At 42.7% G+C, this 72,089-nt stretch overlaps 1 protein-coding gene across 1 annotated transcript; it reads right to left on the reverse strand.

Moving 5' to 3' along the window:
• Window positions 1–17,556: 17,556 nt before the first annotated feature.
• LOC145337684 (putative G-protein coupled receptor 139) lies at window positions 17,557–34,073 on the reverse strand. Its single transcript, XM_080182509.1, has 2 exons — window positions 33,992–34,073; window positions 17,557–18,464 (listed from the first exon to the last, which is right to left on the reverse strand). The coding sequence occupies exons 1-2, from the start codon at window positions 34,071–34,073 to the stop codon at window positions 17,557–17,559; spliced, it is 990 nt and encodes a 329-aa protein (XP_080038635.1).
• Window positions 34,074–72,089: the final 38,016 nt, after the last annotated feature.

Below are 72,089 nucleotides of genomic sequence, written 5' to 3' on the forward strand. Positions count from 1 at the left end.
AAGGCTTGAATTGTGCCAGGGTCTTGTTGCTGTGGGGCAACTGTGTTAAGCGATGCAACAACATGAACGTCCATATATCGCACTGGGTTACTTCCCTCTTCCGAAATGGAAATCCGCCTATTTTTGGCGAGTTGTCAGCACTCCCATTGAGCCTCTTTGGCATCAGACGCGGTCTGCAGCCTTCCCACATTCTGTATTGGGAGTTCAGTGTGCTCAGCGTGTGGAGTTACTTCCTCCTGCACTGCCATCAGTTCAATAACTTTGACTGCCTGTGCTGCACAGTCCAGAGCTTGGGCGCAATTGGTCAACCCTGCTGATTGATGTGGAGAGCAAACAGCTGAACATGTATCCTTAACATGTATGGAAAAAACGTCAGCAACAACTTCACCAATTACACACAAAAACAAAGCAACAATAAGAATAATATGAATCTTTGGAATTGTCTGCCCATTGAAGCAGTGGAGGCTACCTCGTTAAATGTGTTTAAGTCACAGGTAGATAGATTTCTGACCAATAAAGGGATGAAGGGTTATGGGGAACAGGCGGGTAAGTGGAACTGAGCCACTATCAGATCAGCCATCATCTTATTGAATGGTGGGGCAGGCTCGAGGGACCAGCTGGTCTACTCCTGCTCCTATTTCTTATGTTCTTTTGTGTTTTTATTTCAATTGCTTACTGTTATATGAACGGCACAATATCCGATGTCTCAAAACATTAAAGTTTTGCAGTTTCATTTGCAATGAAGCTTTGTTGTTAACAGAATTATTTAATTATCTGCGAGTTTTAAAAGGGTGGATCAGAAGGTTTTGAATAAACTTCATTAAACTATCACTCTTCTTTTAATTAAACCTGACAATCACTCGATCCGAGAATCACTTCTCTTTAACAGTCTCTTATTTTAAAATATTTTACTCAGTAACCTATTCCAGAATTTTCATTTTCCTTCTGCCAGAATTGTCAACAATAAATCATTGGCGCTGACAAGGATGGTCATAACCTCTGACCCAAATCCTTATGGAGACTGTGAATCACACACACACAGACACACGCACACACACACAGACACACAGACACACACAGACACAGACACACACACAGACACACGCACACAGACACACAGACACACACGCACACACAGGCACACACACACACACACACATCCAGGCAATATGGAAGTCCTGATGCATGGAAAGGCGCTCCAAGTACAAACTTCTGTTTCTGTTTTTTCAATCTGTCGGGATTGATACACAGTCTTGAATTACCTCAAACAAAAACCCAAATTTGGGCACTTGCCCCGATCAGTAGGTGGATACGAAGGTTTATTTATTTGCACAATTTTATTCTGCTCTAGTTGCACTGAATATAAGCAGCAGGCTTTCTTCTGGTGGATTTTTTTCTGCAAATGACTTTCAATAAAAACGGGAAAGAGTGCATGGACAATTTAGGAGTCAGCACTCATTGTCCTGTGTTACAGGGAACGGTTGGCGAGGCCAAGACTTTATTCCTTGGAACGTAGGAAAATGAGCTGACCTTATTGCGATGAATAAAATCATGACGGGCATAGATAGGATGAAAACAGGGAAGGGGAATTGAAAATAACAGGGCATAGGTAAAAGGTGAAAGGGGAAAGAATTAAAGGAGGCCTAACAGGCAACTTCTGCACACAGAGGGTGATGTTTATGTGGAATCAGATGGCCGAACGACTGGTTGAGGCAGGTAGGACAGCAACAATTCGTTTTAAATGGATATGTAAATTAATGGAAAAGATTAGAGGGATGTGGGCCAGCCGTGGGCAACTGGGGCCAACTGGGAGGACACCATGGTCAGCATGGAAAAGTTGGGTCGAAGGGCCTGATTCCACACTGTATTGCTCTCTGACTGCAGATATGCAATGCACAGAAATTTAAAGGAAGATATATGATGTCTTACAATATTGTCATGACATACAGTGAATTCCATCAAACAAACGTTTATATATAACAAAGTGGATTTGCAGTGTTTGTAATAAGTTTCAGCTGAAGACATTTGGGATTTTGTTCTTTATTTTAAGCAGAGTTGTTTCTCCCAAGTTTATGAGTCTCTTTTATGCAATGTTGATGATGAGAAGTCTCTTAACAATACAGCACAGAAAACAGGCCCTTCGGCCCTCCAAAGAGAGGGGCTTGGAGTGAACACTTGGAGTGAAATGAGTTCTACATTTGGAGTGGGAATTATGCAACACAGCTATTTCAAATGCTTTAGTAAAATGTACCCCTCATGATGACGTCGGCAAACCTCCCGTGAACTGATGTGAGTGATCTATCTGATAGGTATTGCAGAATCCAGTGCAGGCTGATAATTTGGGATCATCTTCCACCGCTGATGGGACACCACACCTTTGTCTTGGCTTCGTAAAATAAAAGAAGTTATTTAAATGTTGCAACATTGATGCAGAGATCATGAGCGAAGAGTCAGCAACATGCAAAATCTACAATGGACATGACAAACACTCACCACCCCTCCCTTGACCATATTTAAATAATTTACAGAGATCTCAATCAAACAACGAAACATTTGTTAATTTATACATATTAATATATTCCTCATGAATCATTTGGAATTACATTTGACAGGAAACATTAACAAAGGCAGTAATTGTTCAATAGAAATAGACACAAAAACAGCATACCTTTATAATAGCAGGGAAACAGTTTGATCTCTATGCATTGACATTAAAACTGTTGTTTCAAAGCTAGACCTTGGGCATTCCCAATCCACCCCATCACAAGTGGTCAAGGCTGGAGTGAACCTGCGTTGTGTTGGGGCCTGCTGAAAGCTGAAGACTGATTCTCCAAATGGGAGCTGTCTCTCGATTTTTCAACTCACTGAAATTGGAAACAAGTTCTACTGTTTTTCGTTGTCCATGTATTTCCGTAGTTAATTGGGAAGTTCTGGGCTAAAGTTTCATCCAACAGCCACCCAACACAAGATTTGTCATTAACATTTCAAATCTCCCAAATTTTAAGTCACCATTACCAATTAAAACCATCTAATTCTCACATGTGTATTTGAGTCCGAATTGAAATTCTCACATGTTCAGCAAAATATCTTGGAATCATGCCGCTGGTCCATAACCATGGTACAAGATTAATGACTTTTGAAAATGAAGCTTCATGAAATACAATTTCTCTTCCTTATCTGTTTGTCTTTAATCACAATGATCACAATATCAGACAGAAAACCTGAAAAGTTGAAACACACCACCCAAAACTCTCCAATGCAACACCAATAGTAAACGCCTCCTATTTGTTGATTCAATCTCCCAAATACATCATCTCCTGCTAAACCTTTCTTCTTTATCTGGTGTTGCTATGACCATGCAATAACATTCCCAAAGGGATTTTGAACTCCTCCAGACTGTGTTTAAAATGCTCACATTTAACTGATTCCCATCAATTCATAATTGTAATCTCACACAGTTGATATATCTCTGTGTTGGATGTTTTCAGCTATCGTTACTACAGAATGCCATCTGGATACGTGGAACAATTCAGTGATTGCAAAGGCAAATTGGGTCGAACTTTATCAACAATCAGACTTGAATGTTCCCCTGCTTGAGGACTCAGTTATATTGTCAGTGTGTTTCCTGATGCATAAGCATTGCATGGACATCATTTGAGGTTAGAAAGTAGCATTAGATTTTACAGACAAATCAGTCCATGCAAGCTGCTGCCAGTGTTATCAGAATTTTCTAATTTATCTGGTTGTAATTTGAAACCCGCACTCCTGGCGATCTTTATTCAAACACAATGCCCGTGATTAGAATTCATTACATGAATTTACAGCATGATTGTTCATGAATTAATAAATATTACGTCAGCCACGTGTCTGTATTGGATGTTTTCAGTTATCGTTATTCCAGAATGCCATCTGGATATGTGGAACAATTCAACTACTGCAAAAGCAAATAGCCTCTAACTTTATCACACAATCAGACTTGAATGTTCCCCTGCTTCAGGACTCAGTGATATTATCAGGATATTTCCTGATGCAGAAGCATTGCATGGTGATCATTTGAGGTTAGAAAGATGCATTAAATTTTTCAGTCAAATCAGTCTATGCAAGCCGCTGCCAGTGTTATCAAAATTGCAGTCTCCAATTATCTATCGTTTGCAATAATTAAAGAAATCATTTTTTAAATCTTTGGAAAACGTAAATTTGTGAGCTGGAAATTTAAACACATAGTTCCATGCAGTCTGTTGTGATGAAGTTCTTCCAACAAATGACTGGAGACTCTGCTACAGGTTAGAATAGTTTATGGTTAATTCAAGCAGAGATGGAACGGCCCCAGAGCAGTTCAGGAGGGGCCCCCTCTGACACATCCCAGGTCTCACTGATTGGTTCACACTGATGTCGCTCTGAGAAGTAAATGTTCCAATACAAAGGGCAGGCTTTGATCAAATGTTGGAGTCTTCCCATTGGTTGGCAGTCACAAATTGAAGCCCCTTTTGGTTACACATCTCGGAGTGTGGGAGCTGGAGGGGGTGAGGATGGTGTGGGGGAAGCGAATGTCTGAATCCTGATTGGCTGTGTCCAACAACAGCAAGTGTCCAATAACAGCAACGCCCCCTTTTGGCTGATGTGTCTGTCTGAATTCGTGATTGGCAGGCTCATTTCGTTGACAAAATTGTCGGGTGTCTCCTCATTTGTGGAGTTATCACTGGATCACTCTCCTTGGATGCCTTCCCTTTCGATCTTAGAATGGAATCATCTGACACAGTTGGTAAAATATCAATCCATCTCAGAGCTTCCTGATTGGGCCAGGTTCGGTTTGGATCATCAGATAAAGTTTGGAGATTGGCTCATCCTGTTGTCAGGGCAGAGTCCAGGATAGACAAATGCTTCATTCTGCCAGCGGGACGGTCCAGTTGATTAGTGAAGACTGCACTGAAGCAAAGCTTGATTGTTAATGATTGGCTGAGGTGGCAGCTTTTCATGAATTTGGATTACTTGCATTCCTGCTTGTTTAGAATGATGACAAGATGATACATTCTGGTTGGTTACAGAATCTGTCAGCTAGTCTGTGTTTGGCCTACATGGCTGTCAGTCTGAGAGCAATCTGATTACCTGTGGGAACATTGATTCACTGGGTAGATCTTGCTGAAAGCCTGAAGTAGTTGAGAATCAGCAGACAAATCATTACATAAGAACATAAGAAATAAGAGCAGGAGTAGGCCATCTGGCCTTCGAGCCCGCCCCGCCATTCAATAAGATCATGGCTGATCTGTCGTGGCTCAGTTCCACATTCCCTCCCTCTCCCCATAACCCTTAATCCCCTCTCTTATCAAAAACCCATCACCCCGCTTCTTAAAAATATTTAGCGAGGGAGCCTCCACCACTTCAACGGGCAGAGAATTCCAGAGCTTCACCACCCTTTGAGTGAAGAAGTTCTTTACAATTGGTGGAGGGGGTCACCAATAATCAGCTTTGTCTTCCTGATTGGCTGAGAAGAGAAGTGTGATGCTGTCAGTTGATTTTTTTCTTTACTAATTCAATAATAGATGTGAGTGGATATTTCATTGTGATCCTGATCCGTTCTCTAAACATGGGCTGAGTCACCACATAAATCAATGTGTTCGTGCAGCAATTCAAGTTCCGCAACATAAATGCAACATCTCTAAAAATATATTCAGAATGTGTGGAATTACTTGGATCCCTTCCTGAAATTTGAGGATATAAAAAATACATTACATCCCCCAACCACAGGAGAATAAAGCAGCCGGATATGCTGAAGAGTAGTATTATAGACCTCTTCCTGCTCTCCAGCTCTGGGTCACGGCAGCTTTCCCCCTGAATCTGACCCCTCAGTCCCTTCCGGACTCGACTGGTCACTAAAATGTGTCTCACTGTCAGAGCATTTATGAATGGAATTAAAACAAATGGCATCAAAGGATTTAAAACTTTTTCAAACCAAACAAAAGCCAACCATCTGTGCTCTGTATAATAACTCCTTTTTTGAACACAGAACCATGGTACATTTTCAATGATCTGTCCAGGTTCTAATAGAAAGTACGAGGGTATGGTTTTCAGACAGAATAAGATGCTAGTTGTTGCCAGAACCACAGTCGCAGTTTTCCCAGTACAATATTTTGCTTTCATCTTCTGGCAACAAATGGCCACAAATCGATCAAATGAGAAAGTGGTGGTGAACCAAACAGAACAATCTATGGCTGTAAAAAGCATTGCATTCAGAACGGTGCACACAGGGGTGATGTCCAGGAAAGTCGTTCCAAAATAATAATAAACCATCCTCCAGAGTACGACATTACAGATTACGAGCAACAGATCCGCCATCGCCATAGCCGTCAGGTAGCGAGTGGTGCAGGTGGAGAGGCCACACTTTCCCTGGATTAAGATCACAATCGCCAGCAAATTAACTGCAATAGAAAGATAGCAATGTAAACTGGGCATTGAATGCTCACTCATTCTACCTATGGAGAGGAAGGGCAGGATTCGGTCAACGAAGAAACTCAGTGAGGACTGTTTCCATATTAGAAATAGTGGGGTGGGTGTGTTGTATGGAGGTTGAGGGCTTGGGGGATCAGGCTGGGATGAGGTACAGTCGGCATTGCAGTGTCCCAAGTTAGAGGGTGCGCTTGGCCTCGTGATTTCAGAGTTGATGTGATTTTAATAATCGGGGGTGGAGAACTCCATTTGCTTTTTATATGGAAAATGTAAGATAATAATGGGTGTCGGGCATTTTGGTATTTTTGTTGTTTAGGTGGGTTGTAGGTGCTCTGCACGAGGGATATTGTTCGGGACTGAGGTTGGGAGGGCTGGGAGTGAGCACTTCACTAACTGCTCAACACCATTGAGGACATAACATCTTGTTTTATTGGCGTCCACGCAACAATAACACATTCACAACATTCACCACCAATGGACATGAGCAATACATTCTGGTCTTGTCAACGATGGACACATCTCAAGATTATACAAAACAATATGACAATCAAGGTCATATTTGGACACATTTCTGTTTTTTTTATTTATGAGTAACTCTCTGAATTTGAAAATTAGAGTAAATTGATAGTTGCAAAACACTTTAATTTTCCAAGGTCCTGCTGGCAAATAAGAAAACCCAGGCTCATGAAGAATCTCAGGACAAGTGGAGTTTGGGGACAAGCAGCAGAATCGTCAGCAAGCTGGCAACAGTATCACTAAACAGGGAAATGTATTTGCAAGTAGTTGTTCCGATTGGTGGTGGGTAGGAAGTGGTAATTCAGGGGGTCAGCACTGGGATCACGGTCCTTCACACTTTCAAGACGTGCTGTGGTCTTGGGAAACTGAAATGTGTTTTCAACTATGACAGTCAAATCCAAATTGAGAGCAGATAAAGCAGAAGAACAATGGAAATGAATTCCATTAACATATTAGTAGTAACTGATGACTTGCACATTAAACATTTCAGTAAGAGTTTAGTTACAAGCCTTCGATGTGACAATTGCTGCTATCTGATATGAAAATCAAGATTCTCAATATGCTGCTAGGAAATTAAGGGTTTGAATGGGGTAACGGGTTTTTGTGGTTGAGGGTAATCGATTTACCAATCAATTAAAATAGCAACACAGGTTAACAAAAATATCTTATTTTAAAAACTGCAGTCGAGTTCATTCCTCGAAGTGTGGAATTGGGAATCAAAAACACAACCATGTGTTTCATTCTGCCACAGTCCTCTCAGAGTTTAAATGCCAGTTACTCTTTGACATTTGTTTATGTTGGAGCCGTTCAATTGTAAATTGAGTCATTGAGACAATTCACTTTACACTCACCAACAAACATATACAGTCCACAGTGAATCATTTCCCCTTGCAAAATCTATCAGATTGTGGAAGCACAGGGACAGCTCCATTGAATGTAGATCTCTCTGAGCAGGAAACAATAATTTTCTTATAGAATAGTCCATTCCAGTTAGTGTCTCACGCTCAGGACGTTTCTACATTGGCACATATTCCTGGTATACATGTTCACTGGAGTCAGTATTTCCTTTCTGGTGAGTGACCCAGACTCAGTGCATTTCGACACTGACAGATCCCGGTATACATGTTCGCTGGAGTCAGAATTTCCTTTCTAGTGAGCGACCAACACTCAATACTATTCTACACTAACAGATAATCCCAATTTCGATGATTGCTGGAATCAACATTTCCTCTCGTGTTCGTGATCCACACTCAGTACAACTCTACACTGACAGATGCTCCTGTTATACATGTTCACTGGAGATATTTTTCCACTCGGGTTAGTTATTCACAATGTACAATTCCACAATGACAGATATTCGGGTATATTTGTTCACTGGAGTCAGCTTTCCCATTCTGGTTGGTGAGTCAGTGTAAAATCACTCTGTATGATTTTACTCTAACTCCCACGAACAATGTCTGTCAACGAGTTTGCAGTAACTCAGGGCTGGTTCAACATTACAGAATAATCCAGTAAATGTACAATCTGATACAATGCAATCTATTTCCTCATCATGATCGAAAACAACACAAAATGTTTCCACATCTCTATCTAAGACAGCACAATCGGACTAGACAGAAAAATGGTTCGGCACAGCCAAGAAGGATCAAAAGGTCTGTTTCTGTGCTGTAATGTTCTATGATTCTATGGTTCTATCTCATCATAATACAACACAATAAGATTCCACATCTCAATCTCACTCATCAATATAATATGATTTTACATCTCAATCTAATTCAACAACATAATGCGAATTCACACCATAAGCTAATACATCACATCACGTTTCTACATCTCAATCTGATACAACAAAACATTATAATTCCACATCTAATACTAGTGCAACACAATAAGACTTCACATCTCAACTAAGTACATCAATATAATATGATGCCACATCTCAATCTAATGCATCAACGCACCATCATTCCACATCTCAATCTCATACAGTTTTTGCTTTGCAAGCATAGAAGAGTGGGGGAATAGTGAAAAGCCACAGCGGCAATTCAATTGACCCGATGACTTGAATGGTATGGTTGACCAGATTTTTGTATATCGATGACAATCAGTTCACTCACAGAGTGAAATATTTGTTCAGTTCACACACCGTATCAGACAGCTACCATGGACATAATCACTTACCAGGAACTCCAAAAACACCCAGGAATGAATAGAATATTTTCTTCGCCATTTCAAATGGAAGTCCCATTTTCTGTGTGGTACTTTTCGAACTGCAAGGAATTTCTACATTAATTCTGTGGTCATGCAATCCCCTTAATATATACCCTGGGTATCCTCTGGGATCCAGGCGTTACACAATCACTCAACTTATTTTCTCTACTTTAATGATCAACGCATGACAACATTGGATTAGTCTGGGGAATATGCATGTTTCTGAGCTCGAGTTGTTGTGTTTCATGGACTGGGAAGTGTTGATAACATTAATTAACTAATGAAGTTACAGAGTGCATTTTGCCATCAATGGCGCTATCATCTCAAACATCAAATCGCTAACTGTCAAGTTGCTCCAATATTATCCTTCACCTGGCTGTGATCAATCAATAATTCAACTTCCAAGAGAGAGTTTATTTCTCAGGGCTGTTCTGCACTATCCTGGGATATGTTTACTCTGTTTAACTGTATCATCAATTTGATAAATATAGCTGTATGTCTGTGACTCGTCATTACAGGAATTGAATAATAAAGTATCTGCCTTTCAACAGCACAACATGATGTGATTTCTCATGCCAGTCTAATATAGTGCAATACAAGTCCACATTGCCATCTGATAAAACACATTTTCCCACATTGTAATTTAATTCAACAACACAATCGTTTGCACATCTCAATTTAATTTCAAATCTCGACCAAATGTTGCATAGAGTATGATTACGCATCTAATACAAGACAATATGTGACCATATCTCAATTTAATCCAACACAATGTGCTCCAATATCGAAATCTAATTCAATAACACAATATGTTTCCACAAGTCAATCTGATACATCATAATATTATTCCACACCTCAATCGAATTACACTTCAAAATCCGATTCCACGTCTCCATCCAATACAACAATACCTTACAATTCCACATCTCAATATAATACAGCAACACAGTATGATTCCACGTTTCAACCAAATAAAACACAAAATGGTTCCATGTCTCAATCTAACAGAAGAACACAACATGATTCCACATCTCAATCTGATAGAATAGCACAATATGATACTGCATCTCAATGTAATACACATCATGATTGTGCATTCCAATCTAATACAACACAGAATGGTTATGTACCTCAATCTAATAAAACACAATATGATTCCACATCTCAGTCCAATACAATGGCACAATATGGTGGCACATCTCAATCTAATACAGGACAAAATGTTTGGGCATCTCAATATAATTCAACACAGTTCTGTTTCTTCATCTAACACAACACAACATGTTTCCACATCTCAGTTTTCTTTAACAACACAATATCATGCCACATCTCAATCTAATGCACCATGGCAATATGATTCCACATCTCAACCCAAAAGACCAATCAATATGATTCCAGGTCTCAGTCTAATACAACACAATATGTTCCAATATTTCAATTGATTTCCACAACACAATTCCACGTCACAATCTGATACAACACAATGTGATTCCACATCACGATCTAATGCAACACAATATGATTTTACATCTCAATCTAATACAACACAATATGATTCCGTACCTCAAGCTAATGCAGCAATGTGATATGTTACACGCTAAATGCAATGCGTCAGCACAAACTCCTTAAGAATCTCAAACAATCAGGACCCTCCAAGAGATTGAATAAATTACATGAAGGAATTATGGGTTGTGATTGCACAAAGATGAGTAGATTGGTACATTTTGAAAACAATATAAGAGGCAACAACAAAATATAATTTCTCCACACAGTGGTGCAGATCAGTCTGGGTTCCAAGAGTAGGAATGACAAAAACGAGCATGCAGGCACGGTGAGAAATGAAGTAACGTAGTATTATGTGGGTAGCACTGATACCTCACAGAGCCAGGGAGCTGGGTTCATTCCCAGCCTCGGTTCATTGTCTGTGTGGATTTTGTGCATTCTCCCCGTGTTTGTGTGAGTGTCCTCCGGGTGCTCCGCTTTCCACCCATAGTCCAAAAGTTTGCAGATTGTGTGGATTGGTCATGTTAAATTGCCGCTTGGTATCTAAAGTAGCTTTGGTGGATTTGCCGTGGTGAGTGCACGGTTTATGGTGATAGGGTGGGTGGTGAGCCTGGGTAAAATCATCTTTAGGAATTTTGATGAAGCTTCGACGAGCTGAATGGTCTCTTTATGAACTGACGCCAATCGATCGTTCCAATGTTAGCATTTACTCTGTGGGAAATTGAATATAGATGGAGGAAGGTTGCTCTTCAGTTGTACTGTGTACTGGTCAGCACTTATTGGAGCAGTGTGTTCGACATTGGACTCTTCATTTAAGGAAATGTGTAAATCTGTTTGAAGCATTTCAGACAAGTGTTGAAGACCAGAAAGGTTAGTAAGTCTAAATTACAACGATAAAACATCTCACCTGCCTCCACTTCCAACACGGTATTGGTATGTTTAGATAGATTCCTGGCAAGCAAGGCAATGATATGTTGTCGGGCGCAGGCGAAATATAAATTTGAGATTATTTTCAGCACAGCCACCATGTTATTAAATGGCGGAGCAGGTTAGAGGGGTTGAATGGCCTGCGTCTGTTCCTTAGCTCCTCAATCGATATCGCTGCAAGATTCTGTAAAGAAGTAGCGATTGCTACAGACACTCCAATGACTACATGCAACCCAACTGCAGTAGATTCTCGTGCCTTTATTCATGAGTCATTTAATGCCTATTTTCTGACAAAACTGCTCCCCCTCAGGGTGGGGTGCCCCCATGTCCCCCACACCTTCGTTCATCATGTTCCAGCCGTATGGAATTCCTTTGAATGTCTCTTTCTTTTTACCGTTGTCACCATTTTCATTACCCATCTGATGTGGGAAATTATTTTAGGTGGTTTGATTAATTTAAAGTCTTTATTCAACATTTCATTTCAGAAAGAGAAAATGTTTATTCAGTTCAATTAAATTCTTCAACTAAACTCGTTTTTTTATTAACACATTCAAGCGATTGAAACAAAAACATCACAAATTAACAATATTCAGACAAACATACAATTCGGACAAGACAAATCTCATTTTGGCCAAAAATGGGAGATCAGTGGTTCCACCAAAACAGCTAATGAGCTAGCAGGCTTTCACAAAAGATCTCAGATTTCATGTCAAACAGCAGAATTGGTTCTAGTTTTCGTTATCAGATTATACAGCTCACACTTAATTAAAAGCGATTTGATGCATTTGCTGTTCTGTAAGTCTAACAATGGCATGTCCGTTAATCAAACATATTTTGAACCTTCAAATATTGACCTGTCATTCTCCTGTCCGTTTTACGGAAGTTCTCTCTCAAAAATGGTTTCTTATGATTCAGCATTTCTCGAACCAATTTAACCCATTTCTATTGAAGGAGCATTTATCTATTGGACCTATTCCCCCGGCTTAGTTATGCATTGGCAATTTACTTTTTTTTTGCATGATTTGTGTCTGAATTGTGCTGATATATTCATGAACTCAGCTTTCATTTGTATGGCATCTTAAAAATATTGGTGTACTCTAGGCCACCCAACAGCCCATGGGCAGTGGGAGAAGGCATGTGTAAAGACAGTTTGGATAGGTGCAGAAAGAATAGGGTTGTTGTAGTGGGAGATTTTAATCTTCCTGGAGTGGATTGGAAGGTGCCTAGAGCTGGGGGTTCGGATGGGGAGTAATTTGTAAGATGTGTACTGGAAGGGTCCTTGGGGCAGTATGTAACTAGCCCAACTAGAGACGGGGCTATATCGGATTTAGTTCTGGGTAATGAGCCGGGCCAGGTGGTTGAGGTTGCAGTAGGTGAACATGTGGCAACAGTGACAACAACTCTGTCTACTTTCGGATAATAATGGAAACAAATTGAGTGTTGACCAAAGAGGAGGGTGTTAAACTGGGGGAAGGCAAGTTGCAGCCGGATTTGGCATGAGCTTATGGATACTGATTGGGAGAGTTTGTTTGCGGGTAAGTCCATGTTCGGCAAGTGGGAGGCTTTCAATGGAAAACTGAAAAGGTTGCAGGAAAGACATGTGCCGGTTGAAAGGAAGGATGGGAAATGTAGGATTAGAGTGCCGTGGATTACAGGGGAAACTGAGGACTTGGTCAGGAGGAAGAGACAGGCATATGTTAGGTCTAAGCAACTGGGAACGGAGAGAGCGCTGGAGGAATATAGAGAGAATAGGATGGAGCTCAAAAGGGGAGTTAGAAGGGCGAAAATGGGCCATGAAATGGCTTTGGCGGATAGGATTAAGGAAAATCCAAAGGCATTTTACTCCTATGTTAGGAACAGAAGGGTGGTTAGAGAGAAAATCGGTCCTCTCAGGGACGGAGGAGGGGACCTGTGCTTATAGTCTGAGGGAATGGGGGAGATCCTGAATGAATACTTTGCGTCAGTATTGACGAAGGAGAGGGGCTTGGTGTCTTGTACTGTATTGGAGGGAGCTGGAGACCAATTGAAAGAAATATCCATTACGAGGGAGGAAGTGTTCGTCTTTTAGGCAGCATTAAAACTGATAAATCTCCGGGGCCTGATGGCATTTATCCTAGGCTGCTTAGGGAGGCAAGAGATGAAATTGCTAGGCCTCTGACACAAACCTTTGCCTCTTCTTTGGACACAGGTGAGGTCCCAGAGGACTGGAGGATAGCGAATGTGGTGCCGTTGTTTAAAAAGGGCAGTAGGAATAACCCTGGTAATTATCGGCTGGTGAGTATGACATCAGTGGTAGGAAAGTTGTTGGAAAAAATTCTTAGGGACAGGATGTATACGCATTTGGAGCGTTGCAATCTGATTACGAATACACAGTATGGCTTTGTAAAGGCGAAGTCTTGCCTTACGAATCTGGTAGAATTTTTTGAGGTCACAAAAACGGTCGACGAAGGACGAGCCATGGATGTCGTCTGTATGGATTTCAGTAAGGCGTTTGACAAAGTCCCTCATGGTAGGTTGGTGGAAAAGGTTAAGGCTCACGTGATACAACGCCAGATATCTGGATGGATTGATAATTGGCTAGGCAACAGGAGACAGAGTAGTAGTGGAAGGGTCCTTTTCTAGCTAGAGGTCTGTCACCAGTGATGTGCCACACGGCTCGGTACTGGGACCTCTTCTATTCGTAATATACATAAATGATTTGTAAGACGGCGTACGTGGTGTGATCAGCAAGTTTGCAGATGACACAAAGATGGCAGGAGTGGCGGATAGTAAGGAGGAGTGTTAGGCAACACAGCAGGATATAGATAGGCTGGTATATTGGGCAGATAAATGACAAATGGAATTTAATCCTGATAAATGCGAGGTGATGCATTTTGGAAGCAATAATGTAGAGGGAGTTATATGATAAAGGGTAGACCTAGTGCGGGGATCAAAACTGGACACAGTACTCCAGCTGCCCTGTACAGTTGCAGCAAGACCTCCCTGCTTTTATATTCAATCCCCCTCGCTGTGAAGGCCAGCACCCCATTCGCCTTCCTGACCACCTGCTGCACCTGTGGACTGGGTTTTTGCGACTCATGCACAAGGACCCCCAGGTCCCTCTGCACCGTAGCATGCTGCAGCTTGTCGCCCTTTAAGTAGTAGTCCGTCTTACTATTATTACTGCCAAAGTGGATAACCTCACACTTGCCAACATTGTACTCCATGTGCCAGGTCCTCACCCACTCGCTCAGCCTATCCAGATCCCTCTGCAGACTTTCTACACCCTCCACACAGTTTTCTTTTCCACTCATCTTTGTGTCATCAGCAAATTTCGACACCTTACACTCAGCTCGACAACTTACACTCAGCGTTGGTTAGACCGCATTTGGAGTACTGCATCCAGTTCTGGTCACCTTACTACCAGAAGGACGTGGAGACCACGGAGAGAGTGCAGAGGAGCTTTACCAGGATGCTGCCTGCTATGGAAGGACTGGGTTATGAGGAAAGATTGGGAAAATTGTTGCTGCTTTCCTGAGAAAGACGGAGATTGAGGGGGGATCTAATAGAGGTGTATAAGATTATGAAGGGTATCGATAGAGTAAACAATGGCAGGCTTTTCCTAGATTGGAGACAAATATCACGAGGGGCCACGGGCTTAAGGTGAGGGGAGAGAGGTATAATTTGGATGCTAGAGGGAGGTTTTTCACACAGAGGGTTGTGGGGGTATGGAATGCACTGCCAAATAAGGTGGTGGAGGCAGGCACGCTGGACCTGTTTAAGGGTTACTTAGATAGACACATGAGTGAAACAGGGATGGAGGGTTATAGGAGACTGTTTTAAATAAGGATCAGAGCCTCGGGATGTTCCTGGAAATCAACTGTTACATGTGTTGATGTTTCTCTGTTTTACTCCGCAGGTGTGTCGGCCCACCTTGTTGTCTAACGAGGGGCATACACACGGTGGGTCGTGCGTGGGCTGCTCTTGGGTGTTTCAAGAGTGACCTAGTACTTCAGGTAGTTAGTGTACGCTTAAACTGGACCAGCAGATGGGCACCACGACAGCTCAGTGACCATCACTGTCAGCTGTGCAGATACATGGATTTGGGCCAGTGTCTGTGGGAGTTTGCGCATTCTCCCCGTGCCTGCGTGGGTTTCCTCCGGGTACTCCAGTTTCCTCCCACACCCCAAAGATGTGCTCTTAGGCTGATTGGTGTAACAAATTGTCCCTAAATTATTCTCCCCTCAATCTGGTTTCCAATGTGGAGTGCCATAAACATAGACATGGGTCAAGGGTGGAGGAGGAAAAGCACAACGTTAAAATGGCGGCCCAGGCTCGTTGGGCCGAAGGGCCTGTTTCCCGGGCTGTGTTGTTCTTTGTTCAATGTTATAGGGAGGTAATTCAGAAAATTGATTTTACTAATTATAAAGGATTAACTATTGGGTTGGCTTCCCTACTTAACATTTAAAAGGGATCAGTACAGTTTGAGGTGCTTTCACTGACACTGAGACAAGTCAGAGTGGAATTTATGCCTGAGCCATAATTCGATGGTTCTGAGCCTAAAGTGTTGTGGCAGGACTGTAGGATTGCAAACATTACACACTGGTTCTAAAATTACATTCGGTGGCAGTGGAGCTCCCTCGTGAGTTGAGCATGAAATAAATGGAGGATAAAGTTGAAGTCCGGTGCAGCCTGAAATTATAGTCAGCATGGATTTGTCAAGGGCAGGTCGTGCCTTAGAGCCTAGTTGAGTTCTTCGATAATGTGACTGAACACATTGACAAAGGAAGTGCCGTGGACGTGGTGTACATGGACTTCAGCAAGGCGTTTGATAAGGTCCCCCATGCAAGACTTCTTGAGAAGGTGAGAGGGCACGGGATCCAAGGGCCTTTGGCCTTGTGGATCAAGAACTGGCTTGCCTGCATAAGGCAGAGAGTGGTTGTGGATGGGTCTTTTTCTGAATGGAGGTCAGTCACCAGTGGAGGACCCCAGGTATCTAATCTAGGACCCTTGCTGTTTGTCATTTTCATAAATGACCTGGATGAGGAAGTGGAAGGATGGGTAAGTAAGTTCGCTGATGACACGAAGGTCGGTGGTGTTGTGGATGGTCTGGAAGGATGGCAAAAGTTGCAGCAGGGCATAAATAGGATGCAGGACTGGGCGGAGAAGTGGCAGATGGACTTCAACGCGGATAAATGCGTAGTCGTCCATTTTGGCAGAACCAACGGGATGAATGAGTACACTATCAAGGGCAGGAGTCTTGGTAGTGTTGAAGAGCAGAAGGATCTTGGGGTCCGGGTCCACAGGACTCTTAAATCAGCCTCGCAGGTGGAAGAGGTGGTCAAGAAGGCGTATGGTGTACTGGCCTTCATTAATCGAGGGATTGAGTTTAGGAGTCGGGAGGTAATGCTGCAACTTTATAAGACCCTTGTCAGGCCTCATTTGGAGTACTGTGCGCAGTTCTGGTCGCCTCACTATAGGAAAGACGTAGAAGCTATTGAGAGGGTGCAGAGGAGATTTACAAGGATGTTGCCTGGACTGGGAGGCATGTCTTATGAAGTTAGGTTGAGGGAGCTGGGTCTCTTTTCCCTGGAGAGACGTAGGTTGAGAGGGGACCTGACAGAGGTTTATAAAATGTTGAGAGGAATAGATAGGGTGGATTCTCAGAGGCTATTTCCCCGGGTTGAAATGGTCGCTACGAGAGGACACAGGTTTAAGGTGCGGGGAGGAAAGTACAGAAGTGATGTTAGGGGTAAGTTTTTCACTCAGAGGGTGGTGAGTGAATGGAATCGGCTGCCGTCGGTGGTGGTGGAGGCGAACTCGCTGGGGTATTTTAAAAGACTTCTGGATGAGTATATGGGGTTTCTATGTTCTATGTTCTACGCACACTGTTCTTCTCCGTTTGTAGACAGGGCCGGTTGAGTTTTTTTTGTTTATTCTTCAAATGAAATACAGGGATCCACCTCTGTGTTATTCTCAGTTGTTTTGTTTCGTCATTAACTGAAAAATTGTAACCGGATTTTTAACTGCATTCCTGAGCTGCTCTCTGAACTTGGACTGAGTCAGTCCATATATAAATGTGTTTGTGCAGCAACTTAAATTGAGCAACATGAATCCAGCTTGTTGAAACATCAATTCAGAATTGGTGTAACCCATTGTGTTTTTTCCAGCAATGATATAATAGAAGAACTCTGTAACATTCACCAACCACAGGAGTATGAAGCTGCCAGATATAGAGAAGAGTAAAATCACGGACTTCTTCCTACTCTCCATCTCTGGGTCACTGTAATTCCTTGTGTTGCTCTGGGACCTCAGGCCTTTACGTGCTCGACTGGTCACTAAAATGTGTCTGACTGTCAGAGAGTTGAGCAGCAGAACTAACGCAAATGGAACCAATGGCGTGAGAATCGTATCAAACCAGTCTAATCCCACCCAAATGGGATTAGTGAAATAACCTGGCTTGATATCACAGTACCACGATGCATTGTCGATGATTGCTCCAGGCTCGTATGCAAAATAAAAGGGGATGTTCTGCAAAAAGAGCAGGATGCATGTTATCTGTAGAACCACGGCTGCAGTTTTTCTGGTGCAAAAATTCCTTTTCAGATCCTGGCAACAAATGGCTACAAACCGATCAAAAGAGAAAGTGACTGTGAACCACACTGAACAGTCTGTGGCCGCGCTAATCAAGACAACGCGGACACTACACATCGGGGTGATGTCCAGGAAGGATGATGGGAAGTAGTAATACTTGATATGAGTCAGTATGACCTGACATATAATGACCAATAGATCCGCCATTGCCATCGATACAAGGTAGAGAGTGGTGCATTTGGAGAGGCCACACTTTCCCTGGGAGAGGATCACAATTCCTAATACATTCGCTAGAGGAAAAAGGAAAGAGACTGTAAGTCATGTGTCAAATGTCTGCCCACTGGAGCCCATTGTGTACACAGGAACTCCAACGTTTTGGTGAGAAACATTGCACTTCCCATTTCAATATCAGAACCCACCAGTAACACCAGTTTCCTTGAGACTGGCTGTTAGATAATTCAGGCACCGCTTGATAAAATCCCTTCTCACAGTAAGTAAACAGAAGCAGTATTATAGCGCCTTCGCCCTGTCTGACGCTCTTTCAAATAATATTCACTCTTCCATTTTAATCCATCCCACAGTATTGAACATTGTCCACGCTGGTAGCAAAACATTTCTTCCCCAAAGACCCCAACCCCCAAGAGAGGACCCATTGCACCGTTGGGCATTCCCGATGATCGATCCCATTTCACACCAGCTCCGACCACTGAAATGAAGAATGTCGTGATTGAATTCTCATCAGGAGTAGGCCTGCCCAATATCTCAGATCCTTCCCAGAAAATAAAATACAATAAAAGCCCTGACCAATGTTCTCCCAGACTGGAAGGGTTGGTTCCAGTCTCTCTCTACAGATTCTGCCAGACCTCCTAAGTTTTTCAACATTTTCTGTTTTTTTTCAAAAGCAAATATGGCATTTTGGCAGGACCAATAGGATGCAGGAGTACAATATCAAGGGTAGGAGTCTTGGCTGGGTTGAAGAGCAGAAGGATCTTTGGGTCCGGGTCCATAGGAGTCTTAAATCGGCCTCGCAGGTGGAGGATGTGGTCAGGAAGGCGTATGGTGTACTGGCCTTCATTAATCGAGGGATTGAGTTCAGGAGTCGGGAGGTAATGCTGCAACTTTATAAGACCCTTGTCAGACCCCACTTGGAGTACTGTGCGCAGTTCTGGTCGCCTCACTACAGGAAGGATGTGGAAGCTATTGAGAGGGTGCAGAGGAGATTTACAAGGATGTTGCCTGGATTGGGAGGCATGCCTTATGAAGATAGATTGAGGGAGCTAGGTCTCTTCTCCCTGGAGAGACAAAGGTTAAGAGGCGACCTGATAGAGGTTTATAAAATGTTGAGAGGAACAGATAGAGTGGATTCTTGGAGGCTATTTCCCAGGGCTGAAATGGTCGCTATGAAAGGACACAGGCTTAAGGTGCTGGGGAGCAGGTACAGAGGAGATGTTAGGGGTAAGTTTTTCACTCAGAGGGTGGTGAGTGAGTGGAATCGGCTGCCGTCTGTGGTGGTCGAGGCGAACTCGCTGGGGTCTTTTAAAAGACTTTGGGATGAGTATATGGGATCTAATGGCATTGGAAGTTACAGATATTTCTATGGCTCGGGAGGTATAGATGTGATCAGTGCAACTTGTGGGCCGACGGGCCTGTTTGTGCTGTAGTGTTCTATATTCTATCTTAAATATGTCTTCCTGGTGACATCTGTCTTACAGAATTTAACCAAACCCAAATCACATTTCGTAATATTCAAATACTGCTCAGCGTCAGGCACACTTTTCCAGAAACAACTCAGGAATAACTCAGGGTTTGTTGCCATTCCCTCGGAATCATGCCAATCAGGATTATATCCCCTAAGGCGCCCACTGTCAGCAGAACCTTGATCCTCCCTCTGTTTGCCCCTCACATCAATAATTCCTTCCTGAGATCAGGTCGTACAGGCATGAGCAACCCTACACTTGCAGACCCCTCTCCAGGCTTGGGGGGCCTTCACTATGATATCTACACTTCTGGACCTCATTGAATCAGAGCCATTCCTGTTCCAAAGCAGCATTCCCTCAGCATCAGACCCTGTCTGCATGTGCAAGCAGATAACCATTATGATTATGTTTGAAACTATGAAATCTTATCAAGATTGTAAAACTAAATCTTAAAGTGTTTCTCCCAGAAGGAACATGACATTAATTGTGTATTCCAATGGAGGTTAGCCTCGGATTTCTTCTCTCAAAAAGGATCACAAGGCATTTCAAATTCAAGAATGTGTGGAATGTAGGATATAACATTCATTTTTATTTTGCAATAACCTACTCCATCAGAGAGAACAGGAGGCAAGGAAATGATTATTGAATCATAGTTCTTATCGTTTGACATTGCCTACAAGGATCAATTATTTCCCAAAATTACCTGAAAAAAAACATTTTGAGTTTGTAAAAAGATGCAAAATTCCATTTAATCATACAATTTAGGAGATTTTAACAGCCCGCAGTGATGATCTAACACATATATGGGGTATTGAGATCCCTGGGAGATGGATTTAGAGAAATATAAAGGAAAGCAGCAGCATTTGACCAGAGATAAGGTAATCTTTAAGTTCAACAGGAGCAGAACACCAATAAATCCCTTATTGGTTGAAAGAGTCTGACACACACACACGCCCACGCGCACACACACACACACACACACACACACGCACACGCACACACACACACACACACACAAACATACACACACATACATGCACACACACACACAAACACACACACACACATGCACACGAATGTTTTTTTTTATTTTGTGAATTACGTTTCTCCCTCCACAGCATAAACACCCCCTCAGCATCGCAAACCCTACAAAGGGTTACACAAATCTCAGAATAAATGCAGGATCAGACACCCCTCCAGCTTGAACCCGTCTGACGAAGAGGCTCTAAGGAGTACACGATCCCACTGACATCAGTCTAAACTCAGAGTATGACCACCTTCTACAGGTTGTATCAAGCCCACCTTCCTTGCAGTGAAAAGGCCTCTCCTCGTTCATTGAGAAGGCAGGAACAGATCCTCCACTCCAGGATAATCCCCTCACAAGCTCACAGCCTTGAGGATCAGACTCGCTCACATTCAGAACCACTCTCTTGGAAGCAAGCAGAACTTGATTTGAGACAGCGGTCGATAGGATCTCCAGCCCACCCCTTCCCCCTGAAGGACCAGAGTCCTAACTCGCTCCCAAGACATCAGGTGCCGCAGGAACATATATGGTCCCGTGGAACAAACCCACCCAATATCAAAATCCCTCAGGATCATGACAACTCCGAGATGATGTACCCCCACCACGGAACATAGAACCAGAGAAAAGTTACAGCCCGGGGGGAGGGGGCATTCAGTCCACTTTGTCCATGCCAGCTCCATGACACCCAGGTGCCCTTTCTAATCCCTACACCCCTCCCATAGCCCTGCAGCTCACAACAGTTAAGTTGCAGATCCATTGTAAAGACTGAATCTGCCACCACTACCAACCCAGGCAGCGAATCCCAGGCACCGTCTACCCTCTGCGTCAAAATGCTCGTCCTTACATCCCCTCGACACATCTGCCACTTATTTGAACAAAGAACAAAGAACAAAATCAGCCCTGGAAACAGGCCCTTCGGCCCAACGAGCCCACGCCGCCATCTCAACACCACCTCTCTACCCATGACCCCTTTCTAATGTTTTATGGCCATCCACATTGAGGGAAAACTGATTGAGCGACAATTTATTCCTGCCAATCAGCCTAACAGCACGTCTTTGGCTTGTGGGAGGAAACCGGAGCACCCGGAGAAAACCCACGCAAGCACGGGGAGAATGCGCAAACTCCCAGAGACACCTGCCCAAATCCATGTGTCTGCACAGCAATCAGCGATAGTCACTGAGCTGTCGTCTTGCCCAGTATCTGGTCCAGTTTAGGCACACACTAACAACATGAAGCACTAGGCCAATCTCGAACAACCAAGAGCAGCCCCAGTACGACCCATCGTGTGTATGCCCCTCGTTGGACACGAGGTGGACCGACTTAAAACCTGTGAATGAAAAGAGAAAAACATTATTATCATACTATACCCATTTACATTTCTAGGGACACCCCAATGCTAATGACCCTTATTTAAAAGGATCTCCTATATCCACCCATCTCCAACTCAGTTATGTGCCTGTCTAAGTTACTCTTAAAGGGCTCTAGCGTGTTTGCCTCCACCACCTTACTTGGCAGAGCATTCCATACCCCCACTACCCTCTGTGTGAAAAACCTCCCTCTAATATCTGGAATTTATGTCCCCTGGTTATAGAATTCTCCACCAAGGGAAACAATTTTATTCTACCCATTCTATTCCTTCCCCTCATTCATTTGGACACCTCAATCAAGTAACTCATCAGCATTTTTTTTCTCCCAAGGAAAATAATCCCAAAGCTTTCGGGACCTCCCACTTCACCTCCCCCACTTCATCGACCCCACTTCACATGTTCCCATTCATCGTGTGCTCTGACAACTGTTTCACCTCGCTATTCCATCACCTGCAACTTCCCTGTGCTAAAATCCATCTGCCAATTTACCCCCCAGTCCGTCACCACAACAATATCGGTTCGGAGATTATAGTTAGCCGCTATGCCCGTTGAGTCTTTGTATCGTCTGCAAGTCTGCCAATCGTGAACCCACTTCCACGTCCAAATCATTAATTAAACTGCAAGGGTCTCAACACTGAGACCTGTGGAACACCACTTGAAACAACTTTCCAATCTGAGGGAAATCATTCGAATTTTACTCTGTGTTTCAAAACCATTTTTATCCAATTCTCCAGATTAACACGTATCCCACTGGCTTTTCCTTTTTTTTAGGCCAATCTGCCTGTGGGACATTACTCAATGCCTTGCTAAAATCAATGTACAAAACCATTCTCACACTACAAAAGTTGCAGCAGGACATAAATAGGATGCAGGACTGGGCGGAGAAGTGGCAGATGGACTTCAGCGCGGATAAATGTGTAGTCGTCCATTTTGGCAGAACCAACGGGATGAACGAGTACACTATCAAGGGCAGAAGTCTGAGTAGTGTTGAGGAGCAGAAGGATCTTGGGGTCCGGGTCCACAGGACTCTTAAATCGGCCTCGCAGGTGGAGGAGGTGGTCAAGAAGGCGTATGGTGTACTGGCCTTCATTAATCGAGGGATTGAGTTTAGGAGTCGGGAGGTAATGCTGCAACTTTATAAGACCCTTGTCAGGCCTCATTTAGAGTATTGTGCGCAGTTCTGGTCGCCTCACTATAGGAAAGATGTAGAAGCTATTGAGAGGGTACAGAGGAGATTTGCAAGGATGTTGCCTGGACTGGGAGGCATGTCTTATGAAGTTAGGTTGAGGGAGCTGGGACTCTTTTCCCTGGAGAGACGAAGGTTGAGAGGCGACCTGATAGAAGTTTACAAAATGTTGAGAGGAATAGATAGGGTGGACTCTCAGAGGCTATTTCCCCGGGTTGAAATGGTTGCTACGAGAGGACACAGATTTAAGGTGCGGGGAGGGAGGTTCAGAAGTGATGTTAGGGGTAAGTTTTTCACTCAGAGGGTGGTGAGTGAATGGAATCGGCTGCCGTCAGTGGTGGTGGAGGCGAACTCGCTGGGGTCTTTTAAAAGACTTCTGGATGAGTATATGGGGTTTAATGAGATTGAGGGTTATAGATAGGTCTGTAGGTTGGTAGGTGTTGATGTGATCGGCGCAACTCGTGGGCCGAAGGGCCTGTTTGTGCTGTAGTGTTCTATGTTCTATGTTCTATGTACCTTCATTAACCCCTCTTGTCACTTCCACACAGAATTCAATGAAACTTGTGAGGCAAAGCCTTCATTTAACAAATCCACACTGACTAGCCCTGACTACTCCATGCATTTAGACATGATGGTTTAACCTATTTCTCTGGATTGAATCTATTCGTTTGCCCATCTCTCGTGTAAGGCTAACAGGCCTATAATTGTTCAGCATTTCCTTCCATCTCTTTTAACACAATGGGACAATCTTTGCATTTCTCCAGTCCCCTGGTCCCTTCCCTATAACTGATGAGATTTGAAAAATCATCCTCAGAGCATCTGCTATCTCGTCCCTGGAAAGTTCAAATATTTCAGTGATTCCAACGCTTTGAGTACTTTCTCTCTCTTTCTGATTATCGTGTCCAAACTCTCAGTATTCCTCTTGCTCTATTAAATCTGCATCGTCCCTTTCCTTTGTTCAGACAAAATATTCATTTCCCACAGCTCCTGCTTCCAAACACAAGTTCACGTCTCCATCTAATGTATTTCCTTCATTAACATTTTTTGTAACTCTGAAATATATTGGTAAAGCACCATTGTATGTTACTGAACTTTACCAAGGAATCGTTTTTATGTTCTCTGTTTGATTTTCTTATTTCCATTGTTCACTTCATCCCTGCACTTGCGACATTGTGTAGTGTATGTGTAGTGCTTTATTATTTTTGCCTATCCTACACTTCCTTTTTTTCTGTTTTATCTTCACCTGCATTCCTCCAGAAAACGAGACGGGTACAGATTTCAAAGCAACACTCTTATGTTTGGAGAGAAAATTCTGCAGGAAGTAACCCTGACTTATCAAACATTCACACTGCAGGCAAGTGTTGAAATCTTGCCCACCAACCTGGATGAGTGTCGTTCCAAGAACACTCAAGACACTTCACACCATTGACGAAAAACATCAACACTGAACTGCCATCCATGTATTACCGGAGACCTCTGCCATTTTGGAGCGTAGAAGAATGAGGGGAGATTTGATAGAGGTTTATAAGATTTTGGTGGGTATAGAACATAGAACATAGAACATTACAGCGCAGAACAGGCCCTTCGGCCCACGATGTTGCGCCGACCAGTTAAAAAAAAAACAATGACCCACTAACCTAAACCAATCCCTTTTCGTCCATAAACCTATCCACGGATCTCTTAAACGCCCCCAAAACTAGGCGCATTTACAACTTCAGCAGGCAGGGCATTCCAGTCCCTCACCACCCTCTGGGTAAAGAACCTACCCCTGACATCCGTCCTATAACTACCCCCCCTTAATTTAAAACCATGCCCCCTCGTGTTAGCTTTCTCCATCAGAGGAAAAAGGCTATCACTGTCCACCCTATCTAAACCTCTAATCATCTTATATGTTTCAATAAGATCGCCTCCTATCCGTCTTCTTTCCAGCGAAAACAACCCCAATAGAACAGTACAACACAAGTACTGATCTAAATGCTTTGTAAATGTGAAAGGAGCCTCTGCCACCAGCACACATTAATGCAGGAAATCCCAGATTCTCATCATCCTCTGATTGAATAAAATCTTCTTCAACAACCCTCTCAACCTCCTGCTCCTTTCTTTCCATCTGTGCCATCTGGTCATAACTGTAGTGTCAATCCCAGACCCTGGACAGATACAAGGATGGTGCTGAACAAGGTCATTGCCTCAGGGATCAGATTTACTCTTCGATTGCATCAATTATCCCAATTTTCCGAGGCAGAATTAGACATCAGAATGCACAAACTTCCAAACCAGGAGCAGGAAAACTTTACTTAATTTATCTGATTGTAATTTGAAACCCGCACTCCTGGCGATCTTTATTCAAACATAATGCTCGGAATTAGAATTCATTAAATGTATTTATCGCATGATTGTTCATGAATCAATAAATATTACGTCAGACACGTGTCTGTGTTGGATGTTTTGAGTTATTGTTATTCAAGAATGCCATCTGGATATGTGGAACAATTCAACTATTGCAAAAGCAGATTGGGTCTAACTTTATCACACAATCAGACTTGAATGTTCCCCTGCTTCAGGACTCAGTGATATTGTCAGTATGTTTCCTGATGCGTAAGCATTGCATGGACATCATTAGAGGTTAGAAAGTAGCATTAAATTTTTCAGTCAAATCAGTCCATGCAGGCTGCTGCCAGTGCTATCAAAATTGCAGTCTCCAATTATCTGTCGTTTGCAATAATTAGGGAAAGAAATTTTTAAATCTTTGGAAAAAGTATATTTGTGAGTTGGAAATTTAAACACTTAGTTCCAAGCAGTCTGTTGTGATGAAGTTCTTCCAACAAATCACAGGACTCTGCTACAGGTTGCAATAGTTTATGGTTAATTCAAACAGAGATGGAACGGCCCTAGAGCAGTTGAGGAGGGGCCCCTCTGTCACAACCCAGGTCTCACTGATTGGTTCACACTGATGTCGCTCTGAGAAGTAAATGTTCCAATACAAAGGGCAGGCTTTGATCAAATGTTGGAGTCTTCCCATTTGGTGGAAGTCTCAAATTGAGGCCCCTTTTGGTTACATATCTCGGGGTGTGGCAGCTGGAAGGGGTGAGGATGGTGTGGGGGAAGGTAATGTCTGAATTCTGATTGGCTGTATCCAACGGCAGCAAGTGTGATACGCTCACTTATTGGCTGATGGGTCTGTCTGAATTCGTGATTGGCAGGCTCATTTCGTTTACAAAATTGCCGGGAGTGTCCTCATGTGTGGAGTTCTCACTGGGTCACTCTCCTTGGATGTCTTCCCTTTAGATCTTAGAATGGAATCATCTGATTAGTTGGGAAATTATCAATCCATCTCAGAGCTTCCTGATTGGGCCGGGTGCTGTTTGTATCATCAGATAAAGTTTGGAGATTGGCTCATCCTGTTGTCAGGGCAGAGTCCAGGATAGACAAATGCTTCATTCTGCCAGTGCGACGGTCCAGTTGATTAGTGAAGACTGCACTGAAGCAAAGCTTGACTGTTAATGATTGGCTGAGGTGGCAGCTTTTCATGAATTTGGATTACTTGCATTAATGCTTGTTTAGAATGAGAACAAGCTGACACATCCTGGTTGGCTACAGAATCTGTCAGCTAGTCTGTGTTTGGCGGGCGTGGCTGTCAGGCTGAGAGCAATCTGATTACCTGTAGCAACATTGAGTCACTGGGTAGATCTTCCTGAAAGCCTAAAGTAGCAGACAGTGGGCGGACAAATCGTTCCAACTGATGGAGGTGGGCCAACAATAATCAGCCGTGTCTCCCTGATTGGCTGAGAAGACAAGCGTGATGCTGTCAGTTGATTTGTTTCTTTACTAATTCAATAATTGATGTGAGTGGATATTTTACTATGATCCTGATCTGCTCTCTGAACTTGGGCTGAGTCACCACATAAATCAATGTGTTTGTGCCGCAATTCAAGTTCCGCAACATAACTGCAACTTGTTGAAATATATATTCAGAATTTGCGTCAAGGCTTGGATCTGTTCCTGCAATTTGAGAATATAAAAAATACATTACATCGCCCAACCACAGGAGAATAAAGCAGCTGGATATGCTGAAGAGTAGTATTATAGATCTCTTCCTGCTCTCCAGCTCTGGGTCACGACAGCTTTCTCCCTGAATCTGACGCCTCAGTCCCTTCCGGACCCGACTGGTCACTAAAATGTGTCTCACTGTCAGAGCATTGATGAATGGAATTAAAACAAATGGCAGCAATGGATTTAAAACTTTATCAAACCAATCAAAGGCCACCCACCCGTGGTCTGTATAAGAACTCAGCTTTTCAACACAGAACCATGGCACATTTTCGATGATCTGCCCAGGTTCTATCGCAAAGTACGAGGGTATGGATTTCAGACAGAATAAGATGCCAGTTCTTGCGAGAACCACAGTCGCAGTTTTCCCAGTGCAATATTTTGCTTTCATCTTCTGGCAACAAATGGCCACAAATCGATCAAATGAGAAAGCGGTGGTGAACCAGACAGAACAATCAGTGGCTGTAAAAATCATTGCATTAAGAACGGTGCACACAGGGGTGATGTCCAGGAAAGTCATTCCAAAATAATAATAAACCATCCTCCAAAGTACAACATTAGAGATTAGGAGCAACAGATCCGCCATCACCATAGCTGTCAGGTAGCGAGTGGTGCAGGTGGAGAGGCCACACTTTCCCTGGATTAAGATCACAATCGCCAGCAAATTAACTGCAATAGAAAGATAGCAATGTAAACTGGGCATTGAATGCTCACTCATTCTACCTAGGGAGAGGAAGGGCAGGATTCGGTCAACGAAGAAACTCAGTGAGGACTGTTTCCAAATTAGAAATGGTGGGGTGGGTGTGTTGTGTGGAGGTTGAGGGCTTGGGGGATCAGGCTGGGATGAGGTACAGGAGGCATTGCAGTGTCCCAAGTTAGTGGGTGCCCTTGGCCTCGTGATTTCAGAGTTGATGTGATTTTAATAATCAGCGGTGGAGAACTCCATTTGCTTTTTTACGGAAAATGCCAGATAGTAATGGGTGTCGAGCATTTTGGTATTTTTGTTGTTTAGGTGGGTTGTGGGTGCTCTGCACGAGGGACATTGTTCGGGACTGAGGTTGGGAGGGCTGGGAGTGAGCCCTTCACTAACTGCTCAACGCCATTGAGGACATAACATCCTGTTTTATTGGCTTCCGTGCAACAATAACACATTCACAACATTCACCACCAATGGACATGAGCACCTGTGCATTCCAACTAAAAGACGCACAGAAATATCTCACAAAACTTCGTCGGACAGATCCTTTCATTCCACAAGCTCTATCATCCTGGAGAACAAGGGCAAGGAATACAAGGGAACCCAATCAGAGACAAGTTCCCCTCAAAAGAACACAGCAACCTGACTTGGGGTGAGATCAGCGTTCCTTCACTGTCACTGCGTCAAAATCATGGAACTCCATCTCTCATAGCACTGTGGGTGTAACTGCACACCCGGGACTGCACCAGTTCCAGAAAGCAGGCCTTCATCACCATCTCAGGGTGAATTGCAGCTGGGCAATAAATTCTGGTCTTGTCAACGATGGACACATCTCAAGATTATACAAAACAATATGACAATCAAGGTCATATTTGTACACATTTCTGTTTTTTTTATTGATGGGTAACTCTCTGAATTTGAAAATTAGAGTAAATTGATAGGTGCAAAACACTTTAATTTTCCAAGGTCCTGCTGGCAAGTTAGAAAACCCAGAGTCATGAAGAATCTCAGGACAAGTGGAGTTTGGGGACAAGCAGCAGAATGGTCAGCAAGCTGGCAACAATATCACTAAACAGGGAAATGTATTTGCAAGTAGTTGTTCCGATTGGTGGTGGGTAGGAAGTGGTAATTCAGGGGGTCAGCACTGGGATCACGGTCCTTAACACTTTAAAGAAATACTGTGGTCTTGGGAAACTGAAATGTGTTTTCAACTATTCCAGCCAAATCCAAATTGAGAGCAGATAAAGCAGAGGAACAATGGAAACGAATTCCATTAACATATCACTAGTAGTAACTGATGACTTGCACATTAAACATTTCAATAAGTGTTTAATTACAAGCCTTCGGTGTGACAATTGCTGCTGTCTGATAGGGAAATCAAGATTCTCAATATGTTGCTCGGAAATTAAGGGTTTGAATGGGGTAACGGGTTTTTGTGGTTGAGGGTAATCGATTTACCAATCAATTAAAATAGCAACACAGGTTAACAAAAATATCTTATTTTAAAAACTGCAGTCGAGCTCATTCCTCGAAGTGTGGAATTGGGAATCAAAAACGCAACCATGTGTTTCATTCTGCCACAGTCCTCTCAGAGTTTAAATGCCAGTTACTCTTTGACATTTGTTTATGTTGGAGCCGTTCAGTTGTAAATTGAGTCACTGAGACAATTCACTTTCCACCCACCAACAAATATATTCAGTCCACAGTGAATCATTTCCCCTTGCAAAATCTGTCAGATTGTGGAAGCGCAGGGACAGCTCCATTGAATGTAGATCTCATTGAGCAGGAAACAATAATTTCCTTATAGAATAGTCCATTCCAGTTAGTGTCTACGCTCAGGACATTTCTACATTGGCACATATTCCTGGTATACATGTTCACTGGAGTCAATATTTCCTTTCAGGTGAGTGACCCAGACTCAGTGCATTTCGACACTGACAGATCCCGGTATACATGTTCGCTGGAGTCAGAATTTCCTTTCTAGTGAGCGACCAACACTCAATACACTGACAGATAATCCCAATTTCGATGATTGCTGGAATCAACATTTCCTCTCGTGTTTGTGATCCACACTCAGTACAACACTACACTGACAGATGCTCTTGTTATACATGTTCACTGGAGATATTTTTCCACTCGGATTAGTTATTCACAATGTACAATTCCACAATGACAGATATTCGGGTATATTTGTTCACTGGAGTCAGCTTTCCCATTCTGGTTGGTGAGTCAGTGTAAAATCACTCTGTATGATTTTACTCTGACTCCCACGAACAATGTCTGTCAACGAGTTTGCAGCAACTCAAGGCTGGTTCAAGATTACAGAATAATCCAGTAAATGTACAATCTGATACAATGCAATCTATTTCCTCATCATGATCTAAAACAACACAAAATGTTTCCACATCTCTATCTAAGACAGCACAATAGGACGAGAGAGAAAAATGGTTCGGCACAGCCAAGAAGGATCAAAAGGTCTGTTTCTGTGCTGTAATGTTCTATGATTCTATGGTTCTATCTCATCATAATACAACACAATAAGATTCCACATCTCAATCTCACTCATCAATATAATATGATTTTACATCTCAATCTAATTCAACAACATAATGCGAATTCACACCATAAGCTAATGCACCACATCACGTTTCTACATCTCAATCTGATACAACAAAACATTATAATTCCACATCTAATCCTCGTGCAACACAATAAGACTTCACACCTCAACTGAGTGCATCAATATAATGTGATGCCACATCTCAATCTACTGCATCAACACACCATCATTCCTCATCTCAATCTCATACAGTTTTTGCTTTGCAAGCATAGAAGAGTGGGGGAATAGTGAAAAGCCACAGCGGCAATTCAATTGACCCGATGACTTGAATGGTATGGTTGACCAGATTTTTGTATATCGGTGACAATCAGTTCACTCACAGAGTGAAATATTTGTTCAGTTCACACACCGTATCAGACAGCTACCATGGACATAATCACTTACCAGGAACTCCAAAAACACCCAGGAATGAATAGAAAATTTTCTTCACCATTTCAAATGGAAGTCTCATTTTCTGTGTGGTACTTTTCGAACTGCAAGGAATTTCTACATTAACTCTGTGGTCATGCAATCCCCTTAATATATACCCTGGGTATCCTCTGGGATCCAGGCGTTACACAATCACTCAACTTATTTTCTCTACTTTAATGATCAACGCATGACAACATTGGATTAGTCTGGGGAATATGCATGCTTCTGAGCTCGAGTTGTTGTGTTTCATGGACTGGGCAGTGTTGATAACATTAATTAACTAATGAAGTTACAGAGTGCATTTTGCCATCAATGGCACTATCATCTCAAACATCAAATCTCTAACTGTCAAGTTGCTCCAATATTATCCTTCACCTGGCTGTGATCAATCAATAATTCAACTTCCAAGAGAGAGTTTATTTCTCAGGGCTGTTCTGCACTATCCTGGGATATGTTTACTCTGTTTAACTGTATCATCAATTTGATAAATATAGCTGTATGTCTGTGACTCGTCATTACAGGAATTGAATAATAAAGTATCTGCCTTTCAACAGCACAACATGATGTGATTTCTCATGCCAGTCTAATATAGTGCAATACAAGTCCACATCGCCATCTGATAAAACATATTTTCCCACATTGTAATTTAATTCGACAACACATCGTTTGCACATCTCAATTTAATTTCAAATCTCGACCAAATGTTACATAGAGTATGATTACGCATCTAATACAAGACAATATGTGACCATATCTCAATTTAATCCAACACAATGTGCTCCAACATCGAAATCTAATTCAATAACACAATATGTTTCCACAAGTCAATCTGATACATCATAATATTATTCCACGCCTCAATCGATTACACCACAAAATCCGATTCCACGTCTCAATCCAGTACAACAATACCTTACAATTCCACATCTCAATATAATACAGCAACACAGTATGATTCCACGTTTCAACCAAATAAAACACAAAATGGTTCCTTGTCTCAATCTAACAGAAGAACACAATATGATTCCACATCTCAATCTGATAGAATAGCACAATATGATACTGCATCTCAATGTAATACACATCATGATTGTGCATTCCAATCTAATACAACACAGAATGGTTATGTACCTCAATCTAATAAAACACAATATGATTCCACATCTCAGTCCAATGCAATGGCACAATATGGTGGCACATCTCAATCTAATACAGGACAAAATGTTTGGGCATCTCAATATAATTCAACACAGTTCTGTTTCTTCATCTAACACAACACAACATGTTTCCACATCTCAGTTTGCTTTAACAACACAATGTCATGCCACATCTCAATCTAATGCACCATGGCAATATGATTCCACGTCTCAACCCAAAAGACCAATCAATATGATTCCAGGTCTCAGTCTAATACAACACAATTTGTTCCAATATTTCAATTGATTTCCACAACACAATTCCACATCACAATCTGATACAAGACAATGTGATTCCACATCACGATCTAATGCAACACAATATGATTTTACATCTCAATCTAATACAACACAATATGATTCCGTACCTCAAGCTAATACAGCAATGTAATATGTTACACGCTAAATGCAATGCGTCAGCACAAACTCCTTAAGAATCTCAAACAATCAGGACCCTCCAAGAGATTGAATAAATTACATGAAGGAATTATGGGTTGTGATTGCACAAAGATGAGTAGATTGGTACATTTTGAAAACAATATAAGAGGCAACAACAAAATATAATTTCTCCACACAGTGGTGCAGATCAGCCTGGGTTCCAAGAGTAGGAATGACAAAAACGAGCATGCAGGCACGGTGAGAAATGAAGTAAGGTGGTATTATGTGGGTAGCACTGATACCTCACAGAGCCAGGGAGCTGGGTTCATTCCCAGCCTCGGTTCATTGTCTGTGTGGATTTTGTGCATTCTCCCCGTGTTTGTGTGAGTGTCCTCCGGTTGCTCCGCTTTGCACCCATAGTCCAAAGGTTTGCAGATTGTGTGGATTGGTCATGTTAAATTGTCGCTTGGTATCTAAAGTAGCTCTGGTGGATTTGCCGTGGTGAGTGCACGGTTTATGGTGATAGGGTGGGTGGTGAGCCTGGGTAAAATCTTCTTTAGGAAATTTGGTGAAGCTTCGACGAGCTGAATGGTCTCTTTATGAACTGTCGACAAACGATCGTTCCAATGTTAGCATTTACTCTGTGGGAAATTGATTATAGATGGAGGAAGGTTGCTCTTCAGTTGTACTGTGTACTGGTCAGCACTTATTGGAGCAGTGTGTTCAACATTGGACTCTTCATTTAAGGAAATCTGTAAATCTGTTTGAAGCATTTCAGACAAGTGTTGAAGACCGGAAAGGTTAGTAAGTCTAAATTACAACGATAAAACATCTCACCTGCCTCCACTTCCAACACGGTATTGGTATGTTTAGATAGATTCCTGGCAAGCAAGGCAAAGATATGTTGTCGGGCGCAGGCGAAATATAAATTTGAGATTATTTTCAGCACAGCCACCATGTTATTAAATGGCGGAGCAGGTTAGAGGGGTTGAATGGCCTGTATCTGTTCCTTAGCTCCTCAATCGATATCACTGCAAGATTCTGTAAAGAAGTAGCGATTACAACAGACACTCCAATGACTACATGCAACCCAACTGCAGTAGATTCTCGTGCCTTTATTCATGAGTCATTTAATGCATGTTTTCTGACAAAACTGCTCCCCCTCAGGGTGGGGTGCCCCCATGTCCCCCACACCTTCGTTCATCATGTTCCAGCCGTATGGAATTCCTTTGAATGTCTCTTTCTTTTTACCGTTGTCACCATTTTCATTACCCATCTTATGTGGGAAATTATTTTAGGTGGTCTGATTAATTTAAAGTCTTTATTCAACATTTCATTTCAGAAAGAGAAAATGTTTATTCAGTTCAATTAAATTCTTCAATTAAACTCGTTTTTTTATTAACACATTCAAGCGATTGAAACAAAAACATCACAAATTAACAATATTCAGACAAACATACAATTCGGACAAGACAAATCTCATTTTGGCCAAAAATGGGAGAGCAGTGGTTCCGCCAAAACAGCTAATGAGCTAGCAGGCTTTCACAAAAGATCTCAGATTTCATGTCAAACAGCAGAATTGGTTCTAGTTTTCGTTATCAGATTATACAGCTCACACTTAATTAAAAGCGATTTGATGCATTCGCTGTTCTGTAACTCTAACAATGGCATGTCCTTTAATCAAACATATTATTTAATATTTAATATATTTAATATATTTAATCAAACAGGAGTATTCGCAATAAAGTGGATGAACTTGCAGCGTGGACCAGTACCTGGGACTTTGATGTTGTGGCCATTTCAGAGACGTGGATAGAGCAGGGTCAGGAATGGATGTTGCAGGTGCCGGGGTACAAGTGCTTTAGTCGGAGTAGAGAAGGAGGTAGAAGGGGGGGTGGAGTATCATTATTGGTCAAGGACTATATCACAGTGTCAGAGAGGAAGTTTAATGAGGACTTGTCTGTTGAGGTAGCATGGGCAGAAATTAGAAATAGGAGAGGAAAGGTCACCCTGTTGGGAGTCTTTTATAGACCTCCAAAAAGTTCTAGAGAGGTTGAGGAAAGGATTGCAGAGACGATCCTGGTTAGGAGTGAAAATAATAGGGTAATTGTTATGGGGGACTTTAACTTTACTAACATTGATTGGAATTGCTATAGCTCTAGCTCGTTAGAGGGGTCAGTTTTTGTTCAAAGTGTGCAGGAAGGTTTTTTGACTCAATATGTAGATAGGCCAACTAGAGGTGAGGCTATATTGGACTTGGTGCTGGGAAATGAGCCAGACCAGGTGCTAGACTTGGAAGTTGGTGTGCATTTTGGTGATAGTGACCACAATTCGGTTACGTTCACCTTAGTGATGGAAAGGGATAGGCATGAACCTCGGGTCAATAGTTTTAGCTGGGGGAAGGGTAATTATGAGGCCATTAGGAGAGAATTAGGAAGCATTGGTTGGACTAGGAGATTACAGGGACTAGGAACGTCTGAAATGTGGAGTTTTTTCAAGGAGCAGCTACTGCGGGTCTGTGATAGGTATGTCCCTGTCAGGCAAGGAGGAATTGGTAGGGCTAGGGAACCGTGGTGCACAAAAAAAGTTGATTTGTTGGTTAGGAAGAAGAAGGAGGCTTTTGTTCGGATGAGGCTTGAGGGCTCGGGTAGTGCAGTAGAAAGCTTTAGATTGGCTAGGAGGGAGTTGAAGAGGGAGTTAAGAAGGGCTAGAAGAGGGCATGAGATGACTTTGGCTGATAGGATTAAGGAGAATCCTAAGGCGTTCTATAGGTATGTCAAGAACAGAAGGTTGGTTAGGGCAAGATTAGGGCCAGTTACAGACAGTAGGGGGAAGTTGTATGTGGAACCGGAAGAGATTGGAGAGGCATTGAACCATTATTTCTCTTCGGTGTTCACGCAGGACGATATGAATGTAGCTGAGGAGGTCACTGGGGTGAAGGGGTGTAAAATAGAAAGTATTGCAGTTGATACAGAGGATGTGTTGGATATTCTAGAAGGGTTGAAAATAGATAAGTCCCCTGGTCCAGACGGGATTTACCCTAGGATTCTATGGGAGGCAAGAGAGGTGATTGCAGAGCCACTGGCTCTGATCTTCAGGTCGTCGTTGGTCTCTGGTATAGTACCGGAAGATTGGAGGACAGCAAATGTTGTCCCATTGTTTAAGAAGGGGAACAGAGACTTCCCTGGGAATTATAGACCAGTGAGTCTTACTTCTGTAGTGGGCAAGGTTTTAGAAAGAATTATTAGGGATAGGATTTATAGTTATTTGGAGAGTAATGAATTGATTAGAGATAGTCAGCATGGTTTTGTAGCGGGAAGCTCGTGCCTTACTAACCTTATTGAGTTCTTTGAGAAGGTGACCAAAGAGGTGGATAGGGGTAAGGCAGTAGATGTGGTATTTTAGTAAGGCGTTTGATAAGGTTCACCATGGTATGCTTCTGCAGAAAATGCAGATGTATGGGATTGGTGGTAATTTAGGTACTTGGATCAGGAATTGGTTAGCAGATAGGAGACAGAGGGTGGTGGTTGATGGTAATAATTCATCATGGAGTTCGGTTACGAGTGGTGTGCCTCAGGGATCTGTTTTGGGGCCACTGCTGTTTGTAATCTTTATTAATGATCTGGATGAGGATATAGTTGGGTGGATTAGTAAGTTTGCTGATGACACCAAAGTCGGAGGTGTGGTAGATTGTGAGGAAGGGTGTCGAAGTTTGCAGGGTGACTTGGACAGGTTGCAGAGCTGGGCCGCGAGGTGGCGGATGGAGTTTAATGCGGAGAAGTGTGAGGTAATCCATTTCGGTAGGAATAACAGATGTGTTGAGTATAGGGCTAACGGGAGGACTTTGAATAGAGTGGAGGAGCAGAGGGATCTAGGTGCATGTGTACATAGATCCCTGAAAGTTGGGAATCAAGTAGATAAGGTTGTTAAGAAGGCGTACGGTGTCTTGGCGTTTATTGGTAGGGGGATTGAATTTAGGAGTCGCAGCGTCATGTTGCAACTGTACACAACTCTGGTGCGGCCACACTTGGAGTACTGTGTGCAGTTCTGGTCCCCACATTACAGGAAGGATGTGGAGGCTTTGGAGAGGGTGCAGAGGAGGTTTACCAGGACGTTGCCTGGTATGCAGGGGAGGTCCTATGAGGAGAGACTGAGGGATTTGGGGTTGTTTTCACTGGAAAGAAGGCGGCTAAGAGGGGATCTTATAGAAACATATAAGATGATTAGAGGTTTAGATAGGGTGGATGGTGATAGCCTGTTTCCTCGGATGGAGAAATCTAGCACGAGGGGGCATGGCTTTAAATGAAGGGGGGGTAGTTATAGGACGGATGTCAGGGGCAGGTTCTTTACCCAGAGGGTGGTGAGGGACTGGAATGCCCTGCCTGCTGCAGTTGTAAACGCGCCTAGTTTGGGGGCGTTTAAGATCTAGTTTGGGGGCGTTTGTGATCGGCGCAACTTGTGGGCCGAAGGGCCTGTTTGTGCTGTAGTGTTCAATGTTCTATGTTCTATGTTCTATATTTCTGAACCTAATTATTTTCATTGTGAGGGATGGGTTACTCTTTCTTTGCTAAATTTGTACCCTCATATTGTTAATTCTACATGCGCTCAGAGAATCACAATACATGTTTTATCATCCTCATCCATTTTTGCCCTCCTGGCATCGGTCCCTCAAGGACAGTCTTGGGAAATCCCGGCAAACCTAACAAACTTATCGATTAGTTATAATTTTTTCTATTTTAACTCTGACAAATAGTCATTCATTCTCAAAACTTTAGCTGCATTCTCTCTCCACAGGTGATGTCAGACGTATTGAGATTTTCCAGCATTTTTCTCTTTTAGTTTATTTTCCTTCATTGCCAAAGAGCATGTGAGAGATCCCTTCAGTTTTCACACGAGCTCCGACTTTTCACTGGCCAGGTTTATTTAGGATTAGAGTGACTGGAATATCATCTCAGAGGGCCGTGTTTCAGTGGAGCATTACGAGAAGTCGACCATGCCTTCACTGACTCACGGATCTTAAATCCATCACAATTCTCATAACAGATTGTGGTAAAAAAAAACTTTAAAAATACCCGATAATTATTGTCACTTTTTCCATTGGACAGAACCCTGTTTTACTCATTCAAATATCGGAACCAATGGACACTGACCAGTCCCAGTAAAAGTTTCATTCATCGAACATCGAACAGTACACTCAACTATTTCAATCTCACTTTCCAGCAATTGGTCCACAGCCTTGGATGCCTTGGCATCACAAGTACCTCTCTAAATGCTTTGTAAATGTGAAAGGAGTCTCTGCCACCAGCACACATCAATGCAGGAAATCCCAGATTCTCATCATCCTCTGATTGAATTAAATTTTCTTCAACAACCCTCTCAACCTCCTGCTCCTTACATTGCATCTATGCCATCTGGTCATAACTGTAGTGTCAATCCCAGACCCGGGACAGATCCAAGGATGTTGATCAACAAGGTCATTGCCTCAGGGATCAGAATTACTCTTCGATTGCATCAATTATCCCAATTTTCCGAGGCAGAATTAGACATCAGAATGCTCAAACTTCCAAACCAGGAGCAGGAAAACTTTACTTAATTTATCTGATTTTAATTTGAAACCCACACTCCTGGCGATGTTTATTCAAACATAATGCTCATGATTAGAATTCATTCAATGTATTTACCGCATGATTGTTCACGAATCAATAAATATTACGTCAGACACGTGTCTGTGTTGAATGTTTTCAGTTATCGTTATTCCAGAATGCCATCTGGATATGTGGAACAATTCAGCGATTACAAAAGCAAATAGGGTCAAACTTTATCACACGATCAGACATGAATGTTCCCCTGCTTCAGGACTCAGTGATACTGTCGGTGTGTTTCCTGATGCATAAGCATTGCATGAACATCACTTGAGGTTAGAAAGCAGCATTAGATTTTACAGACAAATCAGTCCATGCAAGCCGCTGCCAGTGTTATCAAAATTGCAGTCTCCAATTATCTGTCGTTTGCAATAATTAGAGAAATCATTTTTTAAATCTTTGGAAAGCGTATATTTGTGAGTTGGAAATTTAATCACTTAGTTCCATGCAGTCTGTTGTGATGAAGTTCTTCCAACAAATCACAGGAGACTCTGCTACAGGTTACAATAGTTTATGGTTAATTCAAGCAGAGATGGAACAGTCCCAGAGCAGTTCAGGAGGGCCCCCCTCTGACACATCCCAGGTCTCACTGATTGGTTCATTCTGATGTCGCTCTGAGAAGTAAATGTTCCAATACAAAGGGCAGGCTTTGATCAAATGTTGGAGGCTTCCCATTGGCTGGCGGTCACAAATTGAAGCCCCTTTTGGTTACACATCTAGGGGTGTGGGAGCTGGAGGGGGTGAGGATGGCGGGGGGTAACTAATGTCTGAATTCTGATTGGCTGTGTCCACTGACAGTAAGTTTGATACGATCCCTCATTGGTTCATGTGTCTGTCTGAATTCGTGATTGGCAGGCTCATTTCGTTGACAAAATTGCCGGGAGTCTCCTCATGTGTGGAGTTATCACTGGATCACTCTCCTTGGATGCCTTCCCTTTAGATCTTAGAATGGAATCATCTGATTAGGTGGCAAAATATCAATCCATCTGAGAGCTTCCTGATTGGGCCGGATGCTGTTTGTATCATCAGATAAAGTTTGGAGATTATCTCATCCTGTTGTCAGGGCAGAGTCCAGGGTAGACAAATGCTTCATTCTGCCAGTGGGACGGTCCAGTTGATTAGTGAAGACTGCACTGAAGCAAAGCTTGATTGTTAATGATTGGCTGAGGTGGCAGCTTTTCATGAATTTGGATTACTTGCACTGCTGCTTGTTTAGAATGATAACAAGCTGATACATCCTAGTTGGCGACAGAATCTGTCAGCTAGTCTGTGTTTGGCCGACATGGCTGTCAGACTGAGAGCAATCTGATTACCTGTGGCAACATTGAGTCACTGGGTAGATCTTCCTGAAAGCCTGAAGTGGTTGAGAATCAGCAGACAAATCATTACAATTGGTGGAAGGGGGTCAACAATAATCAACAGTGTCTCCTTGTTTGGCTCAGAAGGGAAGTGTGATGATGGCAGTTGATTTGTTTGTTTACTAATTCAATAGTTGATGTGAGTGGATATTTCACTGCGATCCTGATCCGTTCTCTGATCTTGGGCTGAGTCACCACATAAATCAGGATGTTTGTGCAGCAATTCAAATTCCGCAACATAACTGCAACATGGTTAAATATATATTCAGAATGTGTGTAACAACTTGGATCCGTTCCTGCAATATTATAATATAAAAAATGCATTACATCCCCCAACCACAGGACAATAAAGCAGCCGGATTTGCTGAAGAGTAGTATTATAGACTTCTTCGTGCTCTGCAGCTCTGGGTCACGGAGGCTTTCCCCCTGAATCTGACCTCTCAGTCCCTTCCGGACTTGACTGGTCACTAAAATGTGTCTCACTGTCAGACCATTGATGAGTGGAATTAAAACAAATGGCACCAAGGGATTTAAAACATTTTCAAACCAAGAAAAAGCCACCCATCTGTGGTCTGTATAATAACTCCTTTTTACAACACAGAACCATGGCACATTTTCAATGATCTGTCCAGGTTCGACTGTAAAGTATGAGTATATGGATTTCAAACAGAATAAGATGCCAGTTGTTGCGAGAACCACAGTCGCAGTTTTCCCAGTGCAATATTTAGCTTTCATCTTCTGGCAACAAATAGCCACAAATGGATCAAATGAGAAAGCGGTGGTGAACCAGACAGAACAATCAGTGGCTGTAAAAAGCATTGCATTCAGAGCAGTGCACACAGGGGTGATGTCCAGGAAAGTCGTTCCAAAATGATAATAAACCATTCTCCAAAGTACGACATTAGAGATTACGAGCAACAGATCCGCCATCGCCATAGCCGTCAGGTAGCGAGTGGTGCAGGTGGAGAGGCCACACTTTCCCTGGATTAAGATCACAATCGCCAGCAAATTAACTGCAGTAGAAAGATAGCAATGTAAACTGCGCATTGACTGCTCACTCATTCTACCTATGGAGAGGAAGGGCAGGATTCTGTCATGGAAGTAACTCAGTGAGGACTGTTTCCAAATGAGAAATAGTGGGGTGGGTGTGTTGTGTGGAGGTTGAGGGCTTGGGGGATCAGGCTGAGATGAGGTACAGGAGGCATTGCAGTGTCCCAAGTAAGTGCCCTTGCAGTGCCCTTGGCCTCGTGATTTCGGAGTTGATGTGAGTGTAAGAATCAGGGGTGGAGAACTCCATTTGTTTTTTTTTATGGAAAATGCCAGATAAGAATGGGAGTAGGGCATTTTGGTATGTTTGTTGATTAGGTGGATTGAGGGTGCTCTGCACTAGGGATATTGTTCGGGACTGAGGTTGGGGGTGCTGGGAGTGAGCCCCTCAAAAACTGCTCAACACTATCGCGGACATAACATCCTGTTTTATTGGCTTCCACGCAACAATAACACATTCACAACATTCACCACCAATGGACATGAGCACCTGTGTGTTCCAACTAAAAGATGCACAGAAATATCTCAAAAAACTTCGTTGGACAGAACCTTTCATTCCACAAGCTCTATCATCCTGAAGAACAAGGGCGAGGAATACAAGGGAACCCAAGCAGAGAGAAGTTCCCCTCAAAAGAACACAGCATCCTGACTTGGGGTTATATCAGCGTTCCTTCACTGTCACTGCGTCAAAATCATGGAACTCCATCTCTCATAGCACTGTGGGTGTAACTGCACACCCGGGACTGCACCAGTTCCAGAAAGCAGGCCTTCATCACCATCTCAGGGTGAATTGCAGCTGGGCAAGAAATTCTGGTCTTGACAACGATGGAGACATCACAAGATTATACAAAACAATATGACAATCAAGGTCATATTTGGACACATTTCTGTTTTTTATTTATGACTAACTTTCCGAATTTGAAAATTAGAGTAAATTGATAGTTGCAAAACACTTTAATTTTCCAAGGTCCTGCTGGCAAGTTAGAAAACCCAGACTCATGAAGAATCTCAGAAGAAGTGGAGTTTGGGGATAAGCAGCAGAATGGTCAGCAAGCTGGCAACAATATCACTAAACAGGGAAATGTATTTGCAAGTAGTTGTTCCGATTGGTGGTGGGTGGGAAGTGGTAATTCAGGGGGTCAGCACTGGGATCACGGTCCTTCACACTTTAAAGAAATGCTGTGGTCTTGGGAAACTGAAATGTGTTTTCAACTATTCCAGCCAAATCCAAATTGAGAGCAGAGAAAGCAGAGGAACAATGGAAACGAATTCCATTAACATATCATTAGTAGTAACTGATGACTTGCACATTCAACATTTCAGTAAGAGTTTAATTACAAGCCTTCGATATGACAATTGCTGCTATCTGATAGGAAAATCAAGATTCTCAATATGCTGCTGGAAATTAAGGGTTTGAATGGGGTAAAGGGTTTTTGTGGTTGAGGGTAATCGATTTACCAACCAATTAAAATAACAACACAGGTTAACAAAAATATCTTATTTTAAAACCTGCAGTCGAGTTCATTCCTCAAAGTGTGGAATTGGAGTACTTGGAGTACTGTGCGCAGTTCTGGTCACCTCACTCTTGGACTGGTGTGAGAGCTGGGACTCTTCTCCCTGGAGAGACAAAGGTGATGGAATTAGGCAGGAACTTGCAAGAGTTTGTTTGAGGGGAACCGGATCTCCGGCAAGTGGGAAGCCTTCAATAGTCAAATAGCTAAACTTTGCGGTCTGTGTTTTCCAGCTCGGGTGAAGGGCGAGGCTGGCAGAAGCAGGAAACCTTGGATGACAAAACTTCTTGAGTTTTGACAGTGAAAAGAAGAGGCATGGCCCAGGTACAAGCCGCTGGAATCAAGGAATCCCCTCGGGATGTACAGGGGATACAGGAATATACTCAAGAGGGAAAACAGGAGGGCAAAAAGGGGGCAGGCGGTAGCTTTGCTGAGAGCATTCAGGTGAATCCGAAGGGATTCTTTCAGTCTACTAAAAGAGAAAGAAAAACTAGAGAAAGAGTCGGGCCCCTCAAGGAGCACACATGCAAGAGATGGTGCAGGTTGCAATTAATATTTCTCCTCCCCAGTGTGGGGAAAAGCCTGAAAACTTGGGAGCCTGGGGAAGTTAGTGGTGAGACATTAGGGGCATTTTGGATGACAGTAGAGGAGGTGATGGATGTATTAAAATGTATGAATGTGGATAAATCTCCATGCCCTGACCAGGTAGATCCAAACACACTGTGTGAGGCTTGGGAAGAAAGTACGTGAGCCCTATCTGAGATATGTCCATCATCGTTGAAATAAACATTCATGTATTAGTCACATGTCGACATACATTAACACTGCAATGAAGTTACTGCGAAAATCAACCAGTCACCACATCCCTGCACCTGTTCGGTAACACTGAAGGAGAATTTAGCATGACCAGTGAACTGAACCAGCACATCTTTTGGACTGTGGGAGCATATTGGAGCACCCAGAGGAAACCGAAACAAACACAGGGAGACCGTGCAATCTCCACACAGACAGTGACCCAGGCCGAAACCCGGAGCCCTGGCGCTGTGAGGCAGCAGCGCTCACCACTTAGCCACGGGTGATGGACCAGAAGGCTGGAGGGTAGTGGATGTTGTGCCCTTATTTAAGAGAGGCTGCAAAGAATTATAGACCAATAGACCTTCCATCTGTGGTGGGAAAGTTACTGGAGAGGGTTCTGAGGGATAAGATATACAGGCATTTCGAAATACGGGTGGGCTCATGATATGTGGAATGAATTCCCAGAGGACCGGGTTGAGGCAGGAATTTTTGGGCAGATACATGGATAAGAAAAGCTTCTAAAGATATGAACCAAATGCAGCCAAATGGGATTCACTTAGATTCACTTTTTGGTGGTCGTGACCAGTTTTGACTGAAGGGCTTGTCTCCATGTCATCGACTATATGATTCTACGGTTATTTCTGCCACTTGCTGTTCGTTAATCAACACAAACTAAATCAATACCCTGACCTTTTGATTGAATGTCATCTCTCATTCTAGTGTTTACATCTTCTACAATTAACGTTGCTGCAACGCCGCCATTTTGAATGTTCCTGTCCTTATTGACAATGACATGGATTTGGACACTGTCTCAGCATTGTTTGCCTTTTAGCCTCGTGTCGGCTGACAGAATATGCATATAAACCCAGGTGTTAGTTCGTAATTCGTCTGTTTTTATAGAACCCTACAGTGCAGAAAGAGGGTCTTCCGCCCATTGAGTCTGTACCGACCACAATCCCACCCCCATATCCCTCCATATTTTACCCGCTCATCCCTCTAACCTACTCACCTCAGGACAGTAAGCATGCCCAATCAACCTAACCCGCACATCTTTGGACTGTGGGAGGAAACCGGAGCACCCGGAGGAAACCCACGCAGACACGAGGAGAATGTGCAAACTGCACAGAGACAGTGACCCAAGCCAGGAATCGAACCCAGGTCCCTGGAGATATGATGCAGCAGCTCTAACCACTGTGCTACCGTGCCACCCTTACTGCAAAAGCTGTGGCATTTAGATACCCATCACGTCATTCATCGTTTATGTGCTGTTTACGATCAATTTTGCCCTCTCAGTTGGCCAGTTTGCAATCAACGTTCTTCCTTGCCTCACTCTGATCATCATGATGCTCGTTTTTAACTTGATCACACTGGGTTGTTTAATTGATTACATTGGGTTGGTGTAGACTTTGGGAAAGTCTAGATGTGGGCAGTATAGTGTCACAAATTGGGTTGCGTCCGGTGCTCGGAAGGGTGTGAAAATGGAGATATTCTGAATTTTGTGCGGTTCAGTGCATGGAGAGTTTCCTGGCCTTCCGAGTGTTATGCTGCTGAGTTGGGGTTGATCAAGGAGAACTTTTAACCTATGGAGGGTCAGCATCAGCTGCATTTGCGCATCTGGAGGTGGTTCACTGCTGTGCGGGCTCTGGAACTAGGAAGTTTCTTTGCCTGAGCTGTTACCATCCAATCTTGTCTCATGAGGAATGGTTGGTCAGACTAAACTTGAATCCCCTGGAGTTGAGATGAGTAAGAAGCAATTTTGAATGGACTATATCTGATCCAGATGGCTGGTGACAGGGTTAATGTGGGGAGAATGTTTCCTTTTAAGAAACAAATCAACAAAGAACAAAGAAAAGGACAGAGCAGGAACAAGCCCCTTGACCATGCGAGCCTCTGCCGATGGTGTTGCCCGAATGGAATAAAATAAAGATGTCTGCCATTACTCCGTCCACATCCCTCTATTCACTCCCGATTTATGCACCCATCCAGATGCCTATTGAATGTTGCTAATGTGCACAATCCCTCTCTGGCAGCGCGTTCCAGGCACCCACCACCCTCTGCGTCAAAATCTCCCCTGCGCATCTCTCTCAGACTGTCCCCCTTGTGGGAGGATCTCTAATAAATGGGTCACCCTTCATGGGTAAAGTGTCGCCCATCTGAAAGGGAGATGAGATGATCTTATATTCAGACCCGGGGGGAGGAGGGTCGGTGGAGGGGGCATGAGTCTGAGGGACAATTTTCCTGAAAAGTCAGTGGCTGGAGCCTTTGAGTATTTGGGAGGCAGAAACAGAGAGTGTATTTGTCAGCAACGGGATTCAAATTGATCACAGACAGGGCGCCACAGATTTGAGTTATATCAGAGCAGCCATAATCTTATTCAGGACGGAGTGTCTCCAGTTGATGAAGATTCCACTCCTGCTGTGTGTCCACATGGTTCTGTACAACAAAGACCTGTTGAACCTGCTTCACTGTCCTCTCATTCTTTGTCCGATTTCTGGCCATTGGTGACCAGAAATTGTCAATGACATATTTCAAAAAGGAAACTACGCTGCGATCCTATCAACAACTTCAGTCATTTTGAAGCATTTTATTGTACAGAAAACTTTGATCCGGCAAGATAATCAGCAATGCTTCTGCTGTTTGGATTCACGTTATATTGTTGAGCTCATATAGTTGGGATTTGATTGTTTTCATACAATGTAAAATGCAACTCGCCCATTCTGTTTTCTTCTGCTGCTCAATGCAGATGGCGTGAAATGACAAACTATTCAGTCACATTTTACAGAAGCGGGCGGGGGGTGGGGGGGGGGGGGAGGGGGGTGCTGGTCAGAACAGAGGAGAGAAACACAGAGACACAGAGGTGGCGACCAGAAGGAAGTGTGTGCATTTATACTCCACCTTATCCAGCTATATCGTATTTCTGTGGTTGCTCATTTTTATAGATACATTTTATTGTATTTGGAGCAATACCAAAAACTAATTAAAACATTTCTGATTAGAAACTGCAAGAAGTCACTTGAATGCTTTTGGAGAGGGGAGGGAGGGTCTGCTGCTTAAACGGCACATTTCCTGATGAAACAATGCTTTCCTTGAATATGGAGACCAAAAGCTCTGCACATTTTTGCAGGTCGATCTCATCTTTTACCTATTCTTTCAATAACAACGAATCTAAAATCACCTGTATCTAATCGTAGAGTTTATATTGAAGTTATTGAGATGAGTGATGGAGAAGTTCTGCTCTAACACGCAGTCAAGTATTCGTAAGATTGGGTTCCTTATGAGGAACCTTATTGGGTTAGCTTCTGAGGAGAGGTTGAGTAGATTGGGCCTGTACTCATTGGAGTTTAGAGGGGTGATCTTGTAGAGACGTAGAAGATAATGAAGGGGCTAGACAGGGTAGAGGCAGAGAGATTATTTCCACTGAGAAAGGAAACAAGGACTAGAGGGCACAGCCTCAAAATAAGGGGGTGTCAGTTTAGAACAGAGTTGAGGAGGAACCTCTTTTCCCAGAGGGTAGTGAATCTCTGGAATTCTCTGCCTATTGGAGCAGTGGAGGCTACCTCGTTAAATGTGTTTAATTCACAGGTAGATAGATTTCTGATCGATATGGGAATTAAGGGTTATGGGGAGAAAGCGGGTAAGTGGAGCTGAACCACTATCAGATCAGCCATCATCTTATTGAATAGTGGGGCAGGCTCGAAGGGCTAGATGGCCTACTCCTGCTCTTATTTCTTATGTTCTTGTGTTCCTCAAGCGTTAGTATTTGTCGAATTATACTGTGTGTACATCAACATGGACTGAAACCATCCAAGAGCAATCGCTTTGTATTCCTGGTGCTTTCTGTGGCTGCAGCATTCAGGGGTGACTTGCAGTCGTGGATTCCACATCCCTGAGCAAATGTTTTACTGCACATCTCTGGCAGTGTCCAATTTTGCGGAGTCTGGGTGACCAACAGGAATAAAGCAGCCTGTTGATTTCTTAACACTGCTGTGTTTCTTTCCGTATCTTTCCCCTCCTTGCAGCAATGTTCCTGTTTCATTTATATATTCAGAGTCAAACGTGTGAATATTGTTGGGTGTTTGAAATGCCAGAGTAGAAATGAAGAACATGAAATAGAACATAGAACACTACAGCACAAACACGCCCTTCGGCCCACTAGTTGCACCGATCACATCTGTACCTACTAAGCCATAGACCTATCTCTAACCCCCAATCCCATTAGATCCCATATACTCATCCAGAAGTCTTTTAAAAGACCCCAGCGAGTTCGCCTCCACCACCACGGACTCCACTCACTCACCACCCTCTGAGTGAAAAACTTACCCCTAACATCTCCTCTGTACTTGCTCCCCAGCACCTTAAATCTGTGTCCTCTCGTAGCGACCATTTCAGCCCTGGGAAATAGCGCCTGAGAATCCACCCTATCTACTCCTCTCAACATCTTATAAACCTCTATCAGATCGCCTCTCAACCTTCGTCTCTCCAGGGAGAAGAGTCCCAGCTCCCTCAACCTATCTTCATAAGGCATGCCTCCCAATCCAGGCAACATCCTTGAAAATCTCCTCTGCACCCTTTCAAAGGCTTCCACATCCTTCCTGTAATGAGGCAACCAGAACTGCACACAGTACTTCAAGTGGGGTCTGACAAGGGTCCTATAAAGTTGCAGCATTACCTCCCGACTCTTAAACTCAATCCCTCGATTAATGAATGCCAGTACACCATACGCCTTCTTGACCACATCCTCCACCTGCGAGGCCGATTTAAGAGTCCTATGGACCCAGACCCCAAGATCCCTCTGCTTTTCAACACAGTTAAGACTCCTACCCTTGATATTGTACTCCTTCATCCCATTGGTCCTGTCAAAATGGACCACTACAAAAATGGACCACTACACATGTATCTGAGTTGAAGTCCATCTGCCACTTCTCCGCCCAGTCTTGCATCCTATCTATGTCACGCTGCAACTTCTGACATCCCTCCAGGCTATCCACAACACCACCAACCTTCGTATCGTCGGCGAACTTACTAACTCATCCCTCCACTTCCTCATCCAGGTCATTTATGAAAATAACAAACAGCAAGGCTCCTAGAACAGATCCCTGGGGCACTCCACTGGTGACCGACCATATATTCTTATTCTTATATATTCTTATTCCTGTGAATATATTCTTATTTCTGTGATGTCTGTTGAATAGATGTGAAGTATTTCCAGATAGATAAACAGCAGAACACTATTACAGTGTTCATCTTATCTGAATGCTAATTGGGGTGTTATTCTGGCTCTAATTATCGTATTCACTGAAGTTGTTTCCATGACTACGATGAGTTGAGTTTGTCTTTGGTAGGGAACGGCTGGGAAATGATTTTGCTTCCCAGACCCACCTCCAAATTCTTGCAAAAGAAAAAACCTCATTGTCCAAGGTATCAAAATACAGATTAAATTTATTATGTACAATAGTTGCAGTTCAACATTGGAATCGATTCCTAGTAATCATGATAGAAACAATAATAAGATCACAACCGTCATTCTTATCCTTAATGCAAAGCTTACTTCTAAAGACTTACGGAGAAATACAGTTTCCTCGATATGGAGCTGATGGACTCCACAGTTGCCAGATCCACGACTATGTTCTGAGATAGATTCCAGGCAATAAATGACCACTGGTTTAAAACCGGTGTCACTCTAGTTTGTAAACAAAACAGTGACGTGTGAGCAGAATTAATAATCTATCCCAAGGTTAAGAGAAACCTGCTCACACTCCTGACTTGGTGCAGCGTATTTTCTCCCCTTATAAATAGTATTTGTTCATCCTGCAACATTGCACTGGGTTGAAACTTTGAGAAGATCACTGTGGCTAATTCATTGCCCTAAACCCCGTGCAAAACACTACCTCAGGATACCGACTGCTTGTCACTAATTGTAGTTCGAGAGTAAACTCTGAAGCTTGGGGAGATGAGGGGACTGGTGTACTCGCCCAAGATAGTTCCTGGGAGGATCATTAATTCATACTGTTGTTTTACTCTCCCAGAATGCGGATCAATTCTTTATACGGATTTTTCAGCATCAGATCATACTTCATTCCGAACCAACTGAGGCACTGGAGTTCATGGGACTATTCCCTTTTAAAAATATCTGATCAAGGAACTGGACTGAAAGAGCTTTTCTCGTATCCGTGGTTGCAAATTGGGATGTTCCGTTGAGGCTTTGTTGCAATCGACATAGAAAGTGTGTTGTTTGATGCACAGAAACAAAATGACATTTGTTGGACAAGAACATCAGTTTATTTTGCCCCTACTGTTTATCAAGATCCAATTAGCGAGGAATTGGGCTCAAAACTGATGTCCACCACTGCCTATCTCAAGGTGAGGAAAACTCAGAGACTCAATTACCAGAGGCTGTAAGTGTTCCCAATGGGGAATCTTTGACTTGGCACATTCCTGTTGAATCACGAGACAGCAGCATCATTCAGAGTCCATTCACTGCTCTGAGGATTCTTAGTCAATAGTTTTAGTTCACGTGTCCTTCCATTTAAGAGAAACTCCTGACTTACACACCTGGAACACTTGGAGACGAGAAAGTCCATGTTGAGAAATGTTGCTCCACGATGCCATCAGCTCTGTCTGCCGACAACTTGATGGGACATTTAGTCTGCATGGTGTGAAATGCTTAAACATTTAAACAACTAAGTGGATTTTACCTGTATGAATTCATGCGATAGTGCAAATGCTGATCCTGTTATGAATGAGAATGTGGGGATTGTCAGTCAGTCATATTGCCTTATCATAAACACATTCGTTGACCACCAACTCACCAAACAAACTGGCTCCCTCAACAGAATCCCCAAAACGTTCCGTCCTGACACTGCCAACCCACTTCCCATGATCTTCCCCCGTCCCTACCTTTCCACACCGCCATGATGTTTCATCATCGTTGCCAGGAGAAGGAGTTGATCGCTTCAGTAGTTTGCCACATTACACTTGATCCAGTGCTGGGGTTGAGCGAAACCTTCTTGCGTTAGAAACACTGAGACCTGTTTATCGTCTGCTTTTGGTTACCATTCTCATCAACTAATTAATTGAATTAGCGGATACTTCAGAGCGTTTTTGAACTGCTTCCTGAACTTAGACTGAGTCGCCCCATAAATAAAAGTGTTTGTACAGCAACTCAAATTCTGCAGCACATACGCAACCTGCTCAAAGACATAAAAAGAATCAGCATCAAAATATATGAAATGTTAAAACAATATAAAACATAAGGGAACCACAAAATTATAAAGCTGATGGATATGGTGAAGTGTAAAATTACAGACCTCCTTCTGCTCTCCATCTCTGCGTCCCTGCCATTCTCTGCATTTCTCTGACCCCTCAGTTCCTTCCGAGCCCGACTCATCGTGATAATATGTCTGACTGTTAGAACGTTGAGCACCAAAATTAACACAAATGGGGGCAATGGGGTTAAAGCTGTATCAAACAAATTATATCCCACCCATCCGGGCTGATTGTAATAGCTTGACTTTACAGAGCAGAACCACGTTACATTGCCAATTATTTCTTCAGGTTCATACACAAAGTACTTGGTAATGTTTTTTAAGCAGAACAGAATGAATGTTGTGACCAGAACGGTGGCTGCAACTTTTTGGGTGCAATAGGTCATTTTCAGCTTCTGACAGCAGATGGCGACAAAACGGTCAAAGGAGAAAGTGACGGTGAACCAGACAGAACAGCCTGTGGCTGCGCAACTGACAACGGACATCACACTACACGCAGGGGTGGTGTCCAAGAAAGACAACGGGCAAAAATAACTATTGATCTGCCTCAATATGACCTCGGAAATAATGAGCAATAGATCCGCCATTGCCATGGCTACCAGGTAGTAAGTTGTACAGATGGAGAGCCCACACTTCCCCTGGGACAGGATAACAATCGCCAATATGTTAACTGTAATAAAGAAGAATGGAATTCAGCAAGAAATCAATCACAAAACAATTCCCATTTCTGAACAAAGGAAATATGGACCAAACATAAATGTAAACCAATTTTTGTTTTGTGCAGTGAGCTGTTGAAGAATCTCAACCAGTTTTTTTTTCAATGTTGTTTCAACCGAGTTGGAGAGGCTGGTGGATGCTACTCGGGGACATGTCATCATTTTAACCACTTTAATCCTCTTTTGCAATCAAAGGCTCTCACCGTCCACCCTCTCTAAGCCTCTGATCATCTTGTATGCCTCAATTAGGTCGCCTCTTAACCTTCTTCTCTCTAACGAAAATAACCTCACGTCCCTCAGCCTTTCCTCATAAGACCTTCCCACCATACCAGGCAACATCCTGGTAAACCTCCTCTGCACCCTTTCCAATGCTTCCACATCTTTCTTATAATGAGGCGACCAGAACATCTCTTTAGCCTGTGCTTAATGCTATCTCCGCTCTCATTGTCTGCACCTTTAAGACTTGAGTAGCAGATTAGCTGGAAAGACTCGTATTCTAATCAGTATTCTGTAAACTGTGTGTGCCTTTATCTGCCCTGTTTGTGATCAGAACTCTCCACTCAACTAACGAAGGAACAACATTCTGTAAGCTAGTGGTGTTTACTATCAAAAAAACCTTTTGGACTTTTACCTGGTGTTGTGAGACTTCTTCTTGTGCCATTTCCAGAGGCAGAGAGTGACAAAAAAAGTGAGATTGTATCATCCATGGATTGAGTTTTATTTGAACATCGTTTTAAGAAAAGGATATTGCGACACTGCAGAAGGATTTTCTCCCAATCATTCCAGAAGAGAGATATCTGTTTTCCCTCACTGAGGGAGGGCTGTGCAGAGATCCAGAAGTGATTGTTAGAATGAGAACAAGCATTTAGAGGGCGGAGGTGGAGAATTTATGCTCACTAAGGTGGGACACCTCATGATGCCATAGTTATTACAACATTCAAATAAAACAAAATCAGTATGTAGACAGATGCCATAACTGAGTGAACTGTGATGTTGTGGATTGTGTTTACACATGGTGAGCAGTATTCTCCAAGGAAGTAATAAATATATGGGGTAAAACTCTCTCAAAGTTTGTATAATCTGGTCTGACAACATCGATTGGGACAATATGGTGTGTGACAAGTGGACTGAATTAAATTATCTGTGTTGTAAATATTGTGTGCTTTTTGTTGTCTGGTTAGCAATCGCTGTCAATGGTTCCTTATAAATACCACTGGCATTGACGTAGTCTTTTTTTTTAATGAAAACATTGCATTATTCATTACTTGAGCGAAATAGTCATAACTTTACGAAACTCTACTGGGAAAACTTGGCTGCCAATACATCAGTCACCCTTATTCCTCATCACAGAAACACTGAGCTGGCAGCAGAGGTCACTGCTTCTGCCTGTAGAGACTCTGAATGCAAGATAAGAGCAAATTTACCGAACTGTAATCAATTCCACAAGTAAAACACAGCTCAATATTTTTCACAGCAGCTCAGAATTTAGGACGCAGAGATTTTCAGGCAATTGGTCACATTAAGTGTTTTATGGAACTATAACTAGAGCTGGCAAGCAACATTTTGCAGATTATTTGAATGCATTAACAGTGTCATCCCTCGCTGAATAGGTTATCGATACGAACCGGAATCTCAATGTATTTCATTTGAATAACCATTGTGCAACATCTGCAAAAGCAGGATAGAGAATAATCATCACTATTTGCCACTGACTAGATTCAAAATAAGGTCACACCTCCTTTTTGGAATGGACATGGCACTGAGACTGAAAAGAGTGAAATCAGAATGAGGAGGGGAAGTTCCATTCTCATTAATGATCCATTACTAGTTGAACTCCTGATACTGCCTGATCTCTGGAGTTAGATTTTTACAGAACCAGTAATTCAAAGCAAGGCATAAGTGTTGGGATAATATGTCCCAAACAAGACAGCGACCCACACTGACTATGTTTGTATAATGAGAGCTATTCCACATGAGAAATGGCCATTAGACTCCCGTGTTAACTAAGTGAATCGTACTGGCGAAGATTCGAGATTTACATAGATATCCTGATGTACATGTTCGCTGGTATCCTTCATATTTTGCAGTTTTTGATTGGTGAACTGCACTCAGTACAGTTTAAAAAAAAACAATCCCTGTGCTAACATCCCCCAGACTGCTGTCTACAACTCCACAAAGGACAATAAGTTAATAATTCACCGAGTGTTTGAGATGTGCCAGCGTTCTGTTTTCAGTGAAGGAAATTGAAATTAAAGGCTGAAATAATTACACAGGTTATCACATTATTGACAAGCTACCCCTGATTGTTTATCTATAGAGCAGTCATCAATAGATCAGGATGTGACATTATCCCTCCCAGTGCATAACCATACCAATTCAACAACAGGATTACATATGTTAACTGGTTATTCACACTTACCAGGAACACCAGTGACAGCAATTATCATGTAGACAATTTTAGCAACACTGGAAAATATTTGGATCATTTTTCGTTCTGAATTGATCTGTGTCTTCGTGGTGCACACAATCTCTCTGAACGAAAACCAACCCGGTACAATGTCACAATCTGTCATTTATACCTGCAGGATCTCCATGGGGACATTAACATTACAACATTGTTCATGGTTTTCTGCACTCTTTTGTTTTTGTGTTGAATGCAAATTTGTGAAGACGTGTTTTTTTTTGTGTCGCTTTCATTCAGACCAGGGATTCAGTTGGAGAATTCCCTCCCCAGGACTTTCCAATTCCCATAATTTTCTTTAATTCAATACTTGAAAGCTTTACTCTCCCAGAACTGGTGACCATTCCTTCAGCAGCATGAATGCTAAACATTTAAACAAGTATTAACACACTGCTGGCTTTTTTTTTTCCTGTCTTCATAGAAATCATAGAACCCTACAGTGCAGAAAGAGACCCTTCGGCCCATCGACTCTGCACCGACCACAATCCCACCCAGGCCATACCCCCACATCCCGACATATTACACCCACTAACCTACACATTCCTGGAGAATAAGGGGCAATTTCTTAGCATGGCCAATCAACCTAACCCGCACATCTTTGGACTGTGGGAGAAAACCGGAGCACCCGGAGGAAACCCACGCAGACACGAGGAGAACATGCAAACTCCACACAGACAGTGACCCAAGCTGGGAAACCAACCCAGGCCCTTGGAGCTGTGAAGCAGCAATGCAACCACTGTGCTACCATGCCTCCCGTGTCTTGCCCATTTAGAAGTCAAACCTCTAATATTCCAGGATACCTCCTGAAGATAGTCTGCTGTGCTCGGGAACATTCCCACCCTCTTTAAATGTGGCCATTCAATAATTCAATAAAACATGTTGCAGTGCCCTTCTCATGGCTGTCAACCTCCATCTAATGATGGGTTTTGCCTTCATAACAGTTGGTTCATTAATTCCACAGGAAAAATGTGCACAATGATCGAAAAGAATTCAGGATTAAAACGACTCCAGCTTTTCGGAATAACAGACCAACCGGTAGCAATTTAAATCATTAAACAATTTCTGTCCCTCACATGAATACAGCCCCTCACAATCCTGCAAGCCAGCACACCATAATAAAAGCTCAGGCGAATGAAATCACCAAAATAATTGAAACATTAAAGTGATACAGCAACTGGTATTCAGACAAAAACTAAAACTGGATACGAAGGCAGTTCCTCATTCTAACACAATCTCTCACATTGATGTAGTCTCTCAGACAAATAAAATGCGATACAATAATATATCCCCACGCAAAATAAGGGGCAGTCAATTTAGAACAGAGTTGAGGACGATCTTCTTCTCCAGAGGGTAGTGAATCTTTGGAATTCTCTGCCCATTGAAGCAGTGGAGGCGACCTCGTTAAATCTGTTTAAGTCACAGGTAGATAGATTTCTGACCAATAAGGGAATTAAGGGTTATGGGGAGCATAGAACATAGAACATAGAACATAGAACATTACAGCGCAGAACAGGCCCTTCGGCCCACGATGTTGCGCCGACCAGTTACAAAAACAATGACCCACTAGCCTATACCAATCCCTTTTCGTCCATAAACCTATCCAGAGATCTCTTAAACGCCCCCAAACTAGACGCATTTACAACTGCAGCAGGCAGGGCATTCCAATCCCTCACCACCCGCTGGGTAAAGAACCTACCCCTGACATCCGTCCTGTAGCTACCCCCCCTTAATTTAAAGCCATGCCCCCTCGTGCTAGCTTTCTCCATCCGAGGAAAAAGGCTATCACTATCCACCCTATCTAAACCTCTAATCATCTTATATGTTTCAATAAGATCCCCTCTTAGCCGCCTTCTTTCCAACGAAAACAACCCTAGATCCCTCAGTCTCTCCTCATAGGACCTCCCCACCATACCAGGCAACATCCTAGTAAACCTCCTCTGCACCCTCTCCAACGCCTCCACATCCTTCTTGTAATGCGGGGTGGATAAGTGGAACTGAGCCACTATCAGATCAGCCATAATCTTATTGAATGGTGGGGTAGGCTCGAGGGGCTAGATGGTCGACTCTTGTTTGTATTTCTTATGTTCTTCTGTTCTCAATTGCTTTTATCAATTGCTCACTGTGATCTGAACGTCAGAATATCCGGTGTGTCAAAACATTAAAGTTTTGCAGTTTCAGCTGTGATGAAGCTTTGTTGTCAACAGAACCATTTAATTATCTGCTCGTTTTAAAAGGGTGGATTATAAGGTGTCGAATAAACTTCATTAAGCTATCACTCTTCTTTTAATTAAACCTGACAATCACTCGGTCCGAGAATCACTTCTCTTTAACAGTCTCTTATTTTAAAATATTTTACTCAGTAACCTATTCCAGAATTTTCATTTTCCTTATGCCAGTTTTGTCAACAATAAATCATTGGAGCAGACAAGGATGGTCATAACCTCTGACCCAAATCCTTATAGAGACTGTGCGAAACACACACACGCACACACACACACACACACACACAGACACACACACACACAGGCACACACACACAGGCAGACACACACACACAGACACAGACACACACAGACACACACACACACACGTCCAGGCAATATGGATGTCCTGATGCATGGAAAGGCGCTCCAAGTACAAACTTCTGTTTCTGTGTTTTCAATCTGTCGGGATTGATACACAGTCTTGAATTACCTCAAAGAAAAACCCAAATTTGGGTACTTGCCCCGATCAGTAGGTGGATACGAAGGTTTATTTATATACACACTTTTATTCCACTCTAGTTGCAGTGAATATAAGCAGCAGACGCTCTTCGAGTGGATTTTTTTCTGCAAATGTCTTTCAATAAAAACTGGAAAGAGTGCATGGACAATTTAGGTGTCAGCACTCATTGCCCTGTGTTACAGGGAACGGTTGGCGAGGCCAAGACTTTATTCCTTGGAACGTAGGAAAATGAGGTGACCTTATTGCGATTAATAAAATCATGACGGGCATAGATAGGATGAAAACAGGGGAGGGGGAATTGAAAATAACAGGGCACTTGTAAAAGGTGAAAGGGGAAAGAATTAAAGGAGGCCTAACAGGCAACTTCTGCACACAGAGGGTGATGTTTATGTGGAATCACATGCCCGAACAACTGGTTGAGGCAGGTCGGACAGCAACAATTCTTTTTAAATGGATATGTAAATTAATGGAAAAGATTAGAGGGATGTGGGGCAGCCGTTGGCAACTGGGACCACCTGGGAGGACTCCATGGTTAGCATGGAAATGTTGGGTCGAAGGGCGTGATTCCACACTGTATTGCTCTCTGACTGCAGATATGCAATACACAGAAATTTAAAGGAAGATATTTGATGTTTTACAATATTGTCATGACGTACAGTTAATTCCATCAAACAAACGTTTATGTCTAACAACGTGGATTTGCAGTGTTTGTAGTAAGTTTCAGCTGAAGACATTTGGGATTTTGTTCTTTATTTTAAGCAGAGTTGTTTCTCCCAAGTTTATGAGTCTCTTTTATGCAATGTTGATGATTAGAAGTCTCTTAACAACACAGCACAGGAAACAGGCCCTTCAACCCTCCAAAAAGAAGGACTTGGGGTGAAGACTTGGAATGTTCCTGTGGAGCTGAGTCGAGAGGCAGCGATTTTTGGTCGTGCGAGGAGGCAAAAATAAGGTATATTTTTCTGTTTATTCCGTTTAACTTTTTATTTTTAGTGTTAAGTCGCGAGTTTCGGCGGTTTTTTTTAAATTAGTTAGAAACCGGAAGTCGTCACTAGGACGCTTACCGGTAGTTGTAGTTTTTTTTTCTCGTGCCCCTAACACTATAAATTAGTGCAGAGAGGATTCCCGATTCTCTACACTGGTAGAGAATCCCACCCTTCCACCTCCTCTAACCTAATTATAAGTGTGAGGGAAGTTTTTTTTTATATTTTTACTTTTCTGCTGGTAATTGATTCAGGGATGGCAGTTCAGGCTGTAAGCTGCATCTCCTGTGGGATGTATGTAGTGAGGGACTCCCACAGTGTTTCAGGTGATTTTACTTGTGGGAAGTGTGTTAGATTGCAGTTTCTGGAGGAGCGTGTAAAGGAGCTGGAAGGGGAATTAGAGGAGCTCCGTATAATTCGGGAAGTGGAGGCAGACATAGAAAGGAGTTATAAGGAGATAGTCACTCCTAGGAATAAGTCTTGGGTCACTGCCAGGAAGAGGGGCAAAAAGCAGTTGGGGGGACAATCCCCTGGGGCTGTTCCCCTCCAAAATAGGTTCTCGGTCCTGGAGGCTACAGTTGAGGAGAAATCAACTGGGGATAGCCAAAGGGAGCAGGTCTCTGGGGGTGAGCCTATTGGCAAGCCTCAGGTGGTTAGGGGTAAGAGAGTGGGCCTCGTGATTGGGGACTCCACAGTTATGGGGACGGATAGGAGAGTTGGAGGTAAGGGTAGGGACTCTGGGCTGGTGTGTTGCCTACCAGGGGCTGGGGTCCAGGATGTATCGGACAGAGTATTCAGGACTCTTAGGGGAGAGGGAGATCAACCCCAAGGTATAGTTCATGTGGGGACACATGACATAGGGAGATTAAGGGAAGGGGATATTAAGCAAAGATTTATGGAGTTGGGGTGGAAACTAAAGGCGAAGTCAGAAAGAGTAGTTATATCTGGACTCTTGCCTGTGCCACGGGATAGTTTAGAGAGGAATAGGGAGAGGGAAAGTTTGAACTCGTGGCTGAGGGGATGGTGCAGGAGGGAGGGGTTCAGGTACTTGAGCAATTGGGGCTCATTCTGGGGAAGGTGGGACCTCTATAAGAGGGATGGTCTACACCTGAACCAGAGGGGAATCAATATCCTGGGGGGTAAATTTGCAAAAGCGATGCAGGAAGGTTTAAACTGATTCGGAGGGGGGGAGGGATAGTGAGGAAAGGGGGTGAAAGTGAGGGGGGCATAGTTGGGGAATGCAAGGCACGGCATAGTGGGGGTGGGGCGGAGCAGGGTTTGAAATGCGTGTACTTTAATGCGAGGAGTATTCGCAATAAAGTGGATGAACTTGCAGCGTGGATCAGTACCTGGGACTTTGATGTTGTGGCCATTTCTGAGACATGGATAGAGCAGGGTCAGGAATGGATGTTGCAGGTTCCGGGGTACAAATGCTTTAGTCGGAGTAGAGAAGAAGGTAGAAGGGGGGGTGGGGTAGCATTGCTAGTCAAGGACTGTATCACAGTGTCGGAGAGAAAGTTTGATGAGGACTTGTCAGTTGAGGTAGTATGGGCGGAGATTAGAAATAGGAGAGGAGAGGTCACCCTGTTGGGAGTCTTTTATAGACCTCCTAAAAGTTCTAGAGAGGTTGAGGAAAGGATTGCGGAGACAATCCTGGTTAGGAGTGAAAGTAATAGGGTAATTGTTATGGGGGACTTTAACTTCACGAATATTGATTGGAGTTGCTATAGTTCTAGCTCGCTAGAGGGGTCAGTGTTTGTACAAAGCGTGCAGGAAGGTTTTTTGTCTCAGTATGTAGACAGGCCAACTAGAGGTGAGGCTATATTGGATTTGGTGCTGGGAAATGAGCCAGACCAGGTGCTAGACTTGGAAGTTGGTGTGCATTTTGGTGATAGTGACCACAATTCGGTTACGTTCACCTTAGTGATGGGAAGAGATAGGCGTGAACCTCGGGTCAGCAATTTTAGCTGGGGTAAGGGCGATTATGAGGCTATCAGGAGTGAATTAGGAAGCATGGATTGGATTAGGGGATTACAGGGACTGGGAACATCTGAAATGTGGAATTTTTTCAAGGAGCAGCTACTGCGAGTCCTTGATAGGTATGTCCCTGTCAGGCATGGTGGATTTGGTAGATCTAGGGAACCGTGGTGCACTAAAAGAGTTGAGTCGATGGTTAAAAAGAAAAAGGAGGCTTATGTTCGGATGAGATTGGAGGGCTCAGATAGTGCACTAGAAAGCTTTAGATTGGCTAGGAGGGAGTTGAAGAGTGAGTTGAGAAGGGCTAAAAGAGGACATGAGAAGACTTTGGCTGATAGGATTAAGGAGAATCCTAAGGCGTTCTATAAGTATGTCAAGAACAGAAGGTTGGTCAGGGCAAGATTAGGGCCAGTTACAGACAGCAGGGGGAAGTTGTGTGTGGAACCGGAGGAGATTGGAGAAGTATTGAACCAATATTTCTCTTCGGTGTTCACGCAGGGGGACATGAATATAGCTGAGGAGGACATTGGGTTGCAGGGGTGTAAAATAGACAGTATTACGGTTGATAAAGAGGATGTGCTGGAAATTCTTGAGGGGCTGAAAATAGATAAGTCCCCTGGTCCGGATGGGATCTACCCTAGGATTCTCTGGGAGGCTAGAGAGGTGATTGCAGAGCCTCTGGCTCAGATCTTCAGGTCGTCATTGGTCTCTGGTGTAGTCCCGGAGGATTGGAGGATAGCGAATGTTGTCCCATTGTTTAAGAAGGGGAACAGAGACTTTGCCGGGAATTATAGACCGGTGAGTCTTACTTCTGTTGTGGGCAAGGTTTTAGAAAAAATTATTAGGGATAGGATTTATAGTTATTTGGAGTGTAATGAATTGATTAGAAATAGTCAGCATGGTTTTGTAGCAGGTAGGTCGTGCCTTACTAACCTTATTGAGTTTTTTGAGAAGGTGACCAAAGAGGTGGATGGGGGTAAGGCAGTTGACGTGGTATACATGGATTTTAGTAAGGCGTTCGATAAGGTTCACCATGGTAGGCTTCTGCAGAAAATGCAGATGTATGGGATTGTGGGTAATCTAGGAAGTTGGATCAGGAATTGGCTATCAGATAGGAGACAGAGGGTGGTGGTGGATGGTAAATATTCATCATGGAGTGCAGTTACGAGTGGTGTGCCTCAGGGATCTGTTTTGGGGCCACTGTTGTTTGTAATTTTTATTAATGATCTGGATGAGGGTATAGTTGGGTGGATTAGTAAATTTGCTGATGACACCAAAGTTGGAGGTGTGGTAGATTGTGAGGAAGGGTGTCATAGTCTGCAGGGAGACTTAGATAGGTTGCAGAGCTGGGCCGAGAGGTGGCGGATGGAATTTAATGCGGAGAAGTGTGAGGTAATTCACTTTGGTAGGAGCAACAGATGTGTCGAGTATAGGGCTAACGGGAGGACTTTGAATAGTGTGGATGAACAGAGGGATCTAGGTGTGTGTGTACATAGATCCCTGAAAGTTGGGAATCAAGTAGATAAGGTTGTCAAGAAGGCGTACGGTGTCTTGGCGTTTATTGGTAGGGGGATTGAATTTAGGAGTCGCAGTGTAATGTTGCAACTGTACACTACTCTAGTGCGGCCGCACTTGGAGTACTGTGTGCAGTTCTGGTCCCCGCATTACAAGAAGGATGTGGAGGCATTGGAGAGGGTGCAGAGGAGGTTTACTAGGATGTTGCCTGGTATGGTGGGGAGGTCCTATGAGGAGAGACTGAGGGATCTAGGGTTGTTTTCGTTGGGAAGAAGGCGGCTAAGAGGGGATCTTATTGAAACATATAAGATGATTAGAGGTTTAGATAGGGTGGATAGTGATAGCCTTTTTCCTCGGATGGAGAAAGCTAGCACGAGGGGGCATGACTTTAAATTAAGGGGGGGTAGCTACAGGACGGATGTCAGGGGTAGGTTCTTTACCCAGCGGGTGGTGAGGGATTGGAATGCCCTGCCTGCTGCAGTTGTAGGTGCGTCTAGTTTGGGGGCGTTTAAGAGATCTCTGGATAGGTTTATGGACGAAAAGGGATTGGTATAGGCTAGTGGGTCATTGTTTTTGTAACTGGTCGGCGCAACATCGTGGGCCGAAGGGCCTGTTCTGCGCTGTAATGTTCTATGTTCTATGTTCTATGTTCTATGAAATGAGTTCTACATTTGGAGTAGGAAATATGCAACACAGCTATTTCAAATGCTTTAGTAAAATGTACCCCCCATGATGACGTCTGCAATCCTCCTGTGAACTGATGTGAGCGATCTATCTGATAGGTATTGCAGAATCCAGTGCAGGCTGATAATTTGGGATCATCTTCCACCGCTGATGGGACATCACACCTTTGTCTTGGCTTCTTAAAATAGAATAAGTTATTTAAATGTTGCAACATTGATGCAGAGATCATAAGCGAAGAGTCAGCAACATGCAAAATCTACAATGGACATGACGAACAATCACCACCCTTCCCCTGACCATATTTAAATCATTTACAGAGATCTCAATCAAACAACGAAACCTTTGTTAATTTATACATATTAAGATATTCCTCATTAATCATTTGGAATTACATTTGACTGGAAACATGAACAAAGGCAGCAGTTGCTCAATAGAAATAGACACAAAAACAGCATACCTTTGTAATAGCAGGGAAACAGTTTGATCTCTGTGCTTTGACATTAAAACTGCTGTTTCAAAGCTAGACCTTGGGCATTCCCAATCCACCCCATCACAAGTGGTCAAGGCTCGAGTGAACCTGCGTTGTGTTGGGCCTGCTGAAAGCTGAAGACTGATGCTCCAAATGGGAGCTGTCTCCCGATTTTTCAACTCACTGAAATTGGAAACAAGTTCTACTGTTTTTCGTTGCCCATGGATTTCCACCGCTAATTGGGAAGTTCTGGGCGAAAGTTTCATCCAAGAGTCACCCAACACAAGATTTGTCATTAACATTTCAAATATCCCCAATTTTAAGTCACCATTACCAATGAAAACCATCTAATTCTCACATGTGTATTTGAGTCCGAATTGCAATTCTCACATGTTCAGCAAAATATCTTGGAATCATGCCACTGGCTCATAACCATGGTCCAAGATTAATGACGTTTGAAAATGAAGCTTTATGAAATACAATTTCTCTTCTTTATCTGTTTGTCTGAAATCACAATGATCACAATATCAGACAGAAAACCTGAAAAGTTGAAACACACCACCCAAAAATCTCCAATGCAACACCAATAGTAAACATCTCTTATTTGTTGATTCAATCTCCCAAACACATTATCTCCTGCTAAATCGTTGTTCTTTATCTGGTGTTGCTATGACCAGGGAATAACATTCCCAAAGAGATTCTAAACTCCTGCAGACTATGTTTAAAATGCTCACATTTAACTGATTCCCATCAACTCATAATTGTAATCTCACACAGTTGATATTTCTCAACCTAATTATTTTCATTGTGAGGGATGGGATACTCTTTCTTTTCGAAATTTGTTCACTCATATTGTTAATTCTACATGCGCTCAGACAATCACAATACATGTTTCATCATCCTCATCGCTTTTTTCCCTCCTGGCATCGCTCTCTCGTGGGACAGTCTTGGGAATTCCAGACAGACCGACCTAACTTATCGATTAGTGATATTTTTCTATTTTATCTCTGACAAATAGTCATTCATTCTCAAAACTTTAGCTCCATTCTCTCTCCACAGATGATGTCAGACATACTGAGATTTTCCAGCATTTTCCTCTTTTAGTTTATTTTTCTTCATTGCCAAAGAGCATGTGAGGGATTGCTTCAGTTTCCACACGAGCTCTGACTTTTCACTGGACAGATTTATTTAGGATTAGAGTGACTGGAATATCATCTCAGAGATCCGCATTTCAGTGGAGCATTACGAGAAGTAAACCATGCTTTCACTGACTAACGGATCTTAAATCCATCACAATTCTCATAACATACTGTGGTAAAAAAATTTAAGCAATGCCCGATAATTATTCTCACTTTTGCCATTGGACAGAACCCCGTTTTACTAATTCAAATATCACAACCAATGGACACTAACCAGTCCCAGTAGAAGTTTCATTCATATATCATAGAACATAGAACAGTACAGCACAGTGCAAATTCCAGTTTGTTTTTAGCAAATTTGCACATTGGCTCCACCATCGGTGATGGGTGATCACTGATACCCTGTATGCACCGTCATTTTGTTAGAGAAGAATGGTGTAAAACAAATCTCTCGGCACCCAGCTCGGTTACACCATCAAACAGTTTGATTTTACACCCAGTGCAGAGACAGACATTCGGCTCACCACCGGGCCTCTCCACTGAACAACAGAATTTGAACATTCTTATTTATTTCCTCTCACCCATCTTGGCTGGTCAGAAACCAACCACAATATTGATTGATTGATATCATCCAATCAAAATGAAAATGAGTCATCATGTGCCTGCGTGATCAGCTCGAGGAGAACTCTGGACCGTCTCTTGATGTTTACCAGACACATGACAGCAAATGCCATTGGGTCTTCACTCTGACTTCTCCCTCAGAGTTATTTTCATATCATTATTATTTACTTTTTATTGCACGATGAGGACCAGAAATGGAATATGACCATAGAATTGGCAGATATGGATTTATTGGGTTCACACGTACTTTTGTTTGGAGATTTTGACAAAATATATGATCTCAGCAAGGAAATCTTTGTTGAAGAGTTGTTGAAATTAGTTTCATTTCAAAGCCCAAACAACTTTATTCTTTACTTAAATTTAGCATCATGTTTCGTTAGTGTTTTAACTGTAAGGAGAGTCATAGAGTCATAGAGGTCCATATAGTACAGTCAAAGGCCCTTCGGACCATCAAGTCTGCACCAGTCAAATACAAACCACTCAACTATTTTAATCTCACTTTCCGGCAATTAGTCCATAGCCTTGGATGCCTTGGCATCACAAGTACCGATCTAAATACTTTGTAAATGTGAAAGGAGTCTCTGCCACCAGCACACATTAATGCAGGAAATCCCAGATTCTCATCATCCTCTGATTGAATAAAACTTTCTTGAACCTCCTGTTCCTTACTTCATATCTATGCCATCTGGTCATATCTGTAGTGTCAATCCCCGAAACTGGACAGATACAAGGATGGTGCTCAACAAGGTCTTTGCCTCAGGGATCAGATTTACTCTTCGATTGCACCAATTATCCCAATTTACCGAGGCAGAATTAGACATCAGAATGCACAAACTTCCAAACTAGGAGCAGGAAAACTTTACTCAATTTATCTGATGGTAATTTGAAACCCCCACTCCTGGCGATCTTTATTCAAACATAACTCTCGTGATTAGAATTCATTGCATGTATTTATCGCATGATTGTTCATGAATCAATAAATATTACGTCAGACACGTGTCTGTATTGGATGTTTTCAGTTATCGTTATTGCAGAATGCCATCTGGATACATGGAACAATTCAGCTGTTGCAAAAGTAAATTGGGTCTAACTTCATCACACAATCATACTTGAATGTTCCCCTGCTTCAGGACTCAGTGATATTGTCAGTGTGTTTCCTGATGCATAAGCATTGCATGGATATCATTTGAGGTTAGAAAGTAGCATTAAATTTTACAGACAAATCAGTCCATGCAAGCCGCTGCCAGTGCAATCAAAATCGCAGTCTCCAATTATCTGTTGTTTGCAATGATTAGGGAAAGAAATTTTTAAATCTATGGAAAACGTATATTTGTGAGTTGGAAATTTAAACACTGAGTTCCATGCAGTCTGTTGTGATGAAGTTCTTCCAACAAATCACAGGAGACTCTTCTACAGGTTACAATAGTTTATGGTTAATTCAAGCAGAGATGGAACGGCCCCAGAGCAGTTGAGGAGGGGCCCCCTCTGACACATCCCAGGTCTCACTGATTGGTTCACACTGATGTCGCTCTGAGAAGTAAATGTTCCAACACAAAGGGCAGGCTTCCCATTGGTTGGCAGTCTCAAATTGAAGCCCCTTTTGGTTACACATCTCGGAGTGTGGGAGCTGGAGCAGGTGAGGATGGTTTGGGGGAAACTAATGTCTGAATCCTGATTGGCTGTGTCCAACGGCAACAAGTGTGATACGATCCCTTATTGGCTGATGTGTCTGTCTGAATTCATGATTGGCAGGCTCATTGCGTTTACAAAATTGCCAGGAGTCTCCTGTTTTGTGCTGTAATGTTCTATGTTCTATGTGTGGAGTTATCACTGGATCACTCTCCTTGGATGCCTTCCCTTTAGATCTTAGAATGGAATCATCTGATTAGGTGGGAAAATATCAACCCATCTGAGAGCTTCCTGATTGGGCCGTGTGCTGTTTGTATCATCAGATAAAGTTTGGAGATTGCCTCATCCTGTTGTCAGGGCAGAGTCCAGGATAGACAAATGCTTCATTCTGCCAGCGGGACGGTCCAGTTGATTAGTGAAGACTGCACTGAAGCAAAGCTTGATTGTTAATGATTGGCTGAGGTGGCAGCTTTTCATGAATTTGGATGACTTGCTTTCCTGCTTGTTCAGAATGATAACAAGCTGATACATCCTGGTTGGCTACAGAATCTGTCAGCCAGTCTGTGTTTGGCGGACATGGCTGTCAGTCTGAGAGCAATCTGATTACCTGTGGGAACATTGAGTCACTGGGCAGGCCTTCCTGAAAGCCTGAAGTGGTTGACAATCGGTGGGCAAATCATTACAATTGGTGGAGGGGGTCACCAATAATCAGCGTTGTCTTCCTGATTGGCTGAGAAGAGACGTGTGATGCTGTCAGTTGATTTGTTTCTTTACTAGTTCAATAATAGATGTGAGTGGATATTTCATTGTGATCCTGATCCGTTCTCTGAACTTGGGCGGAGTTACCACATAAATCAATGTGTTCGTGCAGCAATTCAGGTTCCGCAACATAACTGCAACATCTCTAAAAATATATTCAGAATGTGTGAAATTAATTGGATCCCTTCCTGAAATTTGAGGATATAAAAAATACATTACATCCCCCAACCACAGGAGAATAAAGCAGCCGGATATGCTGAAGAGTAGTATTATAGACCTCTTCCTGCTCTCCAGCTCTGGGTCACGGCAGCTTTCCCCCTGAATCTGACCCCTCAGTCCCTTCCGGACTCGACTGGCCACTAGAATGTGTCTCATTGTCAGAGCATTGATGAATGGAATTAAGACATATGGCATCAAAGGATTTAAAACTTTTTCAAAGCAAGCAAAAGCCAATCATCCGTGCTCTGTATGATAACTCCTTTTCTGAACACAGAACCATGGCACATTTTCGATGATCTCTCCAGGTTCTACTACAAAGTACGTGGGCATGTTTTTCAAAAAGAAAAAGATGCCAGTTGTTGCGAGAACCACAGTCGCAATTTTCCCAGTACAATATTTTGCTTTCATCTTCTGGCAACAAATGGCCACAAATCGATCAAATGAGAAAGTGATGGTGAACCAGACAGAACAATCAATGGCTGTAAAAATCATTGCATTCAGAACGGTGCACACAGGGGTGATGTCCAGGAAAGTCGTTCCAAAATAATAATAAACCATCCTCCAAAGTACGACATTACAGATTACGAGCAACAGATCCGCCATCGCCATCGCCGTCAGGTAGCGAGTGGTGCAGGTGGAGAGGCCACACTTTCCCTGGATTAACATCACAATCGCCAGCAAATTAACTGCAATAGAGAGATAGCAATGTAAACTGGGCATTGACTGCTCACTCATTCTACCTATGGAGAGGAAGGGCAGGATTCTGTCGTGGAAGTAACTCATTGAGGGCTGTTTCCAAATTAGAAATAGTGGGGTGGGTGTGTTGTGTGGAGGTTGAGGGCTTGAGGGATCAGGCTGGGATGAGGTACAGTCGGCATTGCAGTGTCCCAAGTTAGTGGGTGCCCTTGGCCTCGTGATTTCAGAGTTGCTGTGAGTATAAGAATCAGGGGTGGAGCATTCCATTTTTTTTAATGGAAAATGCCAGTTAATAACGGGAGTAGGGCATTTTGGTATTTTTGATGTTTAGGTGGATTGTGGGTGCTCTGCACCAGGGATATTGGTCGGGACTGAGGTTGGGAGGGCTGGGGGTTTGCCCCTCACTAACTGCTCAACACCATTGAGGACGTAACATTCTGTTTTATTGGCTTCCATGCAACAATAACACATTCACAACATTCACCACCAATGGACATGAGCACCTGTGCGTTCCAACTAAAAGACGCACAGAAATATCTCACAAAACTTCGTCAGACAGAACCTTTCATTCCACAAGCTCTATCATCCTGGAGAACAAGGGCAAGGAATACAAGGGAACCCAAGCAGAGAGAAGCTCCCCTCAAAAGAACACAGCATCCTGACTTGGGGTTATATCAACGTTCCTTCACTGTCACTGCGTCAAAATCATGGAACTCCATCTCTCATAGCACTGTGGGTGTAACTGCACACCCGGGACTGCACCAGTTCCAGAAAGCAGGCCTTCATCACCATCTCAGGGTGAATTGCAACGACGGACACATCTCCAGATCATATAAAACAATATGACAATCATGGTCATATTTGTACACATTTCTGTTTTTTTATTGATGGGTAACTCTCCGAATTTGAAAATTAGAGTAAATTGATCGGTGTAAAACACTTTAATTTTCCAGGGTCCTGCTGGCAACTTAGAAAACCCAGACTCATGAAGAATCTCAGAAGACGTGGAGTTTGGGGACAAGCAGCAGAATGGTCAGCAAGCTGGCAACAATATCACTTTATAGGACCCTTGTCAGGCCCCAGTTGGTGTTCTGATAGAGGCGACCTGATAGAGGTTTATAACATGTTGAGAGGAATAGGTAGGGTGGATTCTCGGAGGCTATTTCCCAGGGCTGAAATGGTCGCTACGAGAGGACACAGGTTTAAGGTGCTGGGGAGCAAGTGCAGAGGAGATGTTAGGGGAAAGTTATTCACTCAGAGGGAGGCGAGTGAGTGGAATCGGCTGACGTTGGTGGTGGTAGAGGCAAACTCGCTGGGGTCTTTTAAAATAATTCTGAATGAGTATATGGGATGTAACGGCATTGGAAGTTACAGGTAGTTCTGTGGCTTGGGAGGTGTAGATGTCATCGGCACAACTCGTGGGCCAAAGGGCCTGTTTGTGCTGTAGTGTTCTTTGTTCTATGCTCAATAAACAGGGAAATATATTTGCAAGTAGTTGTTCCGATTGGTGGTGGGTAGGAAGTGGTAATTCGGGGGGTCAGCACTGGGATCACGGTCCTTCACACTTTAAAGAAATGCTGTGGTCTTGGGAAACTGAAATGTGTTTTCAACTATTACAGCCAAATCCAAATTGAGAGCAGATAAAGCAGAGGAACAATGGAAACGAATTCCATTAATATATCATTAGTAGGAACTGATGACTTGCACATTAAACATTTCAGTAAGAGTTTAATTACAAGCCTTCAATGTGACAATTGCTGCTGTCTGATAGGAAAATCAAGATTCTCAATATGCTGCTAGGAAATTAAGGGTTTGAATGGGGTAAAGGGTTTTTGTGGTTGAAGGTGATCGATTTACCAATCAATTAAAATAGCAACACAGGTTAAGAAAAATATCTTATTTTAAAACCTGCAGTCGAGATCATTCCTCAAAGTGTGGAATTGGGAATCAAAAACACAACCATGTGTTTCATTCAGCCACAGTACTCTCAGAGTTTAAATGCCAGTTACTCTTCGACATTTTGTTAATGTTCGAGCCGTTCAATTGTAAATTGAGTCATTGAGACAATTCACTTTAAACTCACCAACAAACATATTCAGTCCAGAGCGAATCATTTCCCCTTGCAAAATCTATCAGATTGTGGAAGCACAGGGACAGCTCCATTGAATGGAGATATCACTGAGCAGGAAACAATAATTTCCTTATAGAATAGTCCATTCCAGTTAGTGTCTCACGCTCAGGACATTTCTACATTGGCACATATTCCTGGTATACATGTTCATTGGAGTCAGTATTTCCTTTCTCGAGAGTGACCCAGACTCAGTGCATTTCGACAATGACAGATCACGGTCGACATGTTTAGTGGAGTCAGAATTTCCTTTCTAGTGAGTGACCAACACTCAATACTATTCTACACTGACAGATAATCCCAATTTTGAGAATTCTTGGAATCAGTATTTCCTCTCATGTTTGTGATCCACACTCAGTACAACTCTACACTGACAGATGCTCTTGTTATACATGTTCATTGGAGATATTTTTCCACTCGGGTTAGTTATTCACAAAATACAAATCCACAATGACAGATATTCGGGTATATTTGTTCACTGAAGTCAGCTTTCCCATCCTGGTTGATGACTCAGTGTAAAATCACTCTGTATGATTTTACTCTAACTCCCACGAACAACGTCTTTCAATGAGCTTGCTGTAACTCAGGGCTGGTTCAACATTACAGAATAATCCAGTAAATGTACAATCTGATAGAATGCAATCTATTTCCTCAGCATGATCAAAAACAGCACAAAATGTTTCCACATCTCTACCTAAGACAGCACAGTAGGATGAGACAGAAAAATGGTTCGGCACAGCCAAGAAGGATCAAAAGGCCAGTTTCTGTGCTGTAATGTTCTATGATTCTATGGTTCTATCTCATCATAATACAACATAATAAAATTCCACATCTCAATCTCACTCATCAATATAATATGATTCTACATCTCAAATCTATTCAACAACATAATGCGAATCCACATCATAAGCTAATACATCACATCACGTTTCTACATCTCAATCTGATACAGCAACACAATATGATTCCACATCTAATCCTAATGCAACACAATAAGACTTCACATCTCAACAGAATATATCAATACAATATGATGCCACATCTCAATCTAATTCATCAACACACCATCATTCCACATCTCAATCTCATACAGTTTTTGCTTTGCAAGCATAGAATAGTGGGGGAATAGTGAAAAGCCACAGCGGTAATTCAATTCACCTGATGACTGGAATGATATGGTTGACCAGATGTTTGTACATCGGTGACAATCCGTTCACTCACAGAATGAAATATTTGTTCAGTTCACACACCGTATCAGACAGCTACCATGGATATAATCACTTACCAGGAACTCCAAAAACACCCAGGATTGAATAGAATATTTTCTTCGCCATTTCAAGTGGAAGTCCCATTTTCTGCGTGGTGTCTTTTTGAACTGGAAGCAATCTCAATATTAACTCTGAAGTAATGCAATCTCCTTAATATATACCCTGGGTATGTTCTGGGATCCAGGCGTTACACAATCACTCAAATTATTTTGTTTTCTTTATGACCAACACATGACAGCATTGGATTAGTCTGGGGAATATGCATGTTCCTGAACTCGAGTTGCTGTGTTTCAAAGACCGGGCAGTATTGATAACATTAATTTACTAATAATGTTAGTGAGTGCATTTTGCCATCAATGGCGCTATCATCTCAAACATCAAATCTCTAACTGTCAAGTTGCTCCAATATTATCCTTCACCTGGCTGTGACCAATCAACAATTCAACTGTCAAGAGAGAGTTTATTTCTCAGGGCTGTTCTGCACTACGCTGAAATATGTTTACTCTGTTTAACTGTAACATCAAGTTGAAAAATACAGCTTGATGTTTGTGACTGGACATTGCAGGAATCGAATAATAAATTATCTGCCTTTCAACAGCACAGTATGATGTGATTTCTCATGATGTGGGTATGCCGGCGTTGGACTGGCGTAAACACAGTAAAAAGGCTGACAACACCAGGTTTTAGTCCAACCTATTTATTTGATAATATACTCACTAGCTTTCGGGTTAGTCCCTTCGTCAGGTGAATGGAGAGTTCTGGCCTCAGACAGATCATATAAAGCACAGACTGTTTAGAGATTACTGATTAAAATGCGAATCCTTACACCTAACCTGCTGTTCAAGACCTGAAGTGGCTGACAATGTGAGTGGTAGGAGCACTGATCACAGTTTAAAGAGATGTGTATTGTCTCCAGGCAGTACAGTAAGTGAGGTTTTACCTGACGAAGGGACTAACCCGAAAGCTAGTGAGTATATTATCAAATAAATAGGTTGGACTAAAACCTGGTGTTGTCAGACTTTTTACTGTGATTTCTCATGCCAGTCAAATACAGTGCAATATAATTCCACATCGCCATCTGATAAAACATATTTTCCACATTGTAATTTAATTCAACAACACAATCTTTTGTACATCTCAATATAATGCATCACAATATAATTTCAAATCTCGACCTAATGTTAAACACATTATGATTCCACATCCAATACAACACGATATGTTACCATGTCTCAATCTAATCCAACACAATGTGCTCCAACATGGAAATCTAATTCAATAACACAACATGTTTCCACAAGTCAATCTGATACATCATAATATTATTTCACACCTCAGTCGAATATAACCTCAGAATCCGATTCCACGTCTTAATCCAATGCAACAATACCTTACAATTCCACATCTCAATGTCATACAGCAACACAGTATGATTCCACATTTCAATCAAACACAACACAAAATGGTTCCATGTCTCAATCTAATAGAACAACACAATATGACTCCACATCTCAATCTGATAGAATAGCACAATATGATACTGCACCTCAATGTAATACAAAAACACATCATGATTGTGCATTTCAGTCTAATACAACACACAACGGTTCTGTACCTTAATCTAATAAAACACAATATGATTCCACATCTCAGTCCAATACAACAGCACAATATGGTTGCACATCT

This window comes from Carcharhinus amblyrhynchos, unplaced genomic scaffold (genome assembly GCF_965287045.1).
Source record: "Carcharhinus amblyrhynchos unplaced genomic scaffold, sCarAmb.v2.hapA scaffold_59, whole genome shotgun sequence".
Classification (NCBI taxonomy): domain Eukaryota; kingdom Metazoa; phylum Chordata; class Chondrichthyes; order Carcharhiniformes; family Carcharhinidae; genus Carcharhinus; species Carcharhinus amblyrhynchos.

Bases quoted from the DNA above. Each gene is read 5' to 3' on its own strand.
- LOC145337684 (XM_080182509.1), bottom strand. From the start codon at position 34,073: ATGGGTAATGAAAATGGTGACAACGGTAAAAAGAAAGAGACATTCAAA. The intron at 18,465-33,991 runs GTGTGGGGGACA...TTTTTCCTCTAG, and splicing joins CTGGAACATGATGAACGAAG to CGAATGTATTAGGAATTGTG.